The sequence below is a fragment of the Argopecten irradians genome, unplaced genomic scaffold, assembly GCF_041381155.1.
Source record: "Argopecten irradians isolate NY unplaced genomic scaffold, Ai_NY scaffold_0338, whole genome shotgun sequence".
Lineage (NCBI taxonomy): Eukaryota > Metazoa > Mollusca > Bivalvia > Pectinida > Pectinidae > Argopecten > Argopecten irradians.
The window spans coordinates 1-62,074 of NW_027187805.1; the positions used below are offsets into that span (position 1 = coordinate 1).

At 36.3% G+C, this 62,074-nt stretch overlaps 3 protein-coding genes across 3 annotated transcripts; all 3 read right to left on the minus strand.

The window, feature by feature from the left end:
• Positions 1–20,152: 20,152 nt before the first annotated feature.
• On the minus strand, positions 20,153–21,176 carry LOC138312485 (uncharacterized). Its single transcript, XM_069253342.1, is given in 2 exon segments — positions 20,153–20,380; positions 20,382–21,176. Coding segments are annotated over 2 exon segments (1,023 nt in total).
• Positions 21,177–21,688: 512 nt separating this feature from the next.
• LOC138312483 (uncharacterized) lies at positions 21,689–26,764 on the minus strand. Its single transcript, XM_069253341.1, has 2 exons — positions 25,104–26,764; positions 21,689–23,237 (listed from the first exon to the last, which is right to left on the minus strand). Exon 1 carries the CDS (start codon positions 26,474–26,476, stop codon positions 25,136–25,138), a length of 1,341 nt encoding a protein of 446 aa, XP_069109442.1. The 5' UTR covers positions 26,477–26,764; the 3' UTR covers positions 21,689–23,237; positions 25,104–25,135.
• A 29,772-nt stretch (positions 26,765–56,536) lies between these two features.
• Positions 56,537–61,498, minus strand: LOC138312482 (alkylglycerol monooxygenase-like; the record flags this gene model as incomplete). The annotated part of the gene is given in 2 exon segments (XM_069253340.1): positions 56,537–60,046; positions 61,416–61,498. Coding segments are annotated over 2 exon segments (276 nt in total), but the record flags the coding sequence as incomplete, so codon positions are not given.
• Between the last annotated feature and the right edge of the window lie 576 nt (positions 61,499–62,074).

Here is a 62,074-nt window from a genome sequence, read left to right on the forward strand (position 1 = left end):
CTGGGGAGAATTATCAGATGCTTTGTTCCTGTCGGGACCTTAAAACAGGGTCAGCAGGATATCTCCTTCCAGTCCATCTCCACATTGATATGTCAGGTGATCAAGATTGCTTATGAGCCGTCTAATGATCAATCTCATGCGGAATGCAAGGTGAGGGCTCATGAGGTTAGAGCCCTTGCGACTTCTCTGGCTCTCCGCAATAGGTCCTTGTACCAGGACATCAATGTCTTCTGCCGTTTGGCGTGGTCAGTCTACTTTCACCTCCGGTCTCTGTCCTTCCACTCTGATGGACTGTTTTCTGTCTGTGACACTGTTCCTCCTCAGTATACATTAAATGCATGTATGGTCTTTAAACTTATGCGAGCATGTTTCACAATGGTGCACCTCTTTCCACGGAGAGGTATATCCGTTTTTACCTTTGTTCATTCAACCCTGTTTTATATTCTCTGCCTGGGGCCTGTCCCCTACATTTACCATTTGACTGGGCTGCCTGGCTTCGGACTCGCCATTACGGTAAGAAAGACAAATTCGCATACTAAAGTTATAGTAGCGTATTACTGTAAAGAAATTGAGGTTTTTCAATGTAAAAACAATTTACATGATGTAAAACTAACAATGACTTTATGGGGTTCCACTCTTCTGTCCTCCCTCCCTTTCATCCTCAGTCATTTGGCCTCGTGGCTACATAGAGGTGTTAAGGAAGGGACATCATTCTATATACTCTCGTCGAGTACGAAATAGGGTACGGTAGGGAGACGGGATTCTCAAATATAATGTTTTCAGGGCTATAAAAATTGGTGTATGTAGTGAATTTGAATTATAAAGTTATAGTAAGTATTATATCATGAAAGTGGCTTAACATTGAAAAAACTCTAATTTCCTTATAAAAGACTTCTTCTCTAAAACTAAGCACGATATATAACAACTCATATTGCAAAGGTAGTATCTGTATGGGGCGAGGATACAAAATTATAAAAAGGGTGTGGCTTATCCCCTTGGGCCTGAGGGGCGGGGCCAAAAGGGGTCAATTTGTTTATTTCCATATAAACGACTTTTTCTCTGAAATTAAGTATGGGATAGTACTCATATTGCGATGGTAGCATCCTTAAAGGAATTCAAAATTGTAAAAATGCTGGGACTGACTCTCTACCACTATTGATTTGCACTCATAATCATATGATATTGAAAGCATCATTATATGATGTAGATTTAAATTAAGCAAATCGTGGAGCCTGTTTTGCTATTTCCAACTGTAAGAGTTTTTGTGACAATTACTTCATAAAACAGGTGATTCTTCGTGATCTATTTTGTTGACTCACGGAAGAATATTCTTAACCAAGATCAATAGGTACAATATATTACAATATATATTATATCAAAATATCAGAAAAATATTAATTTGAAATACTCCTTCACATAAAAATAAAAATAAATGGAGAAAAATAATCTGGAAATCTAAATATTTCGATGAAACATTATTACATTTAAAATTAAAAATAAAATCCTTTTACCATGGGGATTAGATAAAGATATCTGTAAAAATCGTACTGTACTGGCCTTTCTTAAACGGTATAGATCTGTTGCTAGGAATTTCCAATTTATTTCATATAAGATTTCCCGGGTACTCACTTCATAAACGCCACACGTCGCAGTTATAGCATAACGCTTACTCTCGGTTCTTTTGGGACCAGTTGAGGCCTTAAAAGGGGTAATTGCTTCTATGCAAAGCCAATTTAAAATTTATTGATAGAAGCAAGGTCCATCCATGGATACATTTGGATCGATATTTTTTATAAGATTATCATTATATTATTTATATTCGATTATAGCACTTCAGGTCTGATGAGACTTTACAAATGTTTTATACCAAGCGTGGTGGTTCTACTAGCGATAATCAGGTCGGTTCTTTAGTTGTCTGTTAATAAGCCTTTAAACGGTAAACTCACGGTTTCCTGGTTCCTAGTTCCGGTATTTGCTTAAAACGGAAACATCGGGGTCTGGTTCACTAGTTCCGTTTAAGCTTTTAAGTTTAAACTCGGAACTGGGAGTCTTAGGTGTCAGGGATCCGTTTAAGGAACAACTTGTGTTTAAGGATGTGATTAATTTCTGTGCTGTATTATTCTATGGAAGCTTACTAAGTTCGATTCACTGTATATAATAGGTAATTGTAAACATTGCAGTTAGAGATCTAGGAATCACTAATAAACGGAACTCGGCGTCGTTGAGCCAGTATGTTTGTTCAACTGGAATCTTCGGAGGTTCTGGGTCTCTTAGTGCCGTATAAGCGCTTAAACGGGAAATCGGCGTCTGGTTTTTTCCTGGTTTCCGCTTTAAGTTAAAAACGGAATCTATGAGGTCTAGGTGTCATGGATCCCCGTTTAATGGAATAAATCGTGTTGTTCTTAGAGCATTTTTTCGTGTGGAGTATCTCGCTGATGAAGATGCCTGTAGAGAGTTTCAATATTCCGATATATAATTATGTTAATTCGAACCATTCGCAATTACGAGGTTAGAAATCCTAATAAACGGAAATCGGCTCGTTGGCGTGCCAGATACTTTTGTGTAAACGGAACTCGGTGTCTGGTTTCCTATAGTTACCGCCTATTCATGCCTTGAAAACGGAACTCGCTCGGGTATGGTTACTTGGTTCCGTTTTATAGTGTTTAAGCGGACAATGCAGGTCTTCTCGAGTTGTGCAGTATGTCCTGTCTAAGAGAAGAATCTGTGCCCGGTATTAGGAGCTTAATTCTGTTGTATCCGCGTCTCGCGCTGTCTGAACGCTCAAGAGTTCTGATTCCTGATTTTATATTTATGGATGATTGGAATGACGATTCATAGTGACGGTGTAGGAAATCCCTAATAGAACGGAAACTCGGCTTGTATAGTTATCCAGTCACTGTTTGTTCGATATAAGACGGAACTCGGGGTCTTGGCGGTCGGGGTCTGATGGGTTCCTGGGTATCTAGTTCCGTTTAAGCTTAAACGGAACTCGGGGTCTGGTTCCTGGTTCCGTTTAAGTTAAACGGAATGAGGTCTAGGGTGTCAGATCCGTTTAAGAATATCTGTGTTATAGAGATTAATGTCTGTGTGCTGTATCGCCTGCTGAAAGCATCAGAGTTCGATTCCGATATATATTATGTAATTGAAACATTCAATTAGAGGTAGAAATCCTAATAAACGGAACTCGACTCGTTGGCCAGTACTTTTGTTAAACGGAACTCGGGTCTGGTTTTCCTGTTCCGTATAAGCTTAAACGTGACACTCGGGGGTTCTGGAGTTCCTTGGGTTCCGTGTTAAGTTTTAATAGGAAACTGAGGTTCTAGGAGGTGTAAGATCCCGTGATTAAGGATATTCTTGCGTGTTACATTGAGATTTAATTCTGATTGGTCGCTGATATTCGCTTGTAATGAAAGCCTCTAGACTGAGTTCGTATTTGCCGTATATGTGTTTAGATATGTATCTGAACATTTGCAATTAGACGGTAGAAATCGCCTAAAAATGAACTAGGAACTCGGCTCGTTGGCTCAAGTTTTGTTTTGTATTAAACGGAACCTCCGGGTCTGGTTTACTAGTGTCACTGATATTAGCTATATAACGGAACTAGGGTTCTGAGTCACCGTAGTTCCCGTGTAAGTTTATATACGGAATTACTGAGGTCTAGGTGTCAGCAGATTCCGTTTTTGAAAATCCTGTGTCTGTATAAGAGAGTCTTATTATGTGTCGTATCGCTGTCTGAATAGCTCAGAGTTCGAAAATCATGTAATTGATTCGAGGTAAATCCTAATAAAACGGTCATTCCAGCTACTATAATTCAGAGGACCTACTCGCAACCAACTTCAGCCCTCATCAAAATCATTGTCGAGTGTAAAATTAGGCGCTGGACTCTGAATATTATCTACTTTTTTGACTCCGCGTTGACTGGGTGTTTAGTGGCCGGATGGTCTCGCGAGAAAACACAGAGAACAATTATGAGCTAATTTGCAGTTCGTTGAAACTACGATCACAATTCTCAATGTTGAATCGTCGACAAATTTCTTTGCCGTTGGGTAAGAATGGACCTTTCTGGCGTTTTGAAGCTGGAGAACGTCCATTTGGACTGTCTTGGTATAGATGTAATGTACCTGCATTAGGTTTTAGGATTAACTGGAAGTCCTGAATGTCACGACGTGGAGAACCCCAAGAGAAGCCATCCTTGTACTGTGCCTCGCGATATTCCTTGTCATACAAGGTGACACTACCCCTGGCATAACGACTGAATAGACGCAATGTATTTTGGGTGTGTTTGATGTATTGTACAACCTCTGGGGTCTTTATTTCACCCTTGTTGATCATGTGTAATAAAATTCCCAGGCTACCATATCCCCACTGTTCTACGGACAATTGGTAGACTTCGGGACGTGATTTCCGATTGAATTTTATGCCGTTGTCCGTTATGGTAATGCCCTCCTCGCGAATCGAGGGTTCTTCCAAACAAAATCTTTGACTTTGTATGCTTTTATTGACTGACAGTTTTGGGGCGTTTCGTTGATACCTGACACACCTAACCTATCACATAGTGTTTTAAAAGATTCAGCGTTAGTGAAGTGACCATTTTTGTCAACGTTTATCTGGTCCAGGGTATCAAACACTTGGCCTACCTTGTTCAAGTTGTTGGGAGACTCTGTCCGACGTCTGGTCTTTTGTAACCAATTTGGTCTGCATATCGGCAATCCTTTGTTTTGTTGTTCAATGTCCGACATTAGTTTTAATTTTTTCTCCTCTGCTTGCAGATCTGCCAGTTGTCTTTCCAATATGTCGGTTTCCCGCGTAATTGCGCTAGGCCTAGCCGGTTGAGAGTCATGCACCACGTGTTTTCCTCGTCCGAGGGATTTGGAAACTGGCCGAGGCAAAGTTCGTATTTTGGGGGTTACATCTTGCTCGGACCCCTTTTCCGCGTTGCACCATGTCAAATGAGGTGTTCCTCTTCGGATGTATCTGAGTCCTGAAGGGCCTCGTGTACCACGGCCGCCGCCATTTCAAAAAAAAATTGTTCCGGTTTTGTCAGAATCAAACGCTGACTTTGGGCTTCTTAAAACTCTGGATACACGTATTTTTTCCCGTGGTCTCAATTTCCATGTCATAAAAGTTCATGTTGGTGATACTTCTTTGGTAAACATCTTTAAAAGATATTTAATGGCCCACCAGCGTACTCCCATACTGCATGGAGCTATGCGTTGTAACAGCGTGCACATGGCTGTAAAACTGTTCTACTACTTAGAGAGCATGACAAGGGGAGTAACTCTAACCGCCATGTCCGGAAAAGGCCCCAGAGGCCTGCATATATTTACAGTCTTACAAAATTTAATTTTACCAAAATTATCACCTCTAGGCCTCGTAGTCATTGACAATATGTCGTTTAAATATTTTTGCATTTTGACCCCTGTGACCTTGAATGTCAGTAAAGGCTATATATTTGAGCAGATTTGATAGCCAGAAAGCTACAGACCTAATATCAGTAGCATTGGCCTATCGGTTATTAATAAGAAGTTGTTTAAATGAATTGTTTATGAACAGCGGACGCAACACGATGACCTTAAAATTGTGAACCCACCAACGTAAGTTACATCTAGTAGTTCTAGATGTTAACTAATCAAACATTGTTGAAATTTTATTGATCCTAAAATATAACATACACTTGGAAGTGAAGAAAAACTATAAACACCATCTTACTGAAGGTCTTCATTATTGGCGAATAAGACGTCATCTTCTGGACATGTATTCTTGTCAAAGCAACACAGAAAGTCATTCACTTCAATACATTTATGTATTCAGACAGATTTTATCCTTGGCGTAATTTTGATTCACTTTTGCTATCGCCCATTTGGTCGCTTTAGGCCAGATCTTCTATAGAGTGTGATTTCCATTACGTCCTGCTCGGGATGTCGTATGATATCAAAACGATATTTTTGATAGCTTTCAGAAGAACAAAATATTTCACGTGGAACATTTCTGATTATGTGTGTGTGTTGTTCATAGCTACCCACCTAGACCAACATTTTCAGTAGCTGTTAATCAAATCTTGTGTTCAGTGTTAAAAAAATAACCGGGCACACTGGTACGTCATTGTGATCACGTGATATATTATTAGATACTCATATATACGCTAACTGTGCATTAATAAAATGGGAAAGCTTGGTAGAGTATCTGTAATGATTACCAAACCATATTTATTGTTTTGGATGTGATTCTATGCATATCTGGATTAGGATTTCTGTTCATCCGAAATGCTAAATGACCAATTTTACCTCCATCATATTGGATTTAGTAACTCGTATAGTCGGGAAAAATGACCACAACTCCAGAGTTTCTGCAAAAAAACGTATGGTCCATTGCGGAATGTATCTATCATGAAAAAGAACGCAAAATTCATACATGTGGGACTTCTTAAGCTTACCCTGGTGTCGGGAAATACCTGGACACGTCATATGATACAACAACTGACAGGTACGAAGCATGTTCAAAAACCGATATCATCATTTTAAGGGTTAATTGGCGCTTCATTTGAAAATAATTTATGAACGTTTCTGTTATTAAGCGTTATCTTTGTCTCGTTAACACAATAAAATCACTAAAAATGGATGGGTAATCCTTTGAAACATGTAAGCGGATTTTTTTTTTAATAATTTTAACATATAGTAAATGAAACGTCAATTTAAGTTTTATTTGCAAAGATGATGACACATATCTTGCCTCAATAAGACTCCTCGGGAGTATATACCAGGCGTATTTATAATGATGTGTATAACGGAAATCCCTGAAAAAAAAAACGAAACATATATATGGTTTTGATTTCTGAACCCGTTTGATAAACTTAAAATACATTTCTCAACACTATCTATAAAATGGGTAAAAATAGGGATCTACAATGTGCCTTATATTATCTATTATTCATGGTTTCTGTACTGGGACAGTTTATTGTGATAAGTTTTTAAGCAGACACGGATTCCCAGGAGAATTGTATCCTACCAAACAAACAATCGGAAGGCTGTATAGTGTATAAAAGTCACCATAAGTTAAAGGCCAAGCTCACACGATTTCAGAAGGCCATAATACTGATAAGGAACCCATTCGATGCTCTTAAAGCTTACTTTAACTGGAGAACTGGCAACTCAACCCAATATTCAGTGAAGAATGCAGTTATTCAAGTAAAGAATAAGACAAAAATCATCAGAGATCATTTCCATGCCATAGTGGACCCCTCGAGTTTCAACTCAACTGGTAAGACACAATTGATGAAATGGTGTCATCAAGAATTTTACAATTGTTTTATTTCTCTCAGATACACATTGTGTATAACAAGATGACATACATATATAATTTAATTTTAATGCATGACAAGCAAAATTAAATACATTATTTGTACAATGACATGCTACAAAATAGTGTATATCAGTTAACACTGTCCAACTACATGTAATTGTTTCATTTTTGACATATTATACATGAGACTACGGACTGGAGGCTATACATTTTATGTGTATATAATAACACATTTTGATATGTTTGCCATAAAACAAGAATTGATACAATCTTGAACTGTAGTTAATACTTTAAAAATCACATAATTTAAACATAAATTTGCATAAATATTTGATGAAAAATTAAGAAGATTCATTTAATTTTATATATAATTTTGATGTCTTGTATAATTAGAAATGTAATCTCTACATATCTGGATTTTATTATAACATAGAAACAAAATAACGAAATTCATCACCAATACTGGTAACGCATACATGTTCTATCGGTTTTTGATCTGCTATCCATATTTGGGTTTCAACCGGAAGTTTAACATGTGAGGTTCTAATTTAGCACGTTATATTTTTGTCTCTTTCTTTTAATCGCACTAAGCAATTTTCCAAAGTGGGTTTTAAATATATAATAAGAAGAACATCTGCTAGAGTTTTTAAGATCTTGGAAACACAACTGGTAACCTGGATAAACCATAATTTCAAGTGATTATCGATTTTAGGTACTTAATATAAGGTAAACAACTTACACAAGAACTATCCAGAATTTCTTTAACGCACTTCAGCCGTTTGAATTCTGTTTTCCTAGTTTCATAAAGGACATAAACTTTCCTCCTTATTTAAAACCGATATTGGATTTGATCATCTCTGATTTTTATTGCCATTTTGAGCACAATATTTATACCATATAACACATTAAATATCTTATCAGTTATAATAACTCTTCCTTAACTTTTGCCATAGACCTATAATTTATTTTTACCAGAAAAAAACCATAAATACATATAATTAATATTCTTTGTTTTCATTCTAAATCTGGCTTACTGATAGGCCAATATTATTTTGCATACCTCTATGAAACAAGAGGCCCAGAGGGCCTGTATCGCTCACCTAGTTTATAATGCCAAGTAATGTTCTGGAAACAGGTTCTTTGTTTCTTTTCTAAAGAAATTTGAAAATATACCTCTAATTCTCCTATTGGGCCCCATCCATCCTGCCCCCAGGGGGGGGGGGAAGAGCCAAAATTTATACAAGTTCTGTTCCCCTTCCCCCAAGGATGTTTGTGGTCAAATTTTGTGACAATCCATACAGAACTCTAGGACAAGTAGCGATTTATAAGATTTACTTCTAATTCCCCTCTTGAGCCCTGCCCTTGCTGCCTCCGGGGGGTCAGAGCCAAAATTATACAAGTTCAGTTCCTTTTCCCCCAAGGATATTAGTAGCCAAATTCGGTTACAATCCATGCAGAACTCTAGGACAAGTAGCGATTTATAGGATTTACCTCGATTTCCCCTATTGGGCCCCGCCCCTCCTGCCCCGGGGGGTCAGAGCCAAAATTTATACAAGTTCTGTTCCTCTTTTCCAAAGGATGTTTGCAGCCAAATTTGGTTACAATCCATGAAGAACTCTAGGACAAGTAGCGATTTATAGGATTAACCTCTATTTCCCCTATAAGGCCCCGCCCCTCCTGCCCCCGGGGGGTCAGAGCCAAAATTTGTACTAGTGCTGTTCCCCTTCCCCCAAGGATGTTTGTGGCCAAATTTGGTTACAACCCATGCAGAACTCTAGGACAAGTAGCGATTTATAGGATTTACCTCTAATTCCCCTCTTGGGCCCCACTCCTGCTGCCCCCGGGGGGTCAGAGCCAAAATTTATACAAGTTCTGTTCCCCTTTCCCCAAGGATGTTTGTAGCCAAATTTGGTTACTATCACGATGATTACGAACACTCTATGGATAGTAGCGATTTAAAGGAAATGTTGTCGGAGGGGTCGGAGGACTCGACGGACGACGGAAACGCACGCGCCAAGACAATATGATACAATGGACCTTCGGGGCCAGGTGAGAAGCGAAATAAATAATCGGGAGTATGGCCGCAAAACCCCGACGTTTTCGTGACGACACAATTAGAGAAATTGGCGTTGCGTATTTGAAAATGAATCACTTGAAAATATCACTAGGGTAATTGACCTTTTGATATATGCTCGCTTGTGAGTGGCTGTTAAGGATCACATTGATTGAGGGTAGGTTTTACAATCTAGAATTGATTACAGAAGTAAAACAACTGTACATGGCATAAAACATCGGTTTTTCATGTAAATAACATCGTTTGGTTAAATTCATTTTTTATGACTAATGTTTGGTGAGTTGGAAAGGAATTCGACAATTTTCCTGTTGTATAGTTATTGTATTTTATTCTCATTCCAACTAAACAACAACTGATTAAAATGAAAGAAAATAGAATACAGTTAAAATTTTATAGAATTGATACTTTTTGGCCCTTGGCTTGGAAGCACCAAAACTTATCACTCCAAAATTTGACAACGTATTTATTTGTTTTTCATTAAAGCGAATAGTCGGGCAAAGAAGGGCTAAAATCGGTAAAATGGTGTTAATATATCCAGTATAATTTCTTATGAAATAGAAAAATAAAATCTCCCATCAAAATCGCTCTGTATGCGAAGAAATTAATATTTAATATGGGAATCCTAATGCGTCCTCCCGACCGGCCATCAGTGCAGTTCAATCTTAACGCATGCGCAACATCCACCACTCTCCGTAGTAAACAAAACATGGCTACCGTAGTTCTGAACCAAAAGGTTTCCGCCAAAACAACCAACTGACTCACCTAAAATGCGAAAGGAAAGGCAATGGAGCAGCAACAATCCCAACAAATGACTCAGTAAACATTACGACGCATGGAGAGTGTTAATACAACTTGTTATAGTGAAGAGAACAGTTCAAACGAGCACGCGGTATTCCCTGCTCAGCTGATAGTGAGTGAGTCTCCGTATTTTGATCATTATGCAAGTAGTCCCTAGCAGTATTTTTTTCATGAATGAGTGGTCACACATGGTCACATGTTTCTTACCTGTTCCCCAATCGCGTAAAACGTAACCCTGGGGTAAATAGCGGTTCTTTCGTGGGGCCTCTTTAGGGGTAATGCCCTGTATATGTACAGTTATAATGTAACCGCTAGTGCATTTATCAAGCTAAGATTTGTTTCAATTAATCTATAATATTAAGCTACCGGTCAATTCATACAGTTCTGATGTATATATTTAAAGATTTTTAATTTGTAAATTATTGTTCTGTATATGTTCTGGTAGTGTTATACACATACATTGTATGTAGGATTTACATTGTAGGTTAATTGGTAAAATTGTATTGTATATGTTCTGATATACACATATACATATGTACATGTAGGTTTTAGCTTGTTCTTTAGATATATTTGGAGGACACATACAGTATTATTTCTGGTCATAATAATAAATAGTGTTTGTATATTTATATTACAACTGTACCTGGTTCATGTGTATATAACAAACTTTACAGAGTTGAAATGTACTGCAGCCATGTATCATTTATAATTATTCTGAATTTTTGTTGGAACTGTAGATAATGAATTTTGTATCTTTTTTGAAACAATATTTGATTCTATTTAATGCATCAGTGACACATTCACAACTTATAAAATGTTTTCTCTAAAATAAAAAAAAAACCTCTAGAATGAACCTACATTTATTCATTTATATATATTTGAAATTGATCATTTCAATTTTTGTCATATTCAACAGATATAAAAAATTGTTGGTTCTTTTTTTTTCAGGCACCATGCATGCATAGTGACATGAATACAGAAAGTTCATCTCTTGGACCTGTATACAAGTGTATGTATACATATACATACAATTAGTATCATATGAAGACTGAAGAATGTTGATTTGAGTGCTCTTGAAAGTAAACTTTACCAATATGGACCTAGAAGATCATGAACAAAACATTTAAACAGTATTAATTTATTAAATGTTCCTTTCAACTGTAATCATTAAATAAAATTATGATGCAATACTTTTTCATTGTTTAACTTTGTAGAAATATTTGTTTATATTAGTCCTCTAGATCCAGTGATTATAATTCTTGCATCCATATGCCTGCCCATTTGTTTGTCAGAGCTTGTGAGATAGCTTTTCAATTACTTTTAAAATATAAGGATTTTTTTTACATATAGCAATATAGATACCATTGTCTTAGGATTTCTAAATTCTACTTTACAAGAGAGTAGACTCAACATATAAATAAAACCATAAAACTAGCAAGTTATCAGAAATGTTACAAATCTTTTTGTCTGAACCAAATTTCACATTTATTGTCTATGTGTAACTTGTACATAGACCATGTATTAATACTGTAGTAACAGTGATTACAAACACATAGACTAAAATGTAGTATGTAGTACTATGTACATCTGTCTTTGATTTGAGTTCTAAACAAAAGTGGTACCTATTGGGAAGTTGTAACTTGGGCGGGGAGGGGGGGGGGGGGTAAATACAGAAGAAATAGCTACACATGGAAAAAAGAAAGATATACAGTACCATATGGATTCAAAGTTGCTCCAAAATCAATGAGACTAAATAACCAAAAAAAAGCCATGTAAACCCCAAATATGCAATGACCAGATCAATGATAAAGCACCCTACCACTTCCAGTTATCTGTAGCTATTTCTTCTATTTCAACCCCCCACCCAAGTTACAACTTCCCAACCTCACGATTCTTCTGTCTTTTAGCCCCCCCCCCCCCCCAACCCCACCCCCCAACACACACATACCTGATTGATTGTCATGTTATTTCAGGTTCCTATTCAGGTATTATTCCTAAAAAACCAAAAAGCAAAAAGGGTATACACACTGTGTACTCTCAAAGGAGGGGAACCACTTAATTCAAAAATGGAATTTACAATTTCATCTTAATTTTGAAATTTTCAATTTAATTATTAATTACTGGACTATTAAAACAGTATAGAACCCCTCGGCTACAGACAAAGTACTGTGGTACACCTTTCTCTGAATTAATTACTTTTCTTCCAACTCAATCATCTTTTTCTCCAGAGCACAAAAAGAACAGGAAACAACAGAAAAGGAAAGTAACATACATGTAGGCCTATATGTTTTCTGGAAATATATATGATGTGTTAATTCTCACAGCATAGGCCTACATAAATGTGAAGAATTAAATATTATCAATGTTTGAGATAATTTCCTAGTTGTAATTCTATAGCAGCTACATGGAATGTTCGTTTACATATATACATTGTACAATACATATACATCATAAAAGTTTCTTTCCTTCCAGCTGGACATTCATGTCATCTCTCTCCAGAACTCAAATATTGTTTACAAAAAAAACCAGAGACATAGATAATTTAATTAAATCTCTGAAAAAAACTACACGAATAATTGAACACATGTATTGTACTTGTGAAATATCTATGTATGAGCTTATTTATTTTCACATCTTTGACAGCTATATGCATGGACGTTGTATGGAACGTTTTCGTGTGGTTTTAAATGGGATCATTATGTTACGATTATTTGTATTTAACCTTCATGATTCGGTTGATGTAAAAATACGACGAATGCGATGCTGCAATAATTGCCCCTTGGCCCCATCTCTGCATCGGCCGAATATTTGTGTCGATTTCCATGTGTATAAAGATTGCTTTTATCGAAAAATGATTACAAAGCATTGTCATTAATGTAAGAATACTTCATTTGCATCAAATGTATCATCTCAAAACAACAATTTACATACCGCATTAGTGGTTTATCCACACACGAAACGAAACCGACACGACTGAGAAACACATGTCCATGTTGACATTTCCACACAGCCTCGTTTTCAAAAGTTTGGCGAATTTATATTTAGAACTGTGCTAAAATTTACACGGGGCTATTTTCCCCAAAATTTCAATGGTTTCAAAACTGGGACACCGTAAGCAGAACTTGACCATCATTATGGGGGGTTTGTATCTCTGAAACGCCAACATTTTTAAAGTTACCTGTAGGGTAGTTTGTTGTGACAGTGATTATAGTCTTTTTCCAAAAGGGGTCCCAATGCCAACAGGTAAATTTTCCTGTAAAGATACCTGTTTAGGTACTTACCTGCTTACAGATTAGTACATATGTATATGTACATGTAATTATATAAAAGTGCAGTTAATTCTATTTCAGTTTTTCTTTTCATATATTATAGTTTTTATAATAAATAATTATATAAAAAATAATAATGTGTCAATGAATATGTTTTTTTTTTTTTTTTTTTTTTTTTTTATTAAATTATATTAATATTTTTATGAGAGTAAAGTGTTGTTTTCTTCTATTGAAAACTTAATATCTCTGTTGTATGTTAATAATAAAAAAGATATACGGAGGAAAAATATATTCAGAAACTTGTATAAGGTATAATTGATATATCCCAATAATTAGATTTAGTAATTATCAACTATGAACAAATGTTCAGCGTGCACCCTTGTTTTGAAAATAAGCTTTGACCAGATTTCATAAACAATCAATCAGCAGCAGCTTTATGTGATTGTGTGTTCACCATCAATTACAAGGAAGGAGTGGTACTAATGGCCTGTTATTACTATTAATATTAATATTTGATGATGATTAGGCTTCTATATATCATAAATAGAGAAAAAAGATGAAATAACATTGATGTTTTATTTATGGTGGGTATGTGGGTTTGTTACTCGCGGGTAAAATCCCAATGTGTCAAATAATTTTTCATTTTCAGGACCTAATGGCGTTCTGTAGCCGTCTCCACTTGCCCAGCCACTGTAAACAACGCGGACACCGGATTCCTCGTTGGAGTTGTTAGACGACATCCTCAACACAGTCACCCTGCCATCCATTGCTTCTATCGTCGCCAAGGAAAATCATGTTCAGTATGTCAAGACAAGAAAGTCAGCGGCCCCCCCCCCCCCCCCCCCCCCCGATAAGTCAGGACAAATTCCATCCAATATACCAGGAGGAAGTAACCTAAGCTGCGCTGATAGTGATTGGGACGACGAAGGCCACAGAGCCGTTAGTTGCAGCAGATCCACTTACTTTCAACTCGGCCAGATCAGCTTTATACAGAGCAAGAAGGAAACAGACTCCTAGACTTCCAAAGACCAGAGCTGAGATCGACCTCGATGGACGATGGACGGAGACTGTGACCGGAGAGCGCTTCCTGTTATTTGATGATGGAGACGATGCACGCATCTTAGCCTTCGCCACATTTGGAAAACCTGACAAAATCTTGCTGCTGCTGATACGGTCTTCTGCGATGGGACATTTCTACTCCTGCCCTACCCTATTTCATCAGATATACACAATACATGCGGAGGTTGATGGAGCCATGACCCCATTGGTATTACGCCTTGTTACCAGGGAAAGAGCCAGGGTATATACATCCGTTTCCTCAGCTTGTTGAAAACTGCGATGCATGACTGCCAGCTCCAACTGTCTCCAACCACAGTTTTTGCGGACTTTGAGATTGCCCTCCACAACGCTGATGCGCAACGTGGCTTCACACTGGAGTCTCCATGAGGTTTGCTTTTTTGTTTGTTTTTTTTTTATTTCAATCTCCTGTCTCGCAGGTGACATCTGGCCCCCGTACCACCGTAAGGTACAAACAGAAAGGTACTCCTGACAGCCTCTACAGAGTAATGAGAGAGAAGTATGTTATGACTATCCAGGAAAGTCTAGTGCGAAAAACGGCAGCATGTCCTTCCAATGAGAGTACCACAGGACACGACGGTTGATGATTGTTTTGTTTCAATGCCTCTTAGATTGACCCTAGTAGCATGCTGAGATAACACGATCGTCAACAACAACCCTTGACAGGATACGTAGTCAACCAATGGAATGAGGGCGGGACATCGACCATGTGGAACCACTACACAAACAGAGGGACTCCACGCACACAGAACCATCTGTGAGTCATGCACGCAAACTGAAGAGAACGTCCAGCAGCCCATCCTATACCTCTACACAATCATCCAGTTTTCAAAGACACTGAGGCTTCTAACGAGATCTCCAACATCCAGAAGAGGGCCGGGGGAAGTCAACGACCACGTTCCAGGAAGTACCGAAGAATTGACTCCAGATTGACTGTTCTGAAACAGAGGCTGGAAACTGGAGCTATGGACTTAATGGACTACGCTGATGCTGCATCCACTCTTCTTCACCTGGGATGAGACAACAACATCTTACCTGTCTCCAATTTCGCCGTTCTAGTTTAAGAAGTTTTTACTTTTTTCAGTTTCAGGTTTTTAATTTTCTGTAAGTAATTTTTAAGTTTCAGATGTTTTAACTTTCTCTATGTATTTTTTAAGTTTCAGATGTTTTAACTTTCTGTGAGTAATTCTTCAGTTTCAGATATTTAAGTAATTTTTTAGTTCCAGATGTTTTAACTTTCTTTGTGTAGTTTTTCAGTTTCAGATATTTTAATTTTCTGTATGTATTGTTTTAGTTTAAGATGTTTTAACTTTCTTTGTGTAATTTTTCAGTTTCAGATGTTTGAATTTTAAATTAATATCTATTTCATGTGTTGTCCTTTCATTAATAAGAACAATTGTATTTCCTCCATAACTTCATTTTTTGAAAAATCAATGCTGCATGCATGTGGTTAGTGCTGACATTGTTTTATTTTTCAAACTTTGTAAATTTTGATATTAAAATATTTTTTAGTGCTGTAATGTAGAGCTATATGTATGTATGAATTTGTTGTCCTTTCATTAATAAGTAGAAGTATAGTCCCTTATGCATACACTTCATATTTTGTTGAGCACCACAGGTGAATCTCAGGTAAATCTACAGGTAAGACTTATATGAAACAGTATATAATTGCCTTCCTATTGTTTTCTAAAACAACACCTACCTATTGTTGATAAATATGTTGGCGTTCAGAGAACACCCCCATTATGGTATGCAATGACTTTTGGAAGGCCAAAGAACGCATTTAGACTGGTTTCCTTTGCCCGACTATTCACTTTAATATAAATACACATTACTTATTACTTATGTGAACACGTACTCTTTGGTAAATTACTCAATCACTTAACGAAAACAAAATTCCATGCATGATTTATAACATGGGCTGTTATATGTTACTTAAAAAAACATCATCAGTGTTTTATTCTGAAAATGAGACAAAGCCTATGATATTGTAATCTGGTTGTTGTATTAAGTAAGTAAGTATATTTTAACGTTCAAGGAAGTGACGTTCCAGAATTTAAGTGCTTCATATCCAGTTCCTACAAATAAAGACTGTACATGAAAACTGAAATAAATCTAGAACCAATATAAATGTTGCATGATGAAACATTTTAAATTATATTTTATCTATATGTCTTGATACAAAAACGTCGCCGAAATCATCTAAATATAACGATGCTGGTAACATTCCGTGTACATTGTAACACTAATCATGATCAGGTCAAATACATCTTACTGAAACATTAACAATTTCAAATTACTAAACATTGTGTATCCCGGTCTTACTGGTCCGCCGCTCTTTACAGTTAAAACCTGCCTACACAATTCCCCCCTTTCAAACGTGTTCGCGCTACTGAATACAGACCAATCCAGGTTCTGTCTACAACGAAGCCTCTCAATCTCGTAAAGATTTCGCTTGATGTGGTCTACAGCACCAAATGTTACAGGGCAAGAGTAGTGTGCCGCCAGCCGAGCTCGAACCCGCGACCACGGACTTACTGGTCCGCCGCTCTACCGACTGAACTAAAGGGAAATTCCCCCTAGTGCGAAGCTAGAAGGCAACCGTATCATTATGTAAATTAAAACCTGCTACAATTGAAATAATCACGTTATTGTTATTTATATTTAGTCTTTATTTTGTTGAGGAGTGAGACCTCTTTACTATTCCATTTAAACCTTTGTGAGCATGAAGACCTTACACAATACATAATAAAAACTGCGAGATGGATATACCTATATAACAAACTTCAATTGTCACAACCTAAGAGGTAATATACATGTTTTAGCTGTCCTCCTATAATAATAATCTTCCTATATATCTTGTATGCCATAGCAATAAACTCCTGGGAGCTGCGATTGCGCGTCTGATATTGTTTTTTACATTGTTTCATAATCCTGAACAGGATTATCGTTCTTGAACAAAAGTCTTACAGATAACGTATGTTTTCTTTTTTATTTTTTTTTCATTATTTTTTTTGTCAGCCTGGCATGCATCTGTGAAACATGGGAGTAATGCGTGGGTGAATTCCTACTTATCATGGCTGACCGTGTTTGAAAACCGTTCCTTGGTGGTACGTTATAAGGATTTGAAAGAAAACCTCATCCCAACACTTACGAAGATCAGCAAATTCCTTGATGTCCAGCCGACAGAAATGGATTATATCTGTACAGATGTCAACAAAGAAGGACAGCATCACCGGAAACAAACCTATTCACTAGAGACGGCGGACATATTTACAGATCAACAAATCGATATGGTAAATAGTGCCATTATGAATCTTATGAACGCAACGAAAAACCGGTATAGTTTTAAAGGATTTTATCTTTGTTAAGGATTATTTTAAATAGGTTCATTTGTATTTTATGTTACATGAATGGAGATATAATAAATAGAGTATACTCTAAACCTGTTTATAGTTTACCCATATTAGTTATGTAAATTACATCAATACAGACATCATTCCTGAATACATCGGCAGGTATATTCGCGAATCCAGGATGTCATATAGTTGTGATATTATCTATTATATGTTTCTGTGCTTTACCTCCAAGATTATGGGACCATTACCTATAACTGTCCTATACTGAATGAAGGAATATCATTATTTCCTCCAACATGTGATTGAATATTTGAATAACAAACAAAAAAAAAATAAAAAATAAAAAAGGTTATAAAAACTTATGTACAGTTATGATTTCCTATTATTAACACTCAATTAGGTTAAACGAATATTCACTAATGCTATTTCAAGATATTTACAAACCGTCTGTAAAACCATCCACAGAGTTTCTTTGTGTATATTGCCTTTTTGCTTGCCTCTCACCCTAAAAAAGATTTCCCATTGGACCAGACTTGATATATTCTTGATATTGAGTATCTCATCTCCACTCCAACCAATTACAACTATTTAACAAGATCATCATAATAGCCAATTTTAAGAATTCTCACATTGATGTTATGACCGGAATTACAATATACTGTTGGTTGTTTGTAAATTGACTCTTTCTTTGGAAAAAAACGGCAACATTTCTTAATAGGATATTTCAGCGCATTAGTGTCGATCCCAGAGCGGATTTGCTAGGATGTATAGCGCGTGGGGCAACTGGGGGTGCGGGGTTGTCTCTCGGAGACTCGTGTACGGCAGTCGAAGTGGTGGCGATACAGCTGGTAATAGGAAGGGTTCTGAGCTTTACCATAAATCCAAATTCTTTACAACATATTTTGTATATCTTGACACAACAGCCATTTGTAGAGTTATCCTAGAATGAAGTTCTTGAAACAGTGATAGATCTTTCTGTCTAGATACACGTTCTCCTCAATTGATTTCTGAATGTTTGACTCATTTTCCTATGAAAATTTAGCGAATAATACTCATAAATGTGTTTTTCCATATCAACTATATATATGTACAACTCGCGCTCTAGTTCGAGGGCGAACTTGCAAAGACTCATAATAGCCTTGCCAGATTAGAAGTCGGTATTGCCCATCAGAAGTTTCTCAATACCTACGTCTAATATTACTGGATTAGATAAAGGTACGAGAAAAATATATATAACCTGTAAATGACCGAGATTGGGTTATTTCAGTCTCGGGCTAAGATTCCAACCTCGGCTAACCTCAGTTGTGATTATGTTTCAAAAGTTCATCCCAACTTATGCAATGTTAACATTATGATTTGAGATCAGTGGGTCATAAGGGTTCAGAAAAATATTGGTTCGGAGGTTTGCATGTGGGACCCTCCTAGCCCATGGCCTATTTGACCCACAAACTGATTATAATGATATATTAAATATATATTGCAAAGAACTTAGCTTAAGTTTGCCAAATATATTAACAAAATCTATTACCTGTAAGTGATCGAGATCGGGTTATTCTCAGTCACGGGTTTGGATATGTCGTTCTATTGTGGTCATTTTGATACCTCATCTGCTACTTCAGTTGAAAAAAGTCAATGTTATGACTATTTTTAAAGTGAATAGTCGGGCAAAGGAAACCAGTCTAAATGCGTTCTTTGGCCTTCCAAAAGTCATTGCATACCATAATGATGGTCAAGTTCTGCTTACGGTGTCCAGTTTTGACCATTGAAATTTTGGGGAAGCCCCGTGTAAATTTAGCACAGTTCTAAATATAAATTCGCCAAACTTTTGAAAACGAGGCTGTGTGGAAATGTCAACATGGACATGTGTTTCTCAGTCGTGTCGGTTTCGTTTCGTGTGATAAACCACTAATGCGGTATGTAAATTGTTGTTTTGAGATGATACATTTGATGCAAATGAAGTATTCTTACATTAATGACAATGCTTTGTAATCATTTTTCGATAAAAGCATCTTAACACATGGAAATCGACACAAATATTCGGCCGATGCAGAGATGGGCCAAGGGGCAATTATTGCAGCATAGGTATTTAGCACGCTGATAAGTCAAAGACCCACTATAGACTAATATATATCCATTGTGACGTTATTTTGTGAGTGCAATTCACGTTGTTTTCTCCCAAAATTATGGCGTTACACTCGCAAATACATGACGTCACAATCAATACCTACCCGCAAGGTCAGAAAATTCTGTAATATGCAAAAGACGGAATAGCTCTGTCAAATGACAATTTTATCATCATTATAACACAATATACCAGTGAATGTCATCTTGGGTATCTTCAATGTTTGGTTTGCTGTTGGAAAATTTACCACTGGTCCATCCGGCTCCACTGCCAATACAGTCCCTCTGAGACCATTGAATAATATTTTGCTGATATTCCTTAACAGAATCACAGGAGATCCCACTTTCAGCCAAAGGATCTTTGGTGCCATCAGTCGAGATAAAATGTCGGTTTTCACCAGTATCTTCTGCCAAATATTCTCCTACAACACCCCTTGCCTCAACCACACATTTACGGTTATAATTGTCAACAAGGTGAGTGGTAGCAAACAGTTTGATTGACTGCTGATCAGGCGATAAGGGCCTTTGCAGAGTTTTTATATACATTAATGTGTCATCCGATACTTCTCCAAACGAAACTTCCCATATACTACGGATGAGCTGTTGATCATTTTGCCTCACTATTTCGTTCAAATAAATCTTGTGGCATAATAGCTGCTCAAATAAGGGACTTTCAAAACAGTACTTCCCATCATCATTGTATAGCATGTTCGGTACAGGAGGCAACTGCACAAAATCCCCACACATAATCAACTGCATACCACCAAATTGTTTGGATGAATCCTTTATGGTGCAAACTTCAGCTAGCAGATTGAAAAGTCTCTCACTGAGCATAGACACTTCATCTATTATGAGGGTATCAGTGTTTTTAATTCGATGTAGTGCATCTTGGAATTTGGCATGGCTTTTTATAAGAGATATAACTTCCTGTGCCTTATAACGTCCATCCTGAATTCCTGACCATCGGTGTACTGTCATAGCACCAAGTTCTGGGGGAAAGTTAGTGCAGGCTATGCCTGTGGTGCATGTCAAATGCACGCATTTCCCAGATAGGCGAAGTGCCTTAACTATTTCGCACAAAAGAAATGATTTTCCGGTCCCTGCAGGTCCACCAAGAAACAGGTTGTGTCCCTCATTGACAATATCGAGTGCCTCACGTTGTTTTGAAGTTAAATTCATTTTGTTTATGGTGACCTACAATGGTAATGATTTTCAATTTAAAACACATGTAGAGTAGTCTCTATATATGTGTGTGTACCAACATGTGCTTTAATTAGAAAATTAAATGAGACTTACCTGGAAGTTGAAATTTGATTGTAATTCTGTCTTCATTCTGGTTAGTACAAGGGATCACGGGAGATGCGTGCGCAGCTTCATTATTCATTCTTCAAAGCCAGTGAATGAACGCTTGATACTAGGGATCACACAAACTAATAGAAAATTCACTAGGTACCGCAAAACCAACAAGTAACCCATGACAACTTACAAAAAGTTGAAGGGTGGGAAAATAAAAATAGGGAGGGCCCGTGATCCCTTGTACTAACCAGAATGAAGACAGAATTACAATCAAATTTCAACTTCCAGGTAAGTCTCATTTAATTTTCTAATTCTGTCTTCATTCAGTTAGTACCGGAACCACGGGAGACATTCAAAGACAGCGTTCATTCATGAAACAAAACACAAAAAGGTGATAAAGTCAAATGTTGTATTAAACATATAAACTCAAATGTACATAGTATCAACCAACAGTAAAACAGGAATATCTACTAAGGTCTGAACTAGCCAGCTAACAAATTCAGATACCAAACAATACTCTAAGATAACTAAAAATCGAAACCAAGTTGTTGATAGACTAAACTCTAAAGTTAATCATCTCTGGTCAGTTACATCTTATACACACCTTATATAAAGTCTATCATAAAATATTCAAGAGGTAATGAAAACAAAACGAAATTAAGTTCACTTGCAACTAAACGTAGTGTTGTAAATATTAATATTGCACCATATGACACTGCAATAAATACTAACACTTAACAAAAACAGTCAATTAATAATGTGTCTATGACACCTCATAAAAGGTGAAATATTGAGTCACTCCAAACGTACAACATAACTAGGTATATCCATGGAATGTACTAAAATTGTCAAGACACGATCACAATACTGTTAGGTAAAGATGTCCCAAGTAAACACATGTACAACTGTCATAAGTAACACAAATTAAGAATTTTCAGAAATTTTGTAGGTTTGTTCAAGCAATGGTTTATTATAAAACACTCCAAATGTGGATTTGTTACTCCATCCGGCTGTTTGCAAAATAGTGTTAATAGGCACTGCTGTCCTTTGAGCTGCTGATGTTGAGGCAGCTCTAGTACTATGCGGGGTAAAAATGTTCATGTCTATTCCTGCCATGGTCAGTACCATTTTGACCCACCGAGAGACTGTAGAACGTGTAACCGGGGTATACGGTTTTTGATAACTGATCAACAGTTGGGTAGTCTCTTTCCGCAACTGCAACTGCTCTGTCTCCTCTAAATAGCGATTGAGAGTCCGCACAACACAAATATCAGGCTTAGAAAAAGCTTGAAGTAAAATTTCCTGCTGATGATGGCCGGGCCTTGTGTGTTTAAGTTTATCCCCAAACCGTAGTTTGACAGAATCTGTAGTTGTTGTAATATTCCTTACATCCATCAGATGTAAAGATTGGGCCCGTTGCCCTGTTAACAAGGCCAATAACACAGTCACTTTCAGCGTGAGGTTTTTAAGACCAGAACAGTCCATGTTTTCTAAATAGGTCAAAACCTGTTGTGGGTCCCAGGTAACAGTGTTACGCGGTAACGCTGGCCGCAGTTGAAACACACCCCGTAAAAATCTTTTCACTAAAGGATGGTGTCCACATGGTTTATTGTCAATATCGAGGAAAGACGATAAAGCTGATCGAGCAGTATTCAGTGCGCTGTAGCCGATACCTCCGTGGAATAGAACTGTCAAAAAATCCAAGATGTCCTTCACAGATGGTGACATGGGATCACATGACCTCTCGATTGAATACTTATACCACTTTTGAATATATGTGTTGTATTGTTTGTAGGTTCCAGCTCGCCATGAGGACAACAAGATTGATTCAGTCTCTTTAGAAAGGCTCCATTTTTGGATGGCTGTCCGGAAACCTTGCATCCCAGCAACGTCATTTTTGTTGGTATCTTTTTCTGCTGATGGGGGTGCGTTAGAGTCTTCTTGCTGCAAGGAAGAATAAAAACACAGTCTATAAGACACTGAACAATTTGGGTGAACCAAGCTTGAGTGGTCCAATACGGGGCAATAATAATTGCTTCCGACTTATCGATTCGGATTTTTTGCAATATTTTTCCGTATAAAGAAAATGGTGGGAAAATATATACAAATGTATTCCATGGTATGGTAAAGGCATCTACAGCAATGGCATATGGATCAGGTCGCCAAGAAACATATTTTGTTAATTGGTTATTTAGGCGACTTGCAAATAAATCTACTTCCGGTGTTCCAAAATGTTGAGTAACCATGTGAAACAGATTGGAATCTAGTTTCCATTCAGTGTTTTCATGTTCAAGTCTACTTTCAAAGTCAGCATCACAGTTATTTCTACCTGCTATATGTGTGCTGCTGATAACCATAAGTTATTATCCAGACACCAATCCCATATCTGCCCTGCTAATGCGTTACATGTTGATGTTTTACCACCCATATGTAATATATAAGCAATTTATCATTTCTCTCATGTAATATATAAGCAATTTATCATTTCTCTCATTTCTACATAATGCTAGACAGGAAAACCAAGCAGCCCGAAGTTCTAGCACATTTATGTGCTCATCAGTTTCAGCTTCTGACCATCTTCCCCCCGCGGATTTTACAATTTTTCCATCTTCATCATACCGTATACCTCCCCAACCTTTCTTGGAGGCATCAGAGGTAAGAACAATGGAAGGGGGGTTGATGCGAGATCTTGGCATATGCCCTATCAATGTTATTGATCCACCAGGGTAGATCAGTTTTACTCTCGTGTGAGAGTGTACAATGGGCTGAAATTTCCTTTTGACCTCTTCAGAGCCTGAATCTTTTCATTTTCAAGTCATCTATAATGAGGACCATACTGTACACCAGGGAAGGATGATACTAAAACCCCAATACATTGTGCCAATGCTTCTATTGTAGGCAAAGCTGTATTTAAAAGCAAAGCACAGATGTCTTTAACTTTCTCACGTTTTCTCTGTGGGAGACATATTGTCATATCTACAGAATTCAACACAAACCCCAGATATTCGATCTGTTGAACAGGCTCAAATACAGACTTTATTGGGTGAATCATAAACCCACAGTCTGTTGATAAAGACACTGTATCTATCACATTCCGTTGCCATTCCTCCTTGGTGTCCCCCACTAAAAGGGAATTATCAATATACGATGTGTTACTATGGTCAAGTTTACGTAACAGTGAGAAAAAAGGTTTAGTAATTTTAGTAAACATGCGGGGAGCTGAAGCAAGCCCATTAGGCATTGCTGTATATTGATATGTTTTCCCCTCAAACATAAATCGCAGATACTTTTGATGTTGATGATGAATTGGCACTGTGTAATAAACATCTTTCCAATCTATTGATGCCATATAACAGTCTGGGGTAATTCAATTTATTGCAGTTTTCAATGTATCCATCTTAAAATGGCGGTAAACTACTGTTTCATTGACCTCTTTTAAATTCAATATCATTCTGAAAGACCCATCCTTTTTTGGGCGAATGAAAATGTTTGAAAGTATCTGATCTCCTGAAGGTTCAACCTCCACCAATACATGTTTTATCAACAACTTGTTAATTTCTTCAGAAATTTCTCTTTATCATTAAATTCGTATTGTACATTGCCAAATGACAAGCGGTTACAAGGTTCTGCAATAAATTCAATTGTGACCCCTTGAATAGCCTCTAACAAATCAAAATCACTTTTCAGGGTTTTCCAAATAGAAAACTTGTTCTTAATGTTACCTGCTACAAACTGTCCTACTTGCTTGTGCAAAAAAGGAACTGTTTTTGTGTGAAAAGTATTCCAACAATTTTCAAGATCAGTACTTACCTCAGTAAGGACAGGAGTACTGCTAGGCAAGTCTATTTTCTCTCCTGCCCCTTCTTGGAGTTTTTTGGCTTGTTTTTGTGGAAATGTGACTGGCCACCATTACCCTGTTTACGGTAGTTACCGCCACTTGATCCACGATGATTGAAATACGGCCTGTCATAAGGTTTGTTGTTATACGGCCTCCAACCAGCTTTCCCTTTGTTAGAGTAACGGGAAGCACCCTTAATATTACTATAGGCGAATTTAGACACGCTATGTGATAGTTTGTTTGTTTCACTAATATCACGCACCGCTTGTGAAAGTTCGTTGCGAAACAATTCTGTGGTGACCAGATTACTCACAGAACACAAGTTTGCGAAATGTTTGTTGAGATCCGGTTTGATAAGTTCTCGTCGACGTTGACTAAACAACTGAGAAGCGTTAGCTACTAGAAGAAATCCATCGAGGATTAATTTCAACAGTTCGTCAATCTCAGCTCGAGAGCTACTTTCAGTTTTCCGCATTTCCGTTAAGCGCTCCAGTGCACGTGCAAGGGGAGTTAACCCCGACACAAGTCGCTTCTGCATTTGTTGAAAACTAACATCCCGCTGCTTGATGTGTTGATTCAAGCTTCTGTATATGGTGCTGTTACATCTTGGCGCCACTATCATTTTAATATTTGCGGGCCGAGGATAGTCCGACATTTTCGCCTTGATTTTATCCACCGACATGCGTTTGCTAAGCATGTCCGTAATCAAATTCGCCAGTTTGTCGTTTTTAATTTCTGGCCCAGTCGGTTCATCTGCTGTGATTTCTTTGGCCGTTTTGGTCAAATAATCGGGTAGATCGTCATTTGACGAGTTTTCGGCAGATCCTGCTTTATCAGTAGCTGATGAAGTTTGAATGACATCATTTCGTAAAATTTCATCTATTTTGTCACACACATCCATGTCAGACTCGTCATCACTAACCTGATCATGATACTCTTGAGAATCATGTCCGCCATTATCAAAGGGTAACATCTGGAAAATGCGCATTTGTTGCTGCATCAGATTTTGCATGTTCCCCATGAACATTGCCATTGTAGTTGACAAGTCATTGTTGATTTGTGCAGACTCGGCTTCCGGAGACGCCCGATCGCTAGCACTTTTGTCCTGACTCTCACAATCTTGTGGATCGACCTCCATTGTCTTAGTCAACGTGGGTTCACTTTCTAGTGTAGATTTGGTCATAGACTTAACTGTAGCCGAGTTACTGGGTACAGCTTTAGATTTGGAGAGTTTTTCTGACTTTCTAGAGCTTTTCTCTGAAGGTCTGGGCTCCATATTATTCAGAATTTCGCCAACGAAATCGAATTCTTTCACTATCTTCTGTGAACCCAAGATGGCGGCCATAAGCCCCGCCAAACAGACAAAGGAAGACCAGCCCCTCGGGGCAAAGTCCTGGGAATAATTACGCCTCTATGGGTACGCTCCCGAAAAAATTGATAGCAAACGATGTAAAACACGTTAGCGTATCAAATGACAAAAGTAAGGAACAATTAACTCGTGAAATTGTACCTAAAAACGAAGAATAATCTGAGCTAAACTAAGTTCATCAGATTTTCTGAAGTCTTAAGCACGCTATGAATAATGAAGCTGCGCACGCATCTCCCGTGGTTCCGGCACTAACTGAATGAAGACAGAATTCATATGCATTGGTTGTAAATTAATGCAATAAATTGTATGAAAACAAAGTTCACACTTTACAAATTAGAGACAGAGACATGTTGTGTTATTTACGTCCCTGATAGAGAGAATATATCGGGTTTAACATGCATTTTGTTTGCTTAGTACGGTACATAATTATATTTCCCCTGTTGTCAATGACTGTACTACTGCACTGTTATACCAACAAAATACCTCTATTAATCCTTTATATTGTGGTGATCTTTTTTAATTTGCTGTACTGTTTCAATATACTGCCTTTTGATAAACGACTTACGCTTTTGTGAAACCAACTCCAATCATCATATCGGATTTATCGTCTCAAGAATCAGACGGGCAAAATTTTCTTCCTCGCTTTGTTTACAAAATAAATCCTTTTGCAACTCCTCGTGTCATATCAGCGAAACAGTGGAAAGGCGCCGAAAAGTTCCGAATGGCAGAGTTAAAAACAACCGACCAATGAGATTAGGTTTAACATAACTTCAAGATAGTGACAAGATGGCCGTCAAGTTGACCCGGATAGGCATCAGAGCTGAAAAACGACATAAGGACCACGAGAGGGGGATTTGATCGAACTGTCAAACAAGTAAATAGGTTGTTTTCACCTAATATTTGTTTATGCCAAAGCCTGTTATTGTAGGCTGCCGAGTTTTCAGTGTAGCGAATAGACATTTTCGTTTGCAAAAATGTTCTCGATCGTGTCCGACTAACGGAAATTCGTCAGTTTTTCAAGTTTCGAGGCTGTTTGTTAAAAAAGTAGTTAAGTTCAGTAGGATTTCTTGTTATCATCGTGAAGTGTAACATCTTAACTTTGAATTAAGACCAAAGCCGTTGAAATATCTGGTCTGGATATTTTTTTTACAACACTTTGAACTAAATTACCCAATTTTGCGTCACGGAGGAGTTCCTTACCTTTCTCTATATATTAGTCTATAGAGGGTCTTTGACTTATCAGCGTGCTAAATACCTATGATTGCAGCATCGCATTCGTCGTATTTTACATCAACCGAATCATGAAGGTTAAATACAAATAATCGTAACATAATTTCCCATTTAAAACCACACGAAAACGTTCCATACAACGTCCATGCATGTAGCTGTCAAAGATGTGAAAATAAATTAGCTCATACATAGATATTTTACAAGTACAATATATGTGTTCAATTATTCGTGTAGTTTTTTGCAGAGATTTAATTAAATTATCTATGTCTCTGGGTTTTTTTTGTAAACAATATTTGAGTTCTGGAGAGAGATGACATGAATGTCCCAGCTGGAAGGAAAGAAACTTTTATGATGTATATGTATTGTACAATGTATATATGTAAACGTACATTCCATGTAGCTGCTATAGAATTACAACTAGGAAATTATCTCAAACATTGATAATATTTAATTCTTCACATTTATGTAGGCCTATGCTGTGAAAATTAACACATCATATATATTTCCAGAAAACATATAGGCCTACATGTATGTTACTTTCCTTTTCTGTTGTTTCCCGTTCTTTTTTGTGCTATGGAGAAAAAGATGATTGAGTTGGAAGAAAAGTAATTAATTCAGAGAAAGGTGTACCACAGTACTTTGTCTGTAGCCGAGGGGTTCTATACTGTTTTAATAGTCCAGTAATTAATAATTAAATTGAAAATTTCAAAATTAAGATGAAATTGTAAATTCCATTTTTGAATGAAGTGGTTCCCCTCCTTTGAGAGTACAGTGTGTATACCCTTTTTGCTTTTTGGTTTTTAGGAATAATACCTGAATAGGAACCTGAAATGACATGACAATCAATCAGGTATGTGTGTGTTGGGGGGGGGGGGTGGGGTTGGGGGGGGGGGGGGGGGCTAAAAGACAGAAGAATCGTGAGGTTGGGAAGTTTGTAACTTGGGTGGGGGTTGAAATATAGAAGAAATAGCTACAGATAACTGGAAGTGGTAGGGTGCTTTATCATTGATCTGGTCATTGCATATTTGGGGTTTACATGGCTTTTTTTTGGTTATTTAGTCTCATTGATTTTGGAGCAACTTTGAATCCATATGGTACTGTATATCTGTCTTTTTTCCATGTGTAGCTATTTCTTCTGTATTCCCCCCCCCCCCCCCCCCCCCCCGCCCAAGTTACAACTTCCCAATAGGTACCACTTTTTTGTTTAGAACTCAAATCAAAGACAGATGTACATAGTACTACATACTACATTTCAGTCTATGTGTTTGTAATCACTGTTACTACAGTATTAATACATGGTCTATGTACAAGTTACACATAGACAATAAATGTGAAATTTGGTTCAGACAAAAAGATTTGTAACATTTCAGATAACTTGCTAGTTTTATGGTTTTATTTATATGTTGAGTCTACTCTCTTGTAAAGTAGAATTTAGAAATCCTAAGACAATGGTATCTATATTGCTATATGTAAAAAAAAATCCTTATATTTTAAAAGTAATTGAAAAGCTATCTCACAAGCCCTGACAAACAAATGGGCAGGAATATGGATGCAAGAATTATAATCACTGGATCTAGAGGACTAATATAAACAAATATTTCTACAAAGTTAAACAATGAAAAAGTATTGCATCATAATTTTATTTAATGATTGCAGTTGAAAGGAACATTTAATAAATTAATACTGTTTAAATGTTCTGTTCATGATCTTCTAGGTCCATATTGGTAAAGTTTACTTTCAAGAGCACTCAAATCAACATTCTTCAGTCTTCATATGATGCTAATTGTATGTATATGTATACATACACTTGTATACAGGTCCAAGGGATGAACTTTCTGTATTCATGTCACTATGCATGCATGGTGCCTGAAAAAAAAGAACCAACAATTTTTTATATCTGTTGAATATGACAAAAATTGAAATGATCAATTTCAAATATATATAAATGAATAAATGTAGGTTCATTCTACAGGTTTTTTTTTATTTTAGAGAAAACATTTTATAAGTTGTGAATTTTTTATTTTAGAGAAAACATTTTATAAGTTGTGAACTGATGCATTAAATAGAATCAAATATTGTTTCAAAAAAGATACAAAATTCATTATCTACAGTTCCAACAAAAATTCAGAATAATTATAAATGATACATGGCTGCAGTACATTTTCTGTAAGTTTGTTATATACACATGAACCAGGTACAGTTGTAATAAATATACAAACACTATTTATTATTATGACCAGAAATAATACTGTATGTGTCCTCCAAATATATCTAAAGAACAAGCTAAAACCTACATGTACATATGTATATGTGTATATCAGAACATATACAATACAATTTTACCAATTAACCTACAATGTAAATCCTACATACAATGTATGTGTATAACACTACCAGAAACATATACAGAACAATAATTTACAAATTAAAAATCTATAAATATATACATCAGAACTGTATGAATTGACCGGTAGCTTAATATTATAGATTAATTGAAACAAATCTTAGCTTGATAATGCACTAGCGGTTACATTATAACTGTACATGCATCACAACGGTACATTTTATAAATATACAGGGCATTACCCCTAAAGAGGCCCCACGAAAGAACCGCTATTTACCCCAGGGTTACGTTTTACGCGATTGGGGAACAGGTAAGAAACAGGTGACCATGTGTGACCACTCATTCATGAAAAAATACTGCTAGGGACTATTTACATAATGATCAAAATACGAAGACTCACTCACTATCAGCTGAGCAGGGAGTACCAGGTAGTAGGCCTAGGTACGTACAGTAGCGGTCCGGAGCCGCGTGCTCGTTTGAACTGTTCTCTTCACTATATATACCAGATTTCTGTCTATTTTAAGCAAAGCTTCTTGACCACCTAAATCTATAGTCTGTACATAATCATAATTATATTTGCGCAAAACTCAAAAACTTGAACTAATGAAATATTGAGCACATCCAGTTCTATACCTTATATACAATATATACACTATATGTCCATTGTTTTAGCCTGCTTATAGTAATGTCTTCAATAACAGCTAGGGTAAAACTTAATGTCACAGTTCTTCCAATACGTGTTTATGAGGGTCTTGAATCTGTTCACCGACTCGGCATTCACAATTTCCGAAGGTAGGGAGTTCCAGTCGTTGATCACTCTTATTGCAAATGAATGTTTCCGAATGTTAAGTCTCGTATGAGGTTTCAGTAATCTTTTGTTGTGTCCCCTTGTTCTGTAATGGTCTTGTTTGGTCAGCATGCTTCGGCCTCTATCACTGGTTATGTCAATTTCATTAATAATTCTGAAAACTTCAGCTCTTTTACATCTGTACTCTAGAGATGGTAATCCAAGTTAACCGGTTTGAATAGGTTAAGTCGGAAAGTCCTTTTACTAGTTTGGTGGCCCGACGTTGCACATTTTCTAGTTGCTGAATATCCTTAAGTAGCAGTGGACTCCAAACTGTAGTAGCATATTCTAACTGTGGCCGAATGAGAGATTTATATAATGGCAGAAACATGTCTTTTTCGAGTGGACCAAACGTTCTCCTAATCATCCCCAGAAGTCGATTTGCTTTCTTGACACAAGTTGATACGTGTATGCTGAATTTGAGAGTTGGATCAAATATCACACCTAAATCCTTTTCTTCGCGTGTAATACTTAATATACTTTGTCCGTTGTTCCCCAACATACTGTACTCGGTTTCTATGTTGTTATTTCCAAAATGCATAACTTTACATTTGTCAGCATTAAATTTCAATTGCCATTTCTGTGACCAGTCGTCCAATTTATTGAGGTCTCTTTGTATTTTTTCCGAATCGTCGATGTTATTGGCTGTCCCATACACTTTGGTATCATCCGCGAAAAGTTTTGTTATGGAATGTGTTGTTTCTGGAAGGTCATTAATAAACATCAAAAATAAAACAGGTCCGAGCACACTACCTTGGGGTACTCCGCTTATAACCGGGATCCAGGATGATGTTGTTCCGTTTAAAACAACCCGTTGTTTTCTATCTGATAGAAACGCCTTTATTCACGCGGTCATTTTACCATTAATCCCCAGAGCTTTAATTTTTGACAGCAGACGTTTGTGTGGAACAGTGTCAAATGCTTTTTGAAAGTCTAAATATACAATGTCCACATTGTTGCCTTCATCTAGTTCCCTTGTGATGTCATCTAGAACTTCAAGTAGTTGCAATGATGTAGATTTTTTTGATCGAAAACCGAACTGTTCTTCACATAGAAGTTTATTATTTTCCAAAAAGTCCATAATATGATTTCGGCAAATTGATTCCAAAATTTTTACGACAATACTGGTTAAACTCACGGGTCTGTAATTTTGGGCTTTCTGTTTGTTTCCTTTTTTGAAGATTGGTGTTACGTTTGCTTCTTTCCATACCTTTGGTAATACGCTTTCTCTGAGAGATTTATCAAATATAATTGCCAGTGGTTCACTGATTACAGATCGTAGCTCATAAAGTATCTTAGGATGAAGCTTGTCAGGTCCAGGGGATTTAGCGACATTTAATTCTCCGAGTTTCTTTTCGACCTGGTCTATTGTTATCTCCAGGTTACCGAGTTCCATGTTGGTTCTTGCTTCGAACTCCGGTATATTGTTGTTGTCCTCTATTGTAAATACACTGCTAAAGAACTGATTAAGTACTGTTGTTTTCTCTTCGTCTGTTGTCACAATATCGCCGTTTTCATCTTCTAGATTTGGAATCACTGATTTGGTTTTTGTTTTACTTTGGATGTATTTCCAGAAACTTTTAGGATTTTCCTTAAATTCGGTTACTATTTTATTTTCATATTCCTCGACTGAGCTTCTTTGCTGTTTTGATGCTTCGTTTCTGGCAATTCTATATGTTTCGTAGTTTTCTGGTGTTTGATTGTGTTTATATTGATACCAAGTCTTTCGTTTGATTTTTAAAGCATTGATGGTGGTCTCTTTCATCCAAGGTTTCCTCACCCTCCGATCCGACGGTCTTACTTTGCACACTGGTATATGTTGATCAATTGCCTTGAAGAGTTTATCGACAAAGTAATCCCAAGCATCGCATGTGTTCAAACCTTGAAGTTCATGCTCCCATCGAATTGAACTTAGTTCTTCGTTCATGGTATCGTAGTTTCCTCTATAGTAGCAATATCTTATTAAATCGGTTTGCGGTGTTGACGTTACTGTATAAACATTTAGTCTAAATACTATCACAGCGTGATCACTTTTACCTAGAGGAGTTCCAACATTGAGATCTTGTATCATATGTTCTTCATTTGTAAATACCAAATCTAGAGTAGATGGATTCTGTCCATGTCTGTGTCGAGTAGCCTCAAGAATATGTTGAAATAAAAAGTTTCTTTCTTAATGCACTCTAAAAAATCATAAGCTAAAGAACCAATTGTTTCGGTTGTACTTTCCAGTTCCCAGTTGATATTTTTGATATTAAAATCCCCAAGAATAAGTAAATGGCTGGAATAGTCCATAAGAGAATTGATAAGAAGGATGAGTTTGTCCGAGTTTTCCCTGGGGCTATTTGGACTCCTATAAATACAACCGACAACTAGGGTGTCATTGCCTTTCAAATTTATATTGCACCAGATCATTTCCGAAAAATCCAATTCCATAATTTCTTCATTCACTTCGGCTTTAAGTTGTTGGTCGATGTACAAGACCACACCTCGTCCTTTCTCCAAATCGTTTGTAAACAAATCATATCCAGGAATTTCAAGCTCAATTTTATCAATATCTCTAGCGTTGTTTTTTGGCAAAATTTCGGTTAGGGCTATGATTGACGGTGCTTCCTGTTGAATTATCAGTTGAAGCTCGTTCCTTTTATTCATGAGGCTATCAACATTACTATATATTACTTTAATGTCGCTGTTCGTGTTCGTCCTAACTGTCGTATAGACACTGTGCTCGTTAAAACTGGTTTCCTATTTAGAATAGATGATGGACAGTTCTTCGTCACTAGAATCATCAACCTCAATGTCGTCTGTTAATGGGTGAATAACAGAAAAATTGATGCTATCCACTAATGTCGACTCATCGTAGTTGTTGTAACGTCCGTGTGACAGCGATGTTGTGTTCAATAAAGGCTGCGAACCTGGGCGGTGAATGGTGCTTATGTTGTTTTGTGTGTTTGTGGCAGGAGCAAGATTTCCCACTGCCCCAGGCCCAAGTGCTAAGCTGGAGCAATCTCCTCGCTTCGCAAAAGGGTCAGGGGTAAGTAGTGGTGTCACTTTCTCCTCGTTCACTCCTGTTCGTGTTTGGCGACCGATTTGAGATGTTTTATCAGCCTGTTTCACCTTTACCAATTTCCTGCCGTCACCCATGACTTTTACAATCTGACCAGCGCGAATCTTCACATTCTCTCCCGCATCTCTACGTTGTTTCAGTTCGTCACGTAATTTCCTGTTGTTATTTCGTTGCTCAGGTGTTAGGTCTCGAGTGATAACAACCCTACGTAGACATTCGTTGCGGATGTTTTTTATATTCATGATTTTGTCAAGTATAACTTTCCTGATTCTGCTGTTTTCAAACACAAGTTTAACTGGTCTTGCTTTTTCCTTGGTGTACGTTCCTATCCTAATAATTTGTTTAACGTTAAATTCCGTTATCTCTAGTTCTCTAGCTATACAACAAAGGAGATGTAGGTCCTCTTTCCGTCTTGCTTCCCCGGTTGAAGCTTTTGATTCCGGCAAATTAAACACCATTAAATTGAGCTCTCTTCGCTTTTGATCATTTGCTTCTTTTAACCGTTCATTGACTATTGCTCCAATATCTTTTCTTAGGTTGTCAATCACTTCTCCTTTCAATCCCTCTACAGTTGTTTTCACTTTTTCTGGAATATCAATTTCCAATTGTTCGAGTTTGTTTTCCACCTTCGACAATCTTTCCTCTGTGCAGGATTCTATCTTTTTGACAGCTTGTTCGATTGCTGACAGTTTGGGGAAGTTTTGTTTACATACTTTGCAGACCCACATGATGTCTGAATTGTCTTCCATCATTGCGTTGTACAGTGGAGTTGAAACTTTACTACATGGTAAACAGTACAACAAATTACAAACATCACATTCGATTGCTTTATCATTTCTCTTGAGTTTTATGTCACAAACAGGACAGATGGCTGTTCCGTCACTGTCCATTCTGGACCTTTTTCTGGACGCCATGATGTATTATCTCAAGAAACACTCTCTTTTCCAGACTGACAATCCTACACGTCTTGCCCAATACCTACTCAGTAATTTTCCAGGATGTACACCGTCATCGAGATATCCTAGGCATATTCTTTTCATCCGGATTCTCATTATCTTTCTTTGTTCTGTGTTTTATCAGGTCCATACAGAATTTAGGTGAACTCACTGAGCGTCTTTCGTTGATTTGACAGATCAGCTCATTGAGATGTTTTATCCTTGATAAGAGTTACTCTTTGTTCGTTTTCAAACACTTCCGAATTGTTGTGCCCTTTGACAGAGTTCCACTAGACAATTGAATAGAATGGACACTCCAATATCACAATCTTCATATGTTCTTTGTACCTACTCTCAAGTACGTTTAGTCTTTCATATTGATCACGCACGTTTTCTGGTGTTGTGTTGCTAATCTCTATAATTTTTCTGCGTTTTCTTGTAAGGTCACATGTTCCTGTCCAAATTACAAGCAGAATATCAGTATATTGCCTGACAAAGAATTCCACATTTTCCAATATGTAGTTGATTGCCTGCAATGTTTTTCTTCCTCCGATACATGACCATTTGATCTCACGCTTTAGGATATTGTCTGCATTGTCACGTAATCTAACACCTTTGCTGTCAGACACGAATATAAGTTTCCTTGAGTGGTTTGTTAAGTCATCTTTGATAACATTTCTTAAAAGATACTTGTTGATCCTTGAAGAATTCATTAGAAAAATATATCCAACTGTCCAGACTTGCTTATCACTGATACCGGAATAGCTGCAGTCCACTATCAGTCTATAGCTGTTACACGTACACACTGTTGGTGAAATCAACTCACGCTTACGTATACGGCGTCATTCAGGGTACACACTATACAGGTATATGTACCGTTAAATGATATACGTGAGCAGATAGACTTCAATACATACTTCCACATATGATTCGAAACACATGCCAATTTCTGCCTTTTTTAGAAGGTCAATAATGTAGATTACAGAATCCAAAACTTATTGTAGTTTGTTGCAGAATGGCACATCGCGGCGTACGTCATGTGTACCGTTGTAAAGAAACAATAACAAGTTGTATTAACACTCTCCATGCGTCGTAATGTTAACCGAGTCATTTGTTGGGATTGTCGCTGCTCCATTGCCTTTCCTTTCGCATTTTAGGTGAGTCAGTTGGTTGTTTTGGCGGAAACCTTTTGGTTCAGAACTACGGTAGCCATGTTTTTGTTTACTACAGAGAGTGGTGGATGTTGCGCATGCGTTAAGATTGAACTGCACAGATAGCCGGTCGGGAGGACGCATTAGGATTCCCATATTAAATATTAATTTCTTCGCATACAGAGCGATTTTGATGGGAGATTTTATTTTTCTATTTCATAAGAAATTATACTGGATATATTAACACCATTTTACCGATTTTAGCCCTTCTTTGCCCGACTATTCGCTTTAACATTTTGACTTGTGATCAGTGGGTCATAAGGGTTCAGAAAATTATTGGTTCGGAGATTTGGGGGGGGGGGGGGGGTTGCATGTGGGATCCTCCTAGCCCATGGCCTAAAAAGCATGAAAAATAAATCTTGCAATTTGGTTAGATGGGTATTAAAATACATGTAGTTAATTCACACATTTTTAAAAAATACAATATTTTTTTATTCATAACCATTGTGATAATACAAGAAATCTGGGAAAATACTGATTGTAAGACTTGCTATGAGAAGTAAAAAAAAACATAATCTAGTGTTCACCAAACTAAAGGATTGCTTAAAAATTACTATTTTTCAAAACTTTGGGTATAACTTGCGATAAGGACAGCGTACAGTACTAACCTACATGTATCACAATCTAACTTTTGATGGCGTTCCCATTCATGGGCGGAGTACAGAGTAGGGCGGGGTCAGGTTGGACTAGGGTTGAATCCTGATAGGATATCTGAGGGCTACAAGAAAAAGGATATCACATCTTAATTAATACAGATAATTTGTGTTCATGCTCAATAACACATTGGCATTAAATACTTACATTTTTTAAAATTCATAAGAAAAACTTGACCTTATCATTAGTTAGTTAACAACACATTCTTATAACGAGCTTGTGAAGATTGACTAGAAATGAGTTAGACTACTAGTCGTTGAATGTCAGACACCTTAACCGCTAAGCCACAAAGGCGGGGCACTTAAGTCTAGTGGTAGTATACGGTCATCTGAGTACTTTGGCAACAGTTGAATAAAAAGTTAATAGGATATGGTACCATGGTGGCCATCTTTGATTTGGGAGCAACCTGAAATATAACAATTCATTTAGGCAAGTTCCAGCCAAATCGCACTGGTCGAACTTAAGATTGTGGATCGACTCGAAAAATAAAAATACTTTGTTAGGACCATGTCAGGATAATTTCTGGCAAATCGCAAATTTAGAACTTGAGGAAAAGTTCATCAAAATGTGTTTTCAAGATGGTGGCTATGACGGCCATCTTGGATTTGTGATAGACCCGAAAAATAACAACACTTAGTCAGGACTATGACATGATCATTTAAAGCAAGTTGCAGCTTAATCAAGTGCACTGTTAGAGCTGGAGATGAAGTTCAAAATGTTAAAAAAAAAAACAATGGCGGGTGATGACCGACGAAAAATGATGACTATAGATCATCCTTCAAACAGGATTCATGGATGGCAACACTAACAGGTTTTTATGATTTACGCAAATGTCATTTAATCGCAAAAATAACCTTACACGTATTATTAGATAATGAATGAATAAGCTGGTGGGACTATGTAAGTGATGATTCTCAGTGGTAATATTTTGTAAGCAGTCTGAATAGGAAATGACCTGGCCCGATAGCAAACGATGTCGATGGGTTCCACCTTTTGATATAGCAGTACGCTCTGGCCCTAAACCAGACATCTACCTATCATCATGTGAAAATCTAAATTTTAATTTCGTTTTATTCGACGGTTTAGCAAAGTTATACATCAGATAAATCAGTGCAAAAGTGTTTAAAAGAAATACATTGTAATATGTTTTGGAAATGCAATCAAAATAACTACGTACCAGATGCATGTTCAATCGTAAAATGAATTATGCCTAATTAACAGAAAATCGGCGGAATAAAGTGTGGTTGCTTACAATCGCAGCCCATTTTTGTTACGGTTTTCGGCTGTGTCGTTATCGAGAAAATACTAGTAAAATCGTCAAAATTGATAAAATATCTAACAATAAGTTTATTGTGTAATTTAAATATTATGCATGCACGAAAATTGTTCGTAGACTGTAAAAACGATCTTCTGAAAGACTACTAACTTACTGGAGAAGAGAACACATTCGCTCTAAGAAGGACGTCTTTCACGGAGCCCCACAGCCAATTGAAAAAAAGAACAAGGAACAGTTTAAACCCCCAACACCAAGTAACTGTATATCACCGCTTCTGTTATTTACATCATGTGCTTTTATACGAAAATACATCATGTTATAAGTCCCTCGTTAATAGCTGGTACTGTCCAACCCGGCCCTGTGTAGACTACCATTGCCGCCATCTTGAACCATTGTAAACAATCATCACATTGACTCAACATTAAGATCGAACTTGTCAATATCTATAGTGGTGACTGCCATATTCACACTAGTGCTACTATGTAGGTACTACCAATACGAAGTACCGAACTACCAACAATTATGTGTGAATTTTATGTTCTCGAAATTACGATACGCAACGCACGTTTCCACCGAAATGCGTACTTCCTGCCACCGAAAAACACACATGTTACTTTAATAAAGAAAATGTTTGTGTTATTGAGGGTTCGGTTCGTTGGTAATGAGTATAAATTGCAGGACACAAAACGAAGAATTCAAGTGGAATTTGCTTTTCTCTTGTATTGTATTTCTTTCTCATATATCAAACATATGTGGCACATTACATAGAAATAAAATGAAAGTTCACTCGTATTGGTAATCCAACGTAGACACTGAATTAGTTGTCCGTAGATGGCGATCCACCTTATAAAAGTTCAGAATTTGAATAATGTTCACACACACAGTTCACTATCTGGTAATCCAAGAAATATCCGTAGTGACCGCCTTGAAGTTGGGGTTCCAACTGATGTTCATAAATCAGGCATGGGTTATTATAATAAAATGACCATTGTCCAATAGGTAAACCCGGATGTAATCAAGATTAATAGCATAAAGATATTATCACAATTAAACGACTTGACAATATATCGACAGTTTGATATGAAATATATCTACTTAGCTTATCAATGACACCATTGCCTCAAGGAAGGTTATAAACACTTTGACATGTGAATACTATATGTAATTGGTGGTCACTCCACAAAAATAAGACCACAATGCCTTAGGGTAGATTTTAAACTTGTCAACACATCTATAAGTAAATTATACAATTATTAACAACAAAGAACATCCCAAATTTCTCTATGACAACTTCCTTCTCGCTCAGGAAGACTCTGTCCCAGAGTCTAAAATATTTGTCAAACAAGTCAGTGTTGATAATCTAAATACACCTAGGCTTTTCTCAACTTATAACGTTCATTCAATAGATTTCCCATCAAATTAATACACATGTAATAAAAGTGGATACTGTTGTTTTCAAGAGACTGTCATTGAATTTCATTTACCTCTTCAAATATAGAAGTAAAATTAGCTTAAGCATGGGTTAAGCAAAACCGCTAAAAATTTAATAGTAACCGAATTGGTTTCCAAAATTTCCTCGTCTTCGATTTGGCCGAAATGGTTGGTTATGATTGGGAGGTGCGTAATATTGACAATTTTGTCGAGACGTTTGAGAATTTACAAGCGAATTTTCTCTTTCGAAATTCTGAATCTTGCTTTCAAGATTAGCGATTGTTTCCTTGTATTTTGTTATATCTTTTTCGAGACGATCTATTTGACCAGATTTATCATCGTTTCTTTTTTCAAAAAAATGCATTCTCCCTTTTTAAACGCTCATGTTCACTCTGGTACAAATTAAAAGTTTCTGCAAAGCTGACTCTTAGCTCATTGGTATAAGTTTGATTCTCGTTTAGTTCTGATTTCAAGCGTACATTTTCAGCTTCAAGATTTTCATTGGTGATTTTGAGCTCTTTAAGTTCCAGCTCGTTTTCACTTGTGCCATTGTTACTTTTGACTGATGTTACAATTTGCACTTGAATTTGATTTCTTTTGTTTATTTTGGTGAATTCTGAGTCAGAAAGGTCCGAAAATGGAAATGCACATACGATTGATTTTCGTGAGATGAACTCTGACATGCGTTTTGCGTCCCTGCTTTTATGAAATTTACTTTTTGATTTATGATTTTGGTTTGATTGGTCCGAAATTGGGCGCTTTGAAAAACAAGCCCGTGAAAAATGTCCGAACTTGCCACATTTGAAACATTGGGCTGATTTTGCCTGACAGGTAATATTAACGTGCTCTTGAAAACAATGGAATACCCACTTACCACATCTAAAACACTGATTCTGAGGCGACGATTTTGGCCCGATAGATGGCATCTCGGGTCCCTGGTGTCTTGTAGCCGTTGTTTGGCAGGCGTCGTCGGATGAACGTGTCCATCTTCGGTTGAAAGGTAGATTTGGTAGAAACGTTGTTCGTGTCGTTGAGGGGAATGATCTTTGGTACGACATTTCGTTTCGGTATGTGGTATCCATTGTTGAAATGCGGATCAGATTTGTGGCAACAGTCTTGGTGCTCCAAGGTTGGGGTCTCGCTGAGGTTCCCGGGGATCTTGTACGTAACTTGGCTTACCTGTGGCAAGTTACTCCGAATTCTCTCACCAATTTTAATAAAGAAAATGTGTGTTGTTTTCAAGTTCAGTTCGGACCGTTGGTAATGAGTATAAATTGCAGGACACAAAACGAAGAATTCAAGTGGAATTTGCTTTTCTCTTGTATTGTATTTCTTTCTCATATATCAAACATATGTGGCACATTACATAGAAATAAAATGAAAGTTCACTCGTATTGGTAATCCAACGTAGACACTGAATTAGTTGTCCGTAGATGGCGATCCACCTTATAAAGTTCAGAATTTGAATAATGTTCACACACACAGTTCACTATCTGGTAATCCAAGAAATATCCGTAGTGACCGCCATGAAGGTTGGGGTTCCAACTGATGTTCATAAATCAGGCATGGGTTATTATAATAAAATGACCATTGTCCAATAGGTAAACCCGGATGTAATCAAGATTAATAGCATAAAGATATTATCACAATTAAACGACTTGACAATATATCGACAGTTTGATATGAAATATATCTACTTAGCTTATCAATGACACCATTGCCTCAAGGAAGGTTATAAACACTTTGACATGTGAATACTATATGTAATTGGTGGTCACTCCACAAAAATAAGACCACAATGCCTTAGGGTAGATTTTAAACTTGTCAACACATCTATAAGTAAACTATACAATTATATAACAACAAAGAACATCCCAAATTTCTCTATGACATTACTATCCATAACCCCGCTGATGAGCGGCGACATACAGATGAACCCCGGCCCCCGTACCACATTGAAACATATATATCCATATGGCATATGTGCACGTCCACTTAAAACATGTAGTCCAAGGAGTCCCATGTTATTCAACTCCAGGCAAAGTAAACTCCGAATACCTTATCACTCATCATCCCAGACTAGATCGATATACAACCTCCCATTGTTACAGACATGGATATACGGCCAACATATTACACCGGACAGAGAAGGAAGATCTTCAAGTACAGATATGCCAACTGGGAACACCTCAAATCTGACTGCAACATGATCTCCCAAATCACCAAATTACTGATAGACGACCAGGTAAAAGTAGCTGAAGCATGGGAACACCTCAAGACGAGTATCACCAACAGTATGATTAAGAACATACCAACTAAGCTGTCCAGTACTCGCACTTCACTCCCATGGATGAACCGAACATCAAGAAACTTCTCCGACTCAAACAACGACTGTATAAACTGGCAAAGAAACCAACTTCTGGACAAACTATAAGACCCGTCAGCGTGAAGTTAAGTGTCAACTCAGGAAAGCATAGCACAACTGCATAAACAACATCATTGACGAAGGCCTAAAATCTAACAACACCATACCCTTCTGGCGCTTCATAAAATCAAGAAAACAGGACAACATTGGAGTATCACCACTGTTTCATATGTGAATATGAAGGATAGGGCTATTCTACCCAAGCGTCACAAAATGTAGTAAAACCCGGGATAGAATATCCCTATCCTTCATGTCCACTTATGAAAGAGTATTTTTCTTTCATACCTCGAGTTTTATTTTTACAACTTTCATACCATTTTGAAGAAATCCACGAAAGTCAATTATAATAAAACTAATCAAGTTTTGAGAAGCCGTAGAAATTTTGTTGTCGCTGTGACTTCACAGGCCATGGGTATTACAGCCTCAGGCGGCCGTATTGCCGTAGCGGTATTACAACGTAGGTATGAAAGAAAAGGGAATCCTTACCAGCGACAGCCTGCACAAAGCCACCATCCTACTAAACCAGTTCCAATCTGTCTTCAACAACGAAAATAAGGATGAGCCACTACCTACAACAGATGAAAGAAACATCGAACACTCGAACATTCACTTACTAACATCACCACACCATTGACACAGATGGAGTCAGCAAACTACTTGCATACATCAACGTTTCTAAAGTCTGTGGACCTGACTCCCTATTAAATAGAGTACTCAAAACCTGTTGAGAGAACCAATCCCTCTGGCTCTGCGCAATTTTCAAGCTATCTGTAGACTCCGGCCAATTACCTTGCTGAAAATTACACACCTATATCCCTTATCCTGCGTCGCATGCAAAATACTTGAACACAGCATGTACCACCTAGAAAACAACAAAAAACTTACCAACCTCAATCACGGCTGCAGGAGCGGGTACTCATATGTGAATCATAACTCACAATCACCATGGCAGATCTATTGGCACGATAGTAAATCCTTGATTTTTCCAAAGCGTTCAAACCGTGCCACACAGGAAACTGCTTCATAAATTAACATCTTACTGAATAGATGGGCCTATCCACTCATGGCTACCCCACTTCCTAACCGCAAGATCCATGCAAGTAGTCCTTAAAGGATTCAAAACCAACTCGGTGTCAGTGGACTCAGGGGTCCCCCAGGGTACGGTACTAGGACCGATCTTGTTCCTATGTCATATCAATGACCTCCCTAATGGTGTCCAATCACAAACCCGCCTGTTTGCAGACGACTGCCTCCTTTATAGGAAGAATAGACCGCACAACGACCATGTTAAATAACGTAATAATGCAAAATACTCTTTTCTAACTTAAGTTGAAAAGATAGTTGCACTATGATAATGCAAAAAGAATTTGTCTTAAGTTAGATTTTTTTTTTTGCATTAACACTTATTTTAACTAAAAATATATCGATCGCACTTCCGTCGAAATTGTGATCATGCAAAAATAATGAATTCAACCGTGAAATCGCCTTTGGACTAGTCCAATATTCTCATTCAATGAAAACACTCCATACATAACAGCCAATCACAGTCGTCGTTTCGAAACCGCTTTGTGTGCGTTGACAACTGCAAAACAAGATGGCGGTCCCCAATATTTATATGCCGAGTTCCCATTGCACGTTGCATTTTTCTGTTAATTGTTATGTCAAATGTTCATTTAGCACATTCTGCTGTTGCTCATCTAAAAAATTGCATTTGTTACAAAGACAAATTAGACTAGCTACAATTAATCACAACCAAGCTGAAAAGTTTTTGAACTGAAGCTGAAAAGTTTTTTTAACTTAAGTAGAAAAGTTTTTTTAACTTAAGCTGAAAAGTTTTTTTAACTTAAGTAGAAAAGTTTTTTAACTTAAACTGAAAAGGTTTTTTTAACTTAAGCTGAAAAGTTTTTTTAACTTGAGTAGAAAATTTTTTTTAACTTAAGCTGAAAAGATTTTTAAACTGAAGCAGAAAAGTTTTTAAACTTAAAATGAAAAATTGTTTTTTTTTTTACTTAAGCTGAAAAGATTATTTAATATATACCAGGTTTTTTTAACAAAAAATTATTTCTAAGGCATTATTCAAATCCAGCACCTTTATTTTCTTACTAGCATGGTGCCTTTCTTGAAAAGTAATGGAAGGCATCATATTTACAATGTCTTCTAGGCAGAAAAACATTTCTTGTTGGGGTTAACTTGAAGTAGTTCATTTGATACCGTTCAAATATTTATGCGAATTGCTGATCGCACGTCATAGGCCATTTTGTTTTATACAATATGGCTGTTCAAGCTTGACGGAAACCCGTACAATGGACTAGCCTAACCCATTATAAATATAAGGGGATGGCAGGTGGAATATTGGAAATACGATTAACTTATCTACAACTGGATTTTTTTAGCTTAAGTTGAATAAGGTTTATTTGTATTATCACTTTTTTCAGCTTAAGTCAAAAAGATTTTTTTTACTTATGTGAAAAAAGTGGTAATGCAAAAAAACTTTTAACTTAAGTTGAAATCTTTTTAGCTTAAGCTAAAATCTTTTTGACTTAAGCTAAATAACTTTTTAACTTAAGCTATTATGTATTAAATATCAAAACGGCTTGCCATAAACACCTGGAAACCTGTGCTTACACATGGGTTATAAAGTTTAACACGAAGAAAAATTACATCCTAAAATTAGACAGAAGACCACTCACTTCTACAACTTGGACAATACCATCCTTCAACAGGTGCAATCAAATCCATACTTAGGTATTACCATCTCTGAGGACATGAAATGACATCAACACATAATCGACATATCCAAAAAAATCAAAATCCACCCTTGGCTCTTTAAGAAGGAACCTACGTAGAGCTCTGTCCACAATCCAGTAGGCTTAGTGCATATACTGGACTAGTTAGACCAAGACCAAAGTACGGAACAATAGTATGGGACCCATATTACCAAAATGACATCAACATCATAGAGCGTATACAGCCCCGTGCAGCAATATTCATCACGGGAGACTACAGACCCAACAACATTGGCTGTGTAACAACAATGCTTAACAATATATATATGGTGGTTTCGCGAGACTTGTCTAAATTGGCAAGTTCTAGCTTTTGAAATAATTGACGAAGGCCTACAAACCTGCGAAAATATACTGTAAACGAAACCTGCAGAATACTGAATAATTCATAAATCAACTATAATGTCGACATACCTAGTGCACAGTAGGCCTACTAGGTCCTAGTACTTCAATATGACACCAGACTTGCTGTGTATATTGAACGCATCACAAAAATTTGACACAAACATCCATACAACATAGCGCAAGCTCCTTGATGATCTCTGCATTCTCGCTGAGATAATCCCTCAAAAGTTGTGCCGATAATTTATTGTAGAGTGAGGATTGAACTGTACGAATCACAGGGATCTGATAATTCATGGACCCATCAGAGTGCCCTAAGACCATTGTGAGACGTTTTAGAGGTCTAGATTAAAAACGATAAAAATCATACTCTACATGGTATTATATACCAGAAACATATATACATATATATATCTGAAATCCAAGATGTGAAGATTATTATACTTATTATATTTTTTCTGTACATACGAGAAGGGTGGAAACTTCACAGCTCAAAATTTCTAACCCGCCTACCTTTAGCCATCATGTTTCGTCCGTCGTCGAGCGCCTTGCGTAAACTTTTAACATTTTGAACTTCTTATCAAGTTCTACCAATGTGATTTAGCTGAAACTTGCATGAAATGACCCTGATATGGTACTGACAAAGTGCATTATTTTTCTGGGTTGATCCGAAATCCAAGACGGCCGCCACAACCGCCATCTTGGAAACACAATTTGAAATTCTTGTAAAGTTCTACCGTTACGATTTAGCTGAAACTTGCATAAAATGATCTTGACATAATCCCGACCAAGTTTGTTTTTTTTTTTTTTTTTTTTTTGCGATCTGAAATCCAAGATGGCCGTCACTGCCTCCATCCTGGAAACACATTTTGAACTTCTTCTCAAGTTCTACTTGTGTGATTTGGTTGAAACATGGCTGAAATGATCCTGACATGCATAGTCCTGACAAAATATCGTTATTTTTCGAAATCCAAGATGGCCAACACAGCCGCCATCTTGAAAATTTAATTTAAACTTCTCTTCAAGTTCTACTGGTGCGATTTGGTTGATCGGTTCATTGATTTGGTTCATCGACGAATACATACTATGTCACGAGCGCTTTTATGTTTGCGCAGTGACCTTGACATTGGGCGACCACAGATTTTCCTTTGATATCCACCAGCACAACCTTTAGCGTAGCTTGCGGATGCGAGGGTTTCCATCTTACTCGCTGAAGCGGCCGTCATTTCAAGAGATGTCGTATTTTTTTAAATGAAGATTTACGACATTTCCTCTAAATCTTCCATCCTTAAACTTTAATAAAGAAAGGATAAGATATCGTGAAATTTATGAAGCTTTACAGTGGTGTTTCTTTTGACTTGATAAGACAAACATTTGTTGAGGAAAATGGTTTTTATTCCCCGTTCATAGGCGTCTCACATTGTGTTTAGTAGTGTAAAGAGACCGTGACAAATCCTTCTCACTTACAAATCCTTGCATAAAATAATACTTGGTCTTTCTTGCTTGCTCATAAACAAGGATTTATAAGTGAGGCTCATATACGTCCTTGTCATAAATAACACACATAACAAGTTTTTAAGTAAGTAATTGGTTTACTATTTCAAACTGAATTAACGAAATAAATAAAATATCACAGGTAAATAAAATAGCACCTTATACAATTTATAAATAATAAATCATTATGATTAACAATGATAAAGCAATGATTAAGTCAAATACGTTATACATCCAAATAATTTTAATAATATGTCTTTTCAATCTTTTGTTCATTTCGAATTCCCTTGCGATACGAAATACTGTTGATATCCTTATCATATTTCGTCCACAGACATGGTAGTCTCTCGCAAACAGAACATTTCAGAAAAAAACCACACAACATTTTTCATTAAAAAAAGCATACAAACAATAAGCATTGTTGTTTTTGGCGTAAAATTATCCTAATTCTGTGAAATACGAATATAATAGATACTTTTGAACCCACCCCTCAGGCCACCCGGGCGGTCAGCCCTACAATGTTCGTTTTATATGGTAAATAGCAAAATTGGACACTTTCGACCCCGCCCATAAGGACCCCCCTGGGGGTCACTTGCATACTCATTTGTACATTTTTGAACTCCCCCTTCTTTAGGTGGCTTACCATTGCATTATGGGTGCCTATCCATTGCTTGGTTTCAGTGATGAAGTCGTTTATATGGAAATAGCAAATTGAACCAACAGACCACTCTTTCCTATAAATACATATTGTAAACCTTTTGACCACAGCATCATACTTTTATTTTCCATGTACCTTTTTTAGTTTCAGAGAAGAAGTCCGAGTTTATATCAAGGTCCCCCGGGGGTCAGCCCCATCACTTTATTTGTTCTACTTTTGATTCACAACCCTATAAGGAACATGCTTGGTTTCAGAGAAGAAGTCGTTTAAAATTTTTTGAAAAATCAAATTCAAAAATACAGCAACAAAGACATCTACTCCTAGCTTGACACATTTAAAAAAATACTTTTTAAAATTTTGCATTTTTTGAAACTTATGATAAAACTTTGCTTTATGATATTAACAGAATGAAAAACAAGAAACAAATAAAGAAGGACTAGATAATTTTGGTATATATTCTGATTTATAAATTTTACTTTAATTACTACTTTAACGATTTATATTTAAGAATTAACTTGAATAGTTATGGAGATATAACACAACAATCTGAGTGTACTCTAAATAAACCGCGAAAGCGGTTTATTATGAGAGTGCAAATAAATAAAGATAAAATGAAGATAATCTCTTCTATACTCAAAAGGTGACGTTTAGGGTTACCCAACCGACCCTAATTTTTTACCCTCGACCATAATTTTTTTCCACTTTTCTACGAAAAAATATTGAATAGTTGGGATTTTGATCTCAGACTCCGGTTCCAGCCATCATTTTAGAGTGAAAAGCACTAAAAAAAAAAAATCAAAGTACTGAAAGTACTGAGAGCTTAAGGCAAGTGATAAAAGTTAATTTGCAGGTATTCAGACGAGTAGACATAAAAAACAAGTTTTAGCTTCCCAAAAAGCTAAGAAGGCTACCATACAGCATTATTTATAAGGAAGCAAAGATAGGAAAGCTTGACGAATTGTTCTGTTCACAGTTAGCTGGCCATCGTTCTTATGACAATTCATTTTTGAAGAATGATAATTCAAATGCTTTTCACATTCAATGTAAAAGATTATCAACTTCATGATATTCATGAAAAGGCCACTAGGCTACCTTTCAGAAACAAAAAAAAATAAAAGTCTTTTTAAAACAATTATAACATAATAAATTGAATTTTTACCATGTGGCGCAGAAATGGTCTACTAACGCGTTGTAATTATGACGACGCAGGAACATATATGACCTGTGTTATGAAACTTAACGTTTTATTTATTTTAATAAAGTTGTTCAGCGGGTGTAGTGGGCCTTTTCCTTATGCAAACAAGTTTTCCGTAAAATATACACTGTACTGATATACATTTACATGTACTTGGACAAGTTGGTGAAATACATAGTATACGCATAGAAACAAGCATAATATTTCGTTTAAAACTGTACTTAACTTTAGCGCATACAGTTCCACAAATATCCCCTAAGTAAAGCCTAATTTTGTTTCAGCATCTCCCATGAACAGACAGTTTTTACAAGTAGGTCATGATCATCTTGCTAACAGTACTAGTTAGGCTATATATAGATGCTCCACGCGCTCCCGACAATGTTTCTATTTAGTACGTGTTGCGACGCCTTGTGTGATTTCTGAGAATAATGTCCGACAACCAGAAAAAAAAAACATTAAGACTTCTCTGGGTTTATCTGATGATAATGTGTTTGCAATCATTTCCTCACTGGTAACCCTTACACACATGAAATCTTCCAACAACAAGTAACCAATCAACACACGTAAATCATTTTGGCCAGCCAATCAAAGTGAACAGACTATTTATAACCACGTGAAATCCCAACAACATGGCAGGCAAAGCGACCGATTCTAATAGCTACCATCCTGGGATGGTACATTTTTTGTAGCAAAAATGAAAATCACTGGAACCTACGAGTTAAAAAATGTGTTCCTATCTAATCTCCTCAGAGAGAAGTGAAAGTGTAATTAACATTTTTTTATTATTGATCTTGAGGACAAGGTCATGGAGACATATAGCTAAAAGCTATTTGCTAGAAAATGACAACAAGGGAAACAAGCTAACATTCCTTAAGACTCAATTAAAGAGCGAAGTAAAATCTGACACATGTATATCCCTATATGGCGTATAATAACAGATAATGATATTGCTTTTCACAAGTTTCATGGCTTATATTTCAAATGTTGTTTACAGATAGCATTGATAAGGAACTATATGCAATATCTACAATTTACATGTAAAACTTTCTGGATGAACTCAGTGGTATAGATCAACTACAGAAAGAAAGGCAGATACTAAAAGAATTACCGGTATCAAGACAAGAAATTAAATGCAAGTAACAACAAAAGGATCATGAGTCGTAATGATCATCTGACTATTGGCACAATACAACATTTAAAAAAATAGTAATGGCAAATAATTAAGGCAATAAAAAGAACTCTTTAACTTAATGACTTTTGACCTTGAATGCAGGTCAAGGTTATTCATTTGAACAAACTTGGTAGCCCTTCATCCCAGCATGTCACAGACCCAATATCAGGTCTCTATGCCTCTTAGTTACTCACAAGTCGTTTTAAATATTTAAGCCTGTTTGACCCCTGTGGCCTAAAATGGCAGTCAAGGTCATTGAATGTTGTAGCCCTTCATTCCAGCATGTCACAGGCCCAACACCAGTTCTCCAGGCCTTCGCAAGATGTTGTTAAAAGAATTTAGCCTATTTGACCCCTGTGACCTTAAATGGTGGCCAAGGTCATTTATTTGAATAACCTGGTAGCCCTTCATTCCAGCATGTCACAAGCCCATTGTCAGTTCTCTAGGCCTCTTAGTTATTCACAAAAAGTTGTTTAAAGTTATAGCCTTTTTGACCCCTGTGACATTGGATGGCAGTCAAGGTCATTTATTTGAACAAACTTGTAAGCCTTTTATTCCAGCATATCTTTAAAGCTTTTTAGCCTTTTTGATCCCTGTGACCTTGAATGTAAATCAAAGTAAATCATTTGAACAAACTTGGTACCCTTCTTTCTAGCATGCCGCAGACCAAATATCAGTACCCTGGGCCTTTCTGATATTGAGAAGAAGTTGTTTGAGTGAAAAGTTTATGCACAACGACGGAAGGTGCATGATGCTTATAGGTTATTAGTGCTGTGTATCGCGAGGTATCTGACGCTACAATACATATCACGTTACATGGTTCACGATATGATACGCATCGCGATATTTTGATAGACACTTCAAATGTCGTGGTGTTGTTGTAAATGTCTTGTTAGGTTGGTACACTAATTTTGTGTGTTGTATTTCAGGAAAATTTTATTTTTTGCTTACACTCTCTACAATAGACGCGAGTTTTATAGACAGAAACTTGAAATTAGACCAGCAAGTGACCTTATAGGTGACAGGCGCTGACACAAGTTTAGTGTTTTGCTCTTCATGTGATTCCACAATTTTGTTACTAAAACACTTTCGGGTGACATTAACCAAGGGAGATAATCCAATGTTCAATTTTTATTTTTAGGTATCAAGATACAAATAAATTGTACACGATGCATTGATGCAATACCAAGGGATGCAATACATTGATGCATCCATGTGAATCGTTAAATCTCTACTATAGGTCATCCTTACCCTTCAGGTCAGATGATCTAACTAAAAACTAAGGGTTAATTGTCCTATAAAGAATTGGTTGCTGCATCAAAATCCAAAGTGAACTGTGTTTAATTACGTTTATTCAAAAATACTTGCATAAAATAACATAGCATAACATAACAAAACGTTATTTTTATTTTACCGGTACATGTAGTGCTCTTTAGTGATACATGTCCATCTGGATATATGCAGGCATATTAAATATGTAATGAACAGTTCTTGATACTTTGCTGCAACATTACAGAACACTTCTAATTAAAGCCACAGATTAAGTATGCAGGGGTCCGGAAAAGCACTTGTCCGGTTGTCAGGGACGAGTGAAAATTGATCCGGGCAAGTAAATTTTAGTGTGCCACTCGCCTGCGCCGGAACAAGTGTTTTTACTGCTGATATATAATCTGTGGTATTGCCTCTATACATACATGTAGCATAAAGTGAACACAAGAATTCTGAACAGCATATTAAAATAAGCATTCTCAAAATCAATTTGCAAAAATGTGTTAGCATTGGTATCAATTATAAGTATACAATGATGTTTATTTATCAAATTTGACTTATTAATATAATGTCATTTTGCTGCCGCGTAAGATCTGTGGCAAGATCATAAACAGTTGTAGATCCTAGTTGTAGATTTTCAACACACACTACCGGTTATTGTTACTGCATATTACTGGGAATGCATGGCTGTCATCGAGTGCTTGTCATGACAAAGCACCTGCAAGATAAACTCAAATATATGTACATTATTATATTATGTAGGTCATGCATTTTGATATGCTTTTTACATAACATAAATCAGTTCAATAGCAAATTTTCTTGACACCTGCAGTCTTCTAATTATGTCATGTTCATCATTAGATGTTTTGAAACACTACGGTAAATGGGACAGAATTGTAACCCTAGATCTGACGACAAAGTTGTCTAGAAATATCTGCCATTGCAGCTAGTTAATATAAGACCGGTATTATTTCTCTGCTTCTTGATAATCTCAAGTCTTCAAAATTTTGAGTCTGCTGTGGATGACTAGCCAATATTAGGTCCTGTTATTATAAAATTTAATAAAATATGCAATAATTTCAATAAAAAATTATAGAGTCCTCTAAAATTAATCGCAGCAAGAATTTTGTGAAGTTCAAGTCGGTTGTGGAGTCTTGTATACAAGTAATTTGAGTTAATATATTAGCATCACAATATTAATTTTTATCAATATTTTAAGTTCATGTTTTCAATTTTTAAATCAGATATAATAATTCGTCTTCATAAAATCTAGCCTTATTACACTTGTCTCTTAAACTCCATATATACACATGTATATTATGTACATATATACATGTACATGTACAAATGTATTGTGTATGCATGATTGTATCTCTATATTGATTACATCAATATGCTAATTCATTGTCATGTATGTTACACACTATACAAAAATATGTACAGGTGTTTTGTGATTTGACACTCCATTACCACGGTATCTATATAGACAATTTAGCAAATTTAATCTGTTACATCTACTGACTTAAATGCATTATTGTATGTCATAAAATTAGAAAATAATGCTAGCAGTTAATTTTTGTCAACTTCGAATTTGAAAAGGAAACTGCTCCAAAATTATAAAGTAATATTCTTGTTCATGTTGTAATAAATTAAAACATCGATATCACATATGTTAGCAGAAATACACACAGATACATAAGTTCACTTCATGTGTAATTCATTTACTGTAGAAGCAAAACGAAATGAACACTTACGATTTTCGCTGTTTCTGTCTCCAAATACGAATGGAATGTTAAACGTTGTAGGCCTAGATTACTGTCACACGGGTCGGGTTCGGGAAGTACCCGGGTCCGAAAATGCGTACCCGGGTACCCGTCAAAATACATGTAGGAAACATGTGCACCCGGTCGGTTATCCGTCAAAATAGGAAACATTCTGACAGATGTCTGTGTAAACGTAAAATTCAGTTACAAGAAGTACAAAATAGCACTCTTTTGTTCTGTTTTACTCACAAAGTATGACACTTCATCTGCTTAAGACATGTTCACAAGCAACATTGTTGCAATATTTATTTCCCACGATCGGATAACTGATCATGAACAGCGCACAGGCTTACTTTTACTATCGGTAAGCTGTATAAGATAACACCAGAGGCTATCCGAACGAAGACTACTTCACTCTTTTGTACTTCCTGTTGCGCATATGTGCGGGAAAACAACATCAATCAAGGACATACTGGGCTCTGTTAGTTTGTTACATTACGATTGTATGATGTAACCGATTGATATTAAATTGATATCCAATACCGTTTGTAGTATTGAAGAATAAATCTCTCACATATTATTATGATTACATTGAATTTTGCTCCATCTGAAGATTGCCCCATACAACATCGGTAGATACGTTCACATATCAACACATGTCGAGTACCCGGGTACGGATCGGACACTTAAATTCGGGTACCCGGGGACATAAGTAAGTACCCGTACCAGCCCTGCTTTTACATACTGAAATCCTGTCAATTCCTTTATTTAGTGTTACCTAAACCAGAAGTTCATCCTATATGCAAATGACATATGCAAATGACTGGTGAGAATTTAGGTCATCGATCTCTATCATTCATGCAAATTATTCTCACTATTTCCCATTAATAGAAAACGATATTATAGTTTTGGACACATATGTTTGAAACAATAACATTTAAGGAAATACCATAGTTTTTTTCATGCAATCATAATTACACTATGACAGCATATTTGCTTTAGAAAGCGGATTTTTTTAGATCTGAGTTGTGTAGTACCTTTTCACGCTAGGTGGTGTCGTAGTCGAAAGCGCATTTCCGGTTTGGAAGGTAAACTCAATATGCTGTAAGGCTATATAGCCTTAAGCATAAAAATTTTTTTAAAAATCCTCCCGATCGACCAACCCTATTTTATTTCCCAATGTAACCCTAAACAAACATATTTTTGTTTGGCCTTACTGTGAATCACTTAAATCCTTTCTTTTTTATGTGAATTTGCCAGGAGATTCACAAATATTAATGTGATCATTTCCACTTCAAGATGGAAACAGAAGAATATATCTATCACGTTCGGGGGCTGCCATGGAACATGAAAATCATACAATATCCTAGAATAGTAACTAAGTGAAGAATAAGGAACTTTTCATATGTTGTTTTCGGACACAATATCAGAATAGTCTAATTAAAACAAGAGGCCCATGACCCTTAACGGTCACCTGAATACATATACAGAATGAAACAAAGACATGTAACCACCAAATATTGGCTCATCAGGCCCTTGAAGTCAGTCTGACTTTTTCATCTATGAAGAGTATTTGGTTCCATCAAATCTGTGAATTCAGAAGAAAGATTTTTGAAATTTTGACCCCCCGGCCCTCTGGCTACTGGGGGTTGGCCAGGACCAATATGGATATGACATTAAAATGCTATCTCAGGCTAATAATTTTAACCCAGATTGACTAATTTCCCATGAAAACTAAGCAAATAATGTTCATATATGTGTTTTTCCTAAAGAAACTATAGCAAATTTGACCCCCTCCCGAGGGGGAAAATATGAGATCCCAAGGCCATGAAATTCACAATGTTTGTAAAGGGCCTTAACACCTTCCAATCTCTGAAGAGTATTTGATTCTACCAGTTCCAGAATTTCAGAAGAAGATTTTTGAAATTTTAACCTATTTGACCAATTTTGACCCCGCCCCTAAGGCCCCTGGGAGTCAGTCATGGAAAATTTGTTAATAGGATTCAATGGCCATTTCATAGGGATAATTCTGACAACATTTGACTTATTTCCTGTTATAAATGACCAAATAATGCTCAAAATGTGTTTTCCCTATGTAAACCATAGTAAACTTAACCCACTCCTCAGGGGGGAAACCTGAGACCCCAGGGTCATATAATTCACAGATTTTGTAGAGTGCCTTAAGACCTTCCAATCTATGAAGAGTATTTGATTCTACCACATCTGTGAGTGGAGAAGAAGATTTTTGAGATTTTAGCCAATTTTATCTCTTTTGGAGATATAACACAACAATCTGAGTGTACTCTAAATAAACTGCGAAGCAGTTTATGATGAGAGTGCAAATAAATAAAGATAAAATGAAGATAATCTCTTCAATACTCAAAATTCATTTTGGGACTCTTTTGTCTATGAAATCATTACGCCATCATCTCAGCCAATCAGAAGCAACGTCACAAACAGCGACGCCAATTTTTCCTTTATGGGCTGATAAAGTAAATTTTTAAGCCAATGAAAATGCTCATAACAAGCAAAATTGAATTATATACAATTATATTGAAATTCACACACAAGTTCAAAGGGAATAGGGACAATTATCTTGTAAGATTTGACCTAATATCTGTCTTAAAGACACATAAATATTAGAAAAGGATTGATTGGTAAACAGTAATAAGAATCACAGGAAAAAAAGCACAGTAAATGAAAGACACATATCAAGCTACCTGGCTGGGATCGAAGCATCCTTAATCCACCAGTGGAATAATAACCTGTACCTAACTACTTGTTGTTTGTATTTTCAACAATTAATATGCTTAAATCAATCAACAACAAATAAATGTTCTTACCGTAAAGGGACAGAGTGTAATGGAAAATTATTTTCTCATATATACAGTAGATGAATGGAAACAAATCACATGATTGTTCTGCTTTTGAAAAATTACATAATAACATAAACATATTATTAAGCGACTATAGTACAACTTTCATATAATTGTAGACAATGTCAGGGAAATAATTTAAAGAAACAGAAACATGAATATTCTTTTGTAAAACACACATTTTTGATTGTCTTCACAATGGGAAATGTGGCCCAAATTTTTAACATTTTGAACTTCTTATCAAGTTCTACCAATGTGATTTAGCTGAAACTTGCATGAAATGACCCTGATATGGTACTGACAAAGTGCATTATTTTCTGGGTTGATCCGAAATCCAAGACGGCCGCCACAACCGCCATCTTGGAAACACAATTTGAAATTCTTGTAAAGTTCTACCGTTACGATTTAGCTGAAACTTGCATAAAATGATCTTGACATAATCCCGACCAAGTTTGATTTTTTTTTTTTTTTTTTTTTTTTGCGATCTGAAATCCAAGATGGCCGTCACTGCCTCCATCCTGGAAACACATTTTGAACTTCTTCTCAAGTTCTACTTGTGTGATTTGGTTGAAACATGGCTGAAATGATCCTGACATGCATAGTCCTGACAAAATATCGTTATTTTTCTGAAATCCAAGATGGCCAACACAGCCGCCATCTTGAAAATTTAATTTAAACTTCTCTTCAAGTTCTACTGGTGCGATTTGGTTGATCGGTTCATTGATTTGGTTCATCGACGAATACATACTATGTCACGAGCGCTTTTATGTTTGCGCAGTGACCTTGACATTGGGCGACCACAGATTTTCCTTTGATATCCACCAGCACAACCTCTAGCGTAGCTTGCGGATGCGAGGGTTTCCATCTTACTCGCTGAAGCGGTCGTCATTTCAAGAGATGTCGTATTTTTTTAAATGAAAATTTACGACATTTCCTCTAAATCTTCCATCCTTAAACTTTAATAAAGAAAGGATAAAATATCGTGAAATTTATGAAGCTTTACAGTGGTGTTACTTTTGACTTGATAAGACAAACATTTGTTGAGGAAAATGGTTTTTATTCCCCGTTCATAGGCGTCTCACATTGTGTTTAGTAGTGTAAAGAGACCGTGACAAATCCTTCTCACTTACAAATCCTTGCATAAAATAATACTTGGTCTTTCTTGCTCATAAACAAGGATTTATAAGTGAGGCTCATATACGTCCTTGTCATAAATAACACACATAAGAAGTTTTTAAGTAAGTAATTGGTTTACTATTTCAAACTGAATTAACGAAATAAATAAAATATCACAGGTAAATAAAATAGCACCTTATACAATTTATAAATAATAAATCATTATGATTAACAATGATAAAGCAATGATTAAGTCAAATACGTTATACATACAAATAATTTTAATAATATGTCTTTTCAATCTTTTGTTCATTTCAAATTCCCTTGCGATACGAAATACTGTTGATATCCTTATCATATTTCGTCCACAGACATGGTAGTCTCTCGCAAACAGAACATTTCAGAAAAAAACCACAACATTTTTCATTAAAAAAAGCATACAAACAATAAATAGCTTGAACCAGCATATGTACATACATGTAATATAATTTTTTCTGCATTGTCTGTGTCTATTAAAACATCATAAATAAAGTGTTATAGCCAGTGATTTCATGAAGCATTGTTGTGTTTTGGCGAAAATTCTATCTGTGAAATACAAAAGGATAGACAATGTTACTTGCAACTTATGATTTCCTAAAACATTTATTTCCATGTTTTTAGTCAATAAAACAAAAGTTTTGATCTGCAAATACATGTGGCTATACGGTAATAAACTGAGGTATACAATATGAAAAATCAAATTCAAAAATACAGCAACAAAGACATCTACTCCTAGCTTGACACATTTAAAAAAATACTTTTTAAAATTTTGCAGAAACTTATGATAAAACTTTGCTTTATGATATTAACAGAATGAAAAACAAGAAACAAATAAAGAAGGACTAGATAATTTTGGTATATATTCTGATTTATAAATTTTACTTTAATTACTACTTTAACGATTTATATTTAAGAATTAACTTGAATAGTTATGGAGATATAACACAACAATCTGAGTGTACTCTAAATAAACCGCGAAAGCGGTTTATTATGAGAGTGCAAATAAATAAAGATAAAATGAAGATAATCTCTTCTATACTCAAAAGGTGACGTTTAGGGTTACCCAACCGACCCTAATTTTTTACCCTCGACCATAATTTTTTTCCACTTTTCTACGAAAAAATATTGAATAGTTGGGATTTTGATCTCAGACTCCGGTTCCAGCCATCATTTTAGAGTGAAAAGCACTAAAAAAAAAAAAAAAAATTTTAAAAATCCTCCCGATCGACCAACCCTATTTTATTTCCCAATGTAACCCTAAACAAACATATTTTTGTTTGGCCTTACTGTGAATCACTTAAATCCTTTCTTTTTTATGTGAATTTGCCAGGAGATTCACAAATATTAATGTGATCATTTCCACTTCAAGATGGAAACAGAAGAATATATCTATCACGTTCGGGGGCTGCCATGGAACAAGGAAATCATACAATATCCTAGAATAGTAACTTAGTGAAGAATAAGGAACTTTTCATATGTTGTTTTCGGACACAATATCAGAATAGTCTAATTAAAACAAGAGGCCCATGACCCTTAACGGTCACCTGAATACATATACAGAATGAAACAAAGACATGTAACCACTAAATATTGGCTCATCAGGCCCTTGAAGTCAGTCTGACTTTTTCATCTATGAAGAGTATTTGGTTCCATCAAATCTGTGAATTCAGAAGAAAGATTTTTGAAATGTTATCAATTTTGACCCCCCGGCCCTCTGGCTACTGGGGGTTGGCCAGGACCAATATGGATATGACATTAAAATGCTATCTCAGGCTAATAATTTTAACCCAGATTGACTAATTTCCCATGAAAACTAAGCAAATAATGTTCATATATGTGTTTTTCCTAAATAAACTATAGCAAATTTGACCCCCTCCCGAGGGGGAAAATATGAGATCCCAAGGCCATGAAATTCACAATGTTTGTAAAGGGCCTTAACACCTTCCAATCTCTGAAGAGTATTTGATTCTACCAGTTCCAGAATTTCAGAAGAAGATTTTTGAAATTTTAACCTGTTTGACCCCGCCCCTAACGCCCATGGGAGTCAGTCATGGAAAATTTGTTAATAGGATTCAATGGCCATTTCATAGGGATAATTCTGACAACATTTGACTTATTTCCTGTTATAAATGACCAAATAATGCTCAAAATGTGTTTTCCCTATGTAAACCATAGTAAACTTAACCCACTCCTCAGGGGGAAACCTGAGACCCCAGGGTCATATAATTCACAGATTTTGTAGAGTGCCTTAAGACCTTCCAATCTATGAAGAGTATTTGATTCTACCACATCTGTGAGTGGAGAAGAAGATTTTTGAGATTTTAGCCAATTTTATCTCTTTTGGAGATATAACACAACAATCTGAGTGTACTCTAAATAAACTGCGAAGCAGTTTATGATGAGAGTGCAAATAAATAAAGATAAAATGAAGATAATCTCTTCAATACTCAAAATTCATTTTGGGACTCTTTTGTCTATGAAATCATTACGCCATCATCTCAGCCAATCAGAAGCAACGTCACAAACAGCGACGCCAATTTTTCCTTTATGGGCTGATAAAGTAAATTTTTTAAGCCAATGAAAATGCTCATAACAAGCAAAATTGAATTATATACAATTATATTGAAATTCACACACAAGTTCAAAGGGAATAGGGACAATTATCTTGTAAGATTTGACCTAATATCTGTCTTAAAGACACATAAATATTAGAAAAGGATTGATTGGTAAACAGTAATAAGAATCACAGGAATAAAAGCACAGTAAATGAAAGACACATATCAAGCTACCTGGCTGGGATCGAAGCATCCTTAATCCACCAGTGGAATAATAACCTGTACCTAACTACTTGTTGTTTGTATTTTCAACAATTAATATGCTTAAATCAATCAACAACAAATAAATGTTCTTACCGTAAAGGGACAGAGTGTAATGGAAAATTATTTTCTCATATATACAGTAGATGAATGGAAACAAATCACATGATTGTTCTGCTTTTGAAAAATTACATAATAACATAAACATATTATTAAGCGACTATAGTACAACTTTCATATAATTGTAGACAATGTCAGGGAAATAATTTAAAGAAACAGAAACATGAATATTCTTTTGTAAAACACACATTTTTGATTGTCTTCACAATGGGAAATGTGGCCCAGTTTAAATATTTTAATTTTTTTCAGAGATGAACTGTGCTATATGCTCATTAACTAGGCTTTATAGCCAAGTTATAATGCCTTCACTTTCTTCACCAGAAAATTATGTTTCACACTCAGTAATAGCCAAACAGCAGCAGACGCCAGGTATAACCAGCTCAAGCCAATACTAACAGTTACCATGGAGGAGGTCAGAGGGATGCTGAGCTTAGCAACCACAAGAAACACACCACATCTGAAGAGTTCCATTAAAGGTGCATAACTCCTGTGGAAAATACAAAAACACAAAAGTGTTTTTTAATTTTCATATTTTAAGAGGTATAGAAGTGTATTCTGTATTTGCATATTATAGAGTTATCTGCCCTTGCGGGTAGGTATTGATTGTGACGTTATGTGTTTCGAGCACAATGTCACCTTTTTCAGAGAAAATGACGTGAGTTTGGCTCACAAAATAAGACGTAACAATGGATACCTACCTGCAAGGGAAAAAACTTTGTAATATGCAAAGACAGAATATGGAATGAAAAATACAAAAAAAAACTTTACTTTACCACACATTCTAGCTATTCCATCTTTGCATATTACAGAGTTAACTCCCTTGCAGGTAGGTATCAATTGTTTCGTCATTATTTTGTGAGCGCAATACACGCCATTTTCTCCAAAAAGTATGATGTTAAGCTCACAAACACATGACATCACAATCAATACCTACCCGCAAGGACAGATAACTCTGTAATATGCAAATACGGAATAGCTTCAAAAAGATCAAAGATAATGTGATAAAACAGCTGTTTATAAACACTACATCTTCTATCACTTCCAAAACTTTTACTTGTCAATGATTAGTTTTATTTCTTAAATCACACTGAAGAATACAATTATTTGTATTGAATACCTGTTTTAATGTATTTAAAGGAACATTTCGGTCTAAGCGTGAATTAAAATTTGCATATGTATTGGAAACAAACCTGTTCTTATAGAAGGTAGAGTAATTGATAATATTACTGTGAAAGCTGTCAGACCAATTATTTGCAAATATCTGAAGCAAGTTATAATAGGTGGGTACAGAGATATAAAATATGTTTGCCGGGATCTGGAAAGCGACGTTACAAACATATGACTTCATAGAAGGCATGGTCTACATTAACTTGCATTACATCAGCTTGAGTACGAATCTAGGTTAAAACGGCCCTAGTGCAATAACGGCCCTAGTACAAACGGCCCTACTGTCTGAACGGCCCCAGTTAAATAAAAATAATACACAAACAACATACATTTTTCAATAAATCTTTTATTAAAACACTAAATTAAAAAAACACCTCAATACTAAATAACTTTTAATAAATCACTATCTATATCACTATATATTAGTAGGGCCGTTTTTACTAGGGCCGTTCTGACGGTAGGGCCATTTTGACCGTATTCCCTCGAGTACTGACTTAATCGTATAGCTACATGGTTTGTAATTTCAATGAAATTAATTGAAATACTTGCAATGTTATGGAATTTGTCAATATTTTTTGTTTTATGTCTCATAAGGAAAGCAGAACAATACATTTATGTTGTAATGTGCTCCATGGTTATGTAATAAAATCATTGATTATGAATTGTCCCTTAAACTTTAAAGTACATACTTGTGGTCATATATGGCCCCAAAGCTTGTCAATGAGAACAGCATGAAGAGGATGAAGGCTACCACCCATAAAGGTGACATTCCCTGTAAAACAAGTATATATATCTCATGATTTTCTCTAGCAAAACTTAAATGAGTGTAAGAAAGGAATACTTCTTGAGAAAGATTACATAAATTCTTTGAATTCTTAATAAAAACATCCCAATCTGTTAAGACCTAGAAAGGACAGGACATCACTGTGGTAACTGAAAGAAAAAAACATGAATTATACAACTTATACATATTGAAAATTAGGCAAAAAAAAAATATGTCTGTTAAGGGTTACCCAACCGACCCTAATTTTTTACCCTCGACCATAATTTTTTTTCCACTTTTCTACGAAAAAATATTGAAAAGTTGGGATTTTGATCTCAGACTCCGGTTCCGGCCATCATTTTAGAGTGAAAAGCACTAAAAAAAAAAGAAGAAAAAAAAATCCTCCCGATTGACCAACCCTATTTTATTTGCCAATGTAACCCTAAACAAACATATTTTTTGGCCTTACTGTGAATCACTTCAATCCTTTCTTTTGTATGTGAATTTGCCAGGAGATTCACAAATATTAATGTCATCATTTCCACTTCAAGATGGAAACCAGAAGAATATATCTATCACGTTCGG

Coding starts and splice junctions, on each gene's coding strand:
- LOC138312483 (XM_069253341.1), bottom strand. CDS start 26,476: ATGGCCGCCATCTTGGGTTCACAGAAGATAGTGAAAGAATTCGATTTC.